The 72089-nt window shown below is 35.7% G+C and overlaps 1 long non-coding RNA gene across 1 annotated transcript; it reads left to right on the forward strand.

Moving 5' to 3' along the window:
* Positions 1–26703: 26703 nt before the first annotated feature.
* On the forward strand, positions 26704–53827 carry LOC148005270 (uncharacterized). The gene is made up of 3 exons (XR_015623482.1): positions 26704–26839; positions 42011–42185; positions 52573–53827. It is a non-coding gene; the product is annotated as an uncharacterized LOC148005270 (long non-coding RNA).
* The last annotated feature ends 18262 nt before the right edge of the window (positions 53828–72089 follow it).

Consider the following 72089-nt stretch of genomic DNA (forward strand, 5'->3'; position numbering starts at 1 on the left):
TGGATTGGCAGGATTAATATAGTAAAAATGGCCATTTTACCAAAAGCAATCTACAGATTCAATGCAATCCCCATCAAAATACCAATCAAATTCTTCAAAGAGTTAGACAGAACAATTTGCAAATTCATCTGGAATAACAAAAATAGCTAAAGCTATCCTCAACAATAAAATGACTTCAGGGGGAATCACTATCCCTGAACTCAAGCAGTATTACAGAGCAATAGTGATAAAAACTGCGTGGTATTGGTACAGAGACAGAGAGATAGACCAATGGAATAGAATTGAAGACCCAGAAATGAACCCACACACCTATGGTCACTTGATTTTTGACAAAGGAGCCAAAACCATCCAATGGAAAAAAGATAGCATTTTCAGCAAATGGTGCTGGTTCAACTGGAGGTCAACATGTAGAAGAATACAGATCGATCCATGCTTATCACCCTGTACAAAGCTTAAGTCCAAGTGGATCAAGGACCTCCACATCAAACCAGACACACTCAAACTAATAGAAGAAAAACTAGGGAAGCATCTGGAACACATGGGCACTGGAAAAAATTTCCTGAACAAAACACCAATGGCTTACGCTCTAAGATCAAGAATCGACAAATGGGACCTCATAAAACTGCAAAGCTTCTGTAAGGCAAAGGACACTGTGGTTAGGACAAAACGGCAACCAACAGATTGGGAAAAGATCTTTACCAATCCTACAACAGATAGAGGCCTTATATCCAAAATATACAAAGAACTCAAGAAGTTAGACCGCAGGGAAACAAATAACCCTATTAAAAATGGGGTTCAGAGCTAAACAAAGAATTCACAGCTGAGGAATGCCGAATGGCTGAGAAACACCTAAAGAAATGTTCAACATCTTTAGTCATAAGGGAAATGCAAATCAAAACAACCCTGAGATTTCACCTCACACCAGTGAGAATGGCTAAGATCAAAAACTCAGGTGACAGCAGATGCTGGCGTGGATGTGGAGAAAGAGGAACACTCCTCCATTGTTGGTGGGATTGCAGACTGGTAAAACCATTCTGGAAATCAGTCTGGAGGTTCCTCAGAAAATTGGACATTGAACTGCCTAAGGATCCAGCTATACCTCTCTTGGGCATATACCCAAAAGATGCCTCAACATATAAAAGAGACACGTGCTCCACTATGTTCATCGCAGCCTTATTTATAATAGCCAGAAAATGGAAAGAACCCAGATGCCCTTCAACAGAGGAATGGATACAGAAAATGTGGTACATCTACACAATGGAATATTACTCAGCTATCAAAAACAACGAGTTTATGAAATTCGTAGGCAAATGGTTGGAACTGGAAAATATCATCCTGAGTGAGCTAACCCAATCACAGAAAGACATACATGGTATGCACTCATTGATAAGTGGCTATTAGCCCAAATGCTTGAATTACCCTAGATCCCTAGAACAAACGAAACTCAAGACGGATGATCAAAATGTGAATGCTTCACTCCTTCTTTAAATGAGGAAAAAGAATACCCTTGGCAGGGAAGGGAGAGGCAAAGATTAAAACAGAGACTGAAGGAACACCCATTCAGAGCCTGCCCCACATGTGGCCCATACATATACAGCCACCCAATTAGACAAGATGGATGAAGCAAAGAAGTACAGACCGACAGGAGCCGGATGTAGATCTCTCCTGAGAGACACAGCCAGAATACAGCTAATACAGAGGCGAATGCCAGCAGCAAACCACTGAACTGAGAATAGGTCCCCCGTTGAAGGAATCAGAGAAAGAACTGGAAGAGCTTGAAGGGGTTTGAGACCCCAAAAGTACAACAATGTCAAGCAACCAGAGCTTCCAGGGACTAAGCCACTACCTAAAGACTATGCATGGACTGACCCTGGACTCTGACCTCATAGGCAGCAATGAATATCCTAGTAAGAGCACCAGTGGAAGGGGAAGCCCTGCGTCCTGCTAAGACTGAAACCCCAGTGAACTAGACTATGGGGGTGGGCGGCAATGGGGGGAGGGTTGTGAGGGGAACACCCATAAGGAAGGGGAGAGGGGAGGGGGATGTTTGCCCAGAAACCGGGAAAGGGAATAACACTTGAAATGTATATAAGAAATACTTAAGTTAATAAAAAAAAATGTAATAATGCTTTAGGAAGCTTTGTATATTTTGAAATTGCACTTAAGTAAAATGCTTTAAATATCAAGCAATGAATGTTGGCCTCAGGCTTCATTTCAAATAACCAAGTTAGAATCCTTTGTGACTTCATAAAACTCATTGGAAAATCTAGCTTTTGAACAGCAAAAATTAATGAGTTTACAGTACTTAAGCCAAGTGTTTTTCTCAAATAGAAAATGTAGCATGGGGTGCATGGAAGGGAAAGTTTTACCCTTACTTAGCCATGAGATAAGCAGTGCATTCCAGGTTCTGTTTATTTAGATAGGTCCTTCCAGTTCTCGATGCTCTCCCAAAAAAAAAACAAATCAATGCAAATTATCAGTAATTTGTCAGTGTTTAATAAAGGACTTAAAGTCAGGGAGCTGCTTCTAACCTTTTTATTATGCTACCCAAGACAGCATATACTTTGTCATTCCTAAAATTTAGAAACTCAGCACTATGAAAATCATGTATGTAACTTGCTCTAAGTATAAAAAATAAAATGTACTTATGGTGGAAATAGACCATATGCTATAGTGTAATTATTGTTTTTATAAGTTTTATTTAGTTGTTTTGTTGAGCATATGTGTTTGTGTGTAGGGATGCATGTGTATGATTGTGTATGTATGTGTGGATGTTGCATGGGATTTTTGTGTATATGTGACAAAGATATCAGCGTGGGAGACTAATGACATATATGTATGTATTGATCAGAAGTCACTTATATGGAACAATTTTCTCCTATTTTCCATGGGCTCCAGGGCTCCAGCTAAGCTTGTCAGTTTTTTACAGAAACTGCCATTTATCTGCTAACTCTCAATACACAGATTTATGTTTGACAGTACAATTAACGTGTGATTAATACTTATCTAGATTACTAAGAAATATATTATATATTGTGCAATTAACAGGCAAATAGTTGTAGTGATAAAATTTTGAAGTATGCTTATTAGGCACCAATACTGTTTTTTCTTTCAAGTTATACCATATTTAATATTTGACATATTACTGGATGTATAATTTTGATACTCATCTAATATCTATGATTATCAGTAAAGATTCACAATTTTATTACTGTATAGTTGGATTGGCTCTTAAAAACATTCCACATTTTGACTTAAAACCTCTGTTCATAAACCTCAGTGTTGTCACTGATTCGTGGAGCATCTGTGAAAATGGTGAGACTAGCTGACATCACAACAGCAAACAAAACAACAATAATAAATAAAACAAGTGTTGCCTAAACCCAACACATAAATAGTAATGCTAGATTGGAAGATTGCAGTCTCATTGGTAATGGATTTACTAATTGGAAGAACAGTCTAATAATATAGGGTAGGTTATGGGTTCCTAAGTATCATATTTGTTTTTTTTCTTTTTTTCAGTCAGATGTCATATCTAAAAAGAAACATTCTAAAATTATGGGCCTTTTGGGTCTCCAGGTGCTCTTTCCTTTCTTCTGAAACACACAGGTGTCTCTATAGTCCTTCCAGAGACTCACTAATAAAGTTTCCAGAATATGAGGTCTATTAGAAGACCTTCTGCAGTTGGCATTGTTTGAGAGCTTCCAGCAGTGAAGTGCCAACAGAACATAAACCAGCAGAAGCAGATCAGCTACCTCACTAGCAGGAAACATTAAGAGTTTGTGGCTAGGAAGTGCCACAGTTGGCCAACTCTGTAAAGAGTAGGGCAGGGGACATCTTGAACAAAGTAAAGACTAAATCGGTCAGAGTGATTTGTTGTCATCTTCCAACTTTAAGGAAATAACTCAACCCTTATGGCCTGGAAATTGATAGACATTATTCATTAAAACATTTTTTAAGGAAAAGTACATATGAGAGGGGATTTAGTATTAAGCAGAATTTCTTCCTATCCAAACAAGTGGAACTTTACATGGTCTTATTGACAAAATCAAAAATATTTTGAGTGATTTTAAGTTACCAAAATTTTGTAAAGATTAATTCTTTTATCTCATCTAATCCATGGGTTTTGATGCATCGCAATCTGAGCTACATCCATAGGCATAGTTTTATGTCTTATTTATTCAAGATGTAGACTACGTTTACTCTAGGTGTAGACTACTTTCTCTTTTATTATTTATTTTTTTGTCTTTGTCTAAAAGAATATAGCAAAAATGGCAATTTCATATTCTGCTTTATTACATATCTCTAAAATTAATATTTCTACTCATAACTGTTTTACATAAATGAGTTTTTTGCAACTTATTATTGAATATAATATACATAGCAACACAGAACATATAAGTATATGTTATATTTAAAACAAAGAACACACTCAAGGTAAATAAGGCCTATGTGAAAGAATGTATCCCCAATCATCTAAGGGATTAAAACAACTTAAAATCTATAGATAAACAAGTGTGATGTAAGAAAGTCATAATGAAATACTAATAAAGTGATGAAAATAGTGACAACCATGTTAAATTCACACATAAGGAATATATTTGTTCAATAGTCTTGGTTTGTATAATATTATCTATTTTAATTTCTGTTGTATTGCTGTGAAAAGACAACATTACCAAGGCTAGTCATAAATAAAAATATTTAATTGAGGATTTGCTTACAGTTTCAGAATGTTAGTCCATTATTATCATGGTGGCAGTGGAGTGAGGGATCATGGAAGCAGGAATGGGGCTGAAGATATAAATGAGAGCTTTATATAATGAACCACAGTCAGCAGGAGGTGGAGAGGGGAGTCAAATAAAATCTGAATTCTACCCTCAGTGAAACACCTACTATATGTCCATAACTTTTAATCCTTTCAAACAGTTCCTCTAAAAACAAAACACTCAAATATATGAGCTGGTCATAGCCATATTTATTGAAACCAGCACTCTATCATCTATCAATTATCTACCTATAATCTATCTTTTTTCTTTCCTTCTTTCTCTTTCTTTCTATCATTTGATGTCTATTTTTCAATCTACTATCTACCTTTGTATATCTAGATGGATTGCTCTTTCTGTATTTTTAGTATAAAATTATGTTTTTTAAATTTATATGTAAAACTTAGAAGTATGTTTTTATTAATACAAAAATTAAGAATAGAATATATAGTATACTGTTATATAAAAATATGACTTATGTGTATTTTTGTTGTCACTTGAAATGTATGCTTAATAGTCAATATAGAAAATTTCCACATTGTATTCCATTGGTTTGATGGTCTATTCACAAACTGATTATTTTATGAAGTATTCTGACCTAAAAATGTTTAGTCATGACTTTCCTCTATTTTTCAGTTCTATTCGATTCTTTCCTTTATTAAATTATGGATTTCTTTAAATGTGACTAAAAATTCTATGCTGAAATCTGTAAGAACATTTCATCATTTTCTGGACTAATTTTTTCACCTCTGTAATAAGTATTTTATTCAAAACATGGATAGTGTCTTCCCTGTAAGAGAATAGCACAGGTTTCCTCTATGAAAGCCAAAATGAAGAACTCAGAATAAGATGTAATTTTAAAGGAACGGAGTTCAAGCTTGTGAATGGAGAAAGTGAAAATCATGGGAAAACAACAGGCTATGGCACATGGCATCAGGCTGTACAGAACTAAGTTACACATTTCCCAATCTAAAACAGGGAGTTCAGCTTTCAGGGCTAACAACAGAAAAGTAGGACAATTCCACAGCTTTCACAGTGCTTAAATTAAGTTGTGAATTTTCACAGGACAGTGATTCCCTGGTCAGTGGAAGAGAGAAATCCCCTTTTTGTCCTACTACATGACTTAGACTGCAATGATGCAGTGCCTTGTTGAGACAAGTGTGAGAAATCTTTTCCTTTTTTTCATGTGATTATTTTGTTTTTTTTCTTAATTTTCTGGTTTCATATTTTTCCTTTGTTTTCTTGAATAAGTCTCCACAATTTTGTGCCATAATCCACAAAGCTTTTCATATCTCTATCCCAAATATCTGTGCAACATACCTGTATCTATTTGACTTGAATATCTTGGTACATCACATTTTCCCCATAATTATTCTTTGCCAAGGGAATGGATGATTGCTTCAACTCATTGGAAGTATAGCTACAGGAAAAATATCTCACAATAAATCAGCTTGTCTGTGAGGTTCCCAGGGAATAATCACTGTGCTGTTTAATTGAAAAGCCATATTTAACAGTCTATATTGACAGCGACAAAAACTTATTTAAAACACACCCAACAAGCAGAAAAGAAGAGGAGGAGTGAAATTCTCTCTACTGGTAGGAATTCATTGTTTCAATTGAGAGAAAGACTGTCTTTATGTTGAAGGATAATAGTTACAAGTAGACCTGGGTTATCTCCATCTGTTGCAAACAGAAGTTATTTTATAAATGATGAGGGATATGCTTATCTGTGGCATACATTTTGAATGTATTCAGAGAATATTTCAGTTTAGTAAAGTGACTTTATATTTGGTTAAGTTTCAATACCAGGCATAGTTTCTATCTTGTTGAAGAGGCTTAAGTTCATTAAGAGATCTGTTGAATACTTCCAAGGTATGCACACTACTACTACTACAATCTTTGGATTATCCTCCAATACTGGCCTTCGTTGTAGTTCATAGGCATCATAATTCGATACGGGTGTTTGTTGTTTCACTTCTTTGGAAGATTGCATCAAAATTAATCCTTAGGAGAAAGCATTCAAGTTAATTACAAAACAGCTCGTCATAACACTGTTTTTGAAATGCATGTTGTCTAATGACATGGTGACTTAACTTTTACTTTTGGGTAAAGTAAGGGCAGGAATAGCCTGCATATTTGAGAACTTTCTTGTCCAATCCTGAGTTACAATTCAAAAGATGCCTTCTCTAGCTGTGTGTTATAGTTTTTGTTAGATGATCTTTGGTCATTTGAAGAAGCATTGTCAACATACATGAGAAAATGTAATCTAAACACACTATATATATATATATATATGTATATATATATATGTATATATATATATATGTATTACATCCCTCATCTCCTTTTCACTCATTTCCTCAGACCAATTGTATCTTTCTATTACTCTCTTTAGTTCTCGCATCTTCTTTCCTGGCAAGATTTCATTTTACTTTCCTAATTTCCACAATTATTCTCAGATATATACTTTTATTTGCAGTCTTGACTTAGGAGCCTGTAATGAGAGAGAATACAGAACATTTGTATTTCTAGGTCTGGGATACCTCACTCTCTATGATTTTTTTTCTAGTTCTATTTATTTACCTGAAATGTTTGATTTTTCATTATTGATGATAAGTGTTCAATAGTGTATGTGTACGACATATTCATATGTGCCAGGTGAAAGACATTAGGTTGTTTCCATTTCCTGACTCTTGTGTATAGAGTAGCAAGAGTTATGGCTGTGCAAGAACCTGTGGCGTATAACATCCAGTGTTTTGGCTGCGCACAAAGCAGCAGTAGAGTTTGATCACATGTAAAGTTTACTTTTAGATTTTTCATAATTACTCATGTTGACATTCATAGTAAACATCAATTTGCAATGCCGCCAAAGGTGAATGAGGGTTCCCTCTTTGTTCATATCCTCATCAGCATTTGTTGTGTGTTCTTTCATTGATCTTTGTCATTCTGACTGATTAAAACACAAAGTCTAATTGTTGCTTTGCCATAATTACTAGGGACCATGATTATTGAAACATTTCTTAGCTATTTCTTCTTTTGAGAATTTGCTTTGGTTCATTTTATGAATTGATTATTTTTCTTTTGTAAAAATATAGTTCTTTATATATTTTGGTTATTAATCCTTGTCATATGGATAGGTGATAAAGATTATCTCATATCCTGAGATCTTACTCTCTACCTAGATTATGATGCTTTAGCTATGCAAAAGTTTCTATTTTTAATTTAGTTTTATGAAATCCCACTGGCCAATCATTGCAATTGCTGCGCGAATTGTTTCTTACTGTGTTTTTTCCCTAGCAGTTGCATTGCTTCAGATTTCACATTTAGGTCTTCTGATGACTTTCAAGATAGTTTCTTTGTGCAAGGTAACAGATACAGTATAAATTCATTCTTTTATTTGTTGACATCCTGCTTTTCTAGAAACATGTCAAAGATACTTTTCTCCAGCTTATGTTTTTTGCTTCTTTGCTGAATATTAAATGGTTTAAGCTATGTGTACTCATGATTGGATCTTCAGTTTGTTCTATTATTCAACATATCTGCTTTGTGTCAATGCTATATTTGCTTTAATAACTATGCCTCTTTAATATATCTTAACATCTGGTAATCCATGTAGCATTTCTTATTTTGCTTGGTACCATACAAATTTTATAACAGTCTTTATATGTCTATGAGAAATGAGATAGAGGTTTTAACTGGGATTACAAAGATTATGGAATAAATTTTGACAAAAATGGTCATTTTTACAGTTAATTCTATCCATCCATGGTGTCCATCTGAAAGTTGAAAAATTGTGAAGAATGGTTCTCCCTTGTGAACTGTCTTGTCTTCATTTGTGCAATATTGAAAACAGTTTTTCAGGGGTTTCTTGAAAGTAGAGTGGACACATAACATGTAGTATTAGAACAATCAACATTGTCCAAATTCGCAGAAAAAGTTTAATATTTTTAAACCTTTTCTCTGTGTCTTCTTACAGTGTATCAGTTTTGTTTGAGGGATATTATTACCACAAGTATAGTGATTTAAAACCCATGTGTTTTCCTAACTTGTTCTATGAACTAAAACAAGAGGGCTTCAGGTTATTAGATTGGAAATTGTCTTTCGTCCAATTTTTATGAAAGGCAATCAAGCAAGGGTGGATTATAAATTTATGGCTGCATATTCATTGTGCATAGTGTTAGGTAAGAAAGATAATTCCATTCAAACTTTTATTTGACTATATTAGGAAAATTAATAGAAAATGAAGGCAAAAACAATACCCATGCTGTTAATGTCAAAATGCAGGTTGTCAAATTGGAGATCTTTGTCTCCAGGTTACATAATGATATTTGAATTATCCTTTGGCCAAAACACTTTTCGTCTTGCCCTAACATTCTTCAAAGATCCTTATTTGCATTTTACCTAAAGTACTATAGCTTATTTGGTAGCATAATGAGAACAGAACTTGGACAGAATTGTCAACCTAAGACAAATGGGAAATGAAATAAGGAAAAAGTCTAACAATTAAAGAATTAGACACACCAATTTAATGCTTCACATATATTGGCATATGTATGTATAGGAATTCTGTATTGACCTGGTGGTGTGGGCTAAGAAATTCTACAAATCTACCTGTTTTGTTGTATAATTCAATTCCTTTTACTTTGTGACACTGACCTCAACATTCATCTTGTAGATTTTTGGTAAAGTATAATGATTCTTCATTGTATAAAACTATTGAGTTTAGGTTAGGAGTACTCACAATTGCACATTAACTATAAATTGCAGGAAAATCATGATAGTGTGAAGACCCAAAGAAACTGGATAATAAGGAGGTGCCAAGGGAGAATATGAGATTCTCACTCAGAAGGGGAAACAAGAGTCATTAGAGGTAGATAGAGAGGGAACTTGGTTGAAGAGGAGTAAGGAGGGGTATGGGTGTGGGGTGTAGGAGAGGGCTGGGAGTGAGAATGGAAATCAGTGGAGGGCATCTCTGGAACTAGCTGGAGACCTGGATGGAGGAAGCTATATGGAGTTCATGGGGTGATCCTGGTTGAGATCCATACCAGAGAGGAGTATAGAGACTGAAGTAACTACCTTTAATAGGCAGGCAACACTTTCAGTGGAAGGAAGGAGATATCAGCCTACACACACAAAAAAAATCTTCAACCAAAAATTTGTCCTGCCTACAAGTGCAGAGGGAGCAGAGTCTGAGGAAAAGGCCAACCAGTAACTGGACCAACTTGAGACCTATCCGATGTGAGAAAGCCAACCTCTGATACTATTAATGATACCCTGCCATGATTGCAGACCGGAAGCTAGCATACTGTTTCCTGAGATGCTTCACCCAAGGAGAGGCTTCACTATGGAACAGATTCAGAGATCCATAACCAATCATTGGGCCGAACTCGGGGAGATATGTGAAAGAGTTGGGGATAGGACAGAGGGAGCTAAAGGGGCCAAGGTTACTGTAAGACCTTCCTAGTCAAGTAACCCGTGCCATCAACCAAAGAACAAGCTAGGACTTAGCCTGGTCCTTTACAAATTTGTAACAGATATGCAGCTTGGTCTTCATGTGGCTGCCCTAATAATTGGAGCTGGGGCTGTCTCTTACTCTGATTCCTGCCATTGGACCTCCTTCCCCTACATGGACTTCCTGATAGGGCCTTAGTGGAAGAAAAGGTGCTAAGTTCAGCTAAGACTTGATGACCAGGATAGGGTGTTACCCAAATGGGTCTTCCCCTTTTTAGAGGAGAAGGTAATTGGTAGGGCGGAATAGGGAATGGATTTGTAAGTGCAGGACTGAGAGGAGAGAAAGGAAGGGGGCTGCAATTGGGATGTAATGTGAATAAATTTTAAATTATGATAAAAGGAACTATTTCTACCAAATACTGTAGAAACTTTCTGTTAGAAGCTGAGTCACCCCACCCCCTGCCCGCTTAACAGTTTAATTCCCCAAGACAGGTGCTTTTAAAAGGTTTAATTAAAATAAGAGTAGTTTTTATAGCTGTTTGGCGAAACAGTGCTAAAAAAGAAAATGTACACACAGAAACTATATTTTTGTAAGCTTTAAATATGGATGAGCATAAAAAAACTGTGAAAAAAACCACCAATACTATAAATGGGGTCACATTTTAAAAGAATTTTCTGTGTTCTCTTTTGTATTTTTCCTATTAAGTGTGGTGACTTGTGACATAAAATTGCTGTAGGTTAATTTATAATACATATAATTTCATATGGATAGAACTGTGTAATATGTAGTCTTCTGGGAGTGTAAGAATGAAGTTATGTCACTCACCAAATATATCAATGTGTACACGGTTGTTCTTTTTATTTTTTTCAATGTATGCTGTCATGTTGTGTTTAGTTCAATGTTATGAGATTCTCAATCTTGGCTGTGAGCAACAATTTGATTTTTGTGTATGTGTGTAGACACACATTGTTATTTTTCTTGGCTAAGAAAGGACAGGATGAAATATATGAATCATATGGCAGATAGAAGACAACACAACTGATATACAATAGGATCTGGCTAATACATGGGTCAATCTACAGTGAAGATTGATTCATTGGCCTTTCACTTCTCCACCAGTATCAAAAGGAGAAAAATCCTACCACATTGAAATTTTTGAGTACCTGTCAGGAGATAGTCCTGCTCATAGCCCTTAGAGAATTTCTCAATTTCTTTTTCCCCCTTGTCTGTTGCATTGCCAATACAGAGCACTCCTGGTTACTGTAACCCTATTAAAACATTCTTACGTATTTCAGAAAATATTCTTATTTTGTTTTTTCTTTGATTTTTCTGTGAACATGTTACTGTAAAAATAATAAGTTAAATGATCTATCATAACCCATTTATTTACATTTTATCACAGGATGTACTAAATTCTCATTAATTTCTGTCAGTAATTTTGAGATTTTTCAGTTTATAAATTCACTATATTTCAAATTTTCTAGAAGTAATCATTTTATTATATAATTTTATCTTTATTTTTAATTTCTCTAATTTATTATAGAAATAAAATTTACTTGCAAATACTTTATAATTTCCAACAATGCTAAGTTAATATATAACTTTAGTTATGTTTAGATTATTTAGATTTATACTTATAAATATATGTTCTTTTATTTAACAAATGTGACACATTAAGATGGCTTTTCTTTACAGTAAGATTATATTAACTCTATAGAATTTCCAATAAGATGATAAAAATAAGAAAGAAACTTCTTCTTTTGATACAAACTTTAGATGGAATAAACTTAAGATTTATTTTGCTGTCTGAGTCTTGCAAATACATCATTACCAGCACATATCTGGATTGATTATATTGCTGGAACTGGTGACTTCTTATTTAAACTAGGGAAACTGGGTGAGCTTAGATATTGCTTTTTTCTATGAATTGATTATTTTAAGTATTTTTAGAATTACTTAAGGACATTCAGCAGGTTAAATAGAACCATTGTAAGATACTTAGCAAATATGAATTTCAATCTAAGTTGATGATTTGTTAGTTGCAGTCATGGTAAAAGCTATACTTTCCACGTGTGTTACGTTAAGCATATTGATACATAGAGAATAATTTTGTATGCATATCAAATTGAGCACTCACAATTACCAGGCTTTGAACTGTAAAGTTTGTTTGACTAGTTTTAATACTAAAACGTAGTCACATTCTCTATGAGTATTTGCATTGATACAGTCATAAAACAGGCTGTGATTGAGTTTGTAGCTCGTAAAATTTGTTTTAGTGAACAAGTAGCTTTAAACTTCCATGTCTATGAGGTTGTTGGAAGATTTTTCTCCGTATTTTTTCCTTCTACCTCCTCAGCTTTCACTCTTACACTTTTTTTACAAAGTGACCCCCATTTTTTTCATTCTCTTTGTAGTTGTAGTCTATTATTTGCTGGTTTTGGTGAGGAATTAATATGTATCTAAGTATAAAGTAAGAAAATAAACTCAATTTAAACAGTCTGACAAATTCTGTCCTGTTTTATTATGTAAGTGTCTGCCTTACAGTGATGAAGCTCAGCTGTGATCACCAAGGGCCACTTGACATTGTGAGGCTCTATTATTTAAAACTCAGGTCTATATTGACAAAATCATAATGTTTCAGAAGATTTTAATTCTAAGAAAAGGCTTTGTCACTATTACATATTAGTACTAAATTTCTCTCTTAACAGCATGATAGATTTACTTTGTTCTAGAGATGAAGACTTAAAAAAAAATAACCGATGAGAGAAAACGGTCTTTGACCAAAAAAATGCCTTAATTTATCACCCTTTATAAAGAGAAATATATAAATAATTCTAAGTAAGGAGACAAAAGAATACATGGAAATTCCCTTCTGTCCTACTTAATAATGACTAATTTTGCATTTTTCGATGAGCCATGATAATTGTATTTACTATGTGAAAGTGTTAGCTGTGCAACAGAACATTTACCAGTTGTAGAGAGAATTTTGTTCTACATGCTGACTCCAAACAGATGTGAAAAATACACGTGTAGAACTTTAGTTTAGAGTTATGATTCAGAGAGGAGTATGTCAGTAAAACAGGCATAGATGTGAGAATAATAGACATAAACCTAAGCTACCCTTTGTTTGTGACTCTTCTTGTCTTTGCATTTCTGATGACTGTAAACTGGTTGGAAGCATGAAAAATATAAATACAATTTTCGATCTGTCATGTGTTTTAATGAAGTTCAAAATACCAGAGACTTAGTTGTTTATCCATTGCTGTTGTAAGTCATTCTACAAAATGAAAGTTAGTGATTCAAGGCATTCCAACATTAGGTAAGTGTATATGGAATAAATACCTTGAGGAAACTTTATCACTGAATATATACAATTTTTCTGAGCTTTCTACAAATATCACAGACTGTCTTAACTATCTCTCTGTGTGCATGTGTGTGTGTGTATGTGTGTGTACATACACATATGTCTGCAGTTCTCCATGAAGTTCTCTATTCACATAATTGTACATGGATGTGGAGGCCACAGGTTGACCCTATTCCTCTGTTGATGCATGCTTTCCTCTTTTACTCTTCATCTTATCTTTTAAGAAAGGACCTTTTCTGAATCTGGTACTCACAAATTTCCCTAGACAGATAAACAATCACAGTGCCTCTCTTAATCTGGGGTTAGATGTTCTTCATCAAGGGCTGTTTTATATGAATACCGGGGACGTAAAACATGGTCCTCATGACATAATTTTACTGAAGGAGCTATATTCACAGACACTGGATTATTTCTTTTCTAAACGCCAAAGTAGAGCGTTTATAAAGTTTTGGCTACCATACTATTTAAATGTAATATCAATTATGGATCAAATAGTATGATAAAATATTTATCATTTTCAATAGAAAAAAATAATTTGGATTATACTTGAGGAAAACAATGCATTGTTTATAAATATTTTTGATTTGGGATGTTTTATTATCTGAAAACAGATCAGATCTTAGCAATTTGAACTTTTCACTCAGAGTATGTATTTTTATTTCAATTCCATATCATTACAGTGCCTAACTTAATACAGGCAAACATTTTGTTTTACAACTACAAACATCTCAATTAAGAACAATGCATATAATGAAAACACATTATTTCCTCTCAAAGTTAAGATAAAAATGTCATTTCCTCATATTTTAGTGTCATGCTTATCTTTAGGCAAATATTTAAAACAGAAAGTGGAGACTAGAGAGATGGTAAAGTGGTTAAGAGCACTGACTGTTCTTACAGATGTCCTGAATTCAATTCCTAGCAACCACATGGTGGCTCACAATCATCTGCAATGAGATCTGATGCCCTCAACTGTATGTCTGAAGACAGCTACAGGGTACTAATATACGTAAAATAAATAAATGAATCTTGAAAAGAAAGTGATTCACTTATTTAAATACTTATTTAATACTTAGCCAAATGAGCCCTAATAATTTTAAATTATTAGTAAATATGTATGATAAATATATATACTGGGGTAACTGCATCATTATATTTTTAATTTTTTGCTAGATATATTTATTTACTTATATTTCAAATGTTATTCCCTTTCCCATAATTGCATTATTATCATTATTTTAATTTTGTTTTGCAATGAATGTGCTTTTCTGTGTAGTACTTGTTCTTCTGAAACTCATCAGACTGGCCTTAACTTAAGAGATCCCCAGCCTTTTCTTTTGAGAGCCAAGTTTAAGGACATTTACCACAACTGCAAGGCTTTTAGTAACTCTTAAGATGAAATTATCAAATAATCAGAAGATAATGGATAATAGAGAACACAAGACAAAGATGATTGTCAGTATCTGTATAGTTTATAATGAAGTTGATAATATTATTTTCAGATATATCAAATAAAGAAAAAAGTTATTAATGTATTTAGACTTCAAGTAACTATGTTAATATACATCCAATATATAGAAAGTAACTGAGAAGTCATTAGCACCTACAGTTTTTCTAACTGTCACTAGGAAAAATTTAGTTTCATATTCATTTTATTTTAGATATTATGAAGTAGATTTCCTTTTAACAAAATATATCAAACAAATACTTACATTGTTGTCTCACGTTAGTTTTGAAAATTAAGAATAGAAAAAAATTTATAAATGTCTGGGGATCTAGTTCAGTGGCCGGATGCACATTCAATAAAGAAGCAAAGGTCATAGATTTGATTCCTGAAAATAAGAATATAATGATCAAGAAGATCGTATGCATCACAATACTGGGGATGATCATAAATAAGAAACACAGGATACATGTAGCGGAAATTGTTGCAAAAGTGCTCTCTTTTCTTGTACCTTGTTATTGTGTTCACACAAAGTTCCAAAGTACATAACTTTCATTCACTTCTGTTTTGTTCTTTGTATAAGCTTGAAACCACATTACATATCTTCACTGTATTATGGTAGATGTATAATAAAGTGGGTCACTTGGAGTTTGGATGAAAGAATTAAAAAAAAAAAGAAACTGGCTAAATTCGAAATATTTCCCTAGAGAATATTTTCCTTAAGCTTAACAAAAATTATTAAAACACTAAATCACATTTATGTTATATGTGTACAGAATTTCATAATATACAGAAGTCATCAGTCACTGTGTACATAGAGAAGATGATCTCGCAATGCGATTCCATCCTCAAGTCTCTGAGTCTATCAGCCATCAGCACCATAGATTGAGTTATGATGCAGTTCAACTGACTAATCCTTCTAGCTTTCCAACTTTATAACACATGTTTTACATAAACTATGTAAGTACTATTTTCTCATGCTGTACCGTTTAACATTTCTATAAAATAGCTGATTCTCCAAGAATAAAATAGATGATAATCTCATATTTTATAAATTAATACTTTTTAAGATAAAATATCTCTTTGCACTTCTTTCTTTTATTTAGAGTGAAGATTGATGCTTGATTTTAAGTTTTAAAACATACAGTGATTAGAACATATGACCACTTACCACACGTATCTGAAAGTAGAACATTTAAAAAGATTCTGACTGGGGAGACAAAATTGATATATTTTAGTTTATTTTGTCAGCTAAGATTTGCTTATAGTTAAGACAGACTACTTTATGAAATACTTTAACCCTTCTTATTATTTAATTTTTCCAGTTTAAATAATAAGTGATTATTCCAAGAAAATATGGATAAAAATCATCAAAGTGGCACCATAAGACATAAATAAATAAGAGGAAAAATGTCTTGTACACATTCCTGCCTAAATCTGGCTTCAGTGCTCATATTTTCCTAAAAATGTCACTATCCATAATTGTTTTTTTATGCATATTTTTTTATTAACTTGAGTATTTCTTATATACATTTCGAGTGTTATTCCCTTTCCCGGTTTCCGGGCAAACATCCCCTTCCCCCCTCCCCTTCCTTATGGGTGTTCCCCTCCCAACCCTCCCCCATTGCCGCCCTCCCCCCATAGACTAGTTCACTGGGGGTTCAGTCTTAGCAGGACCCAGGGCTTCCCCTTCCACTGGTGCTCTTACTAGGATATTCATTGCTATCTATGGGGTCAGAGTCCAGGGTCAGTCCATGTATAGTCTTTAGGTAGTGGCTTAGTCCCTGGAAGCTCTGGTTGCTTGGCATTGTTGTACTTTTGGGGTCTCGAGCCCCTTCAAGCTCTTCCAGTTCTTTCTCTGATTCCTTCAACAGGGGACCTATTCTCAGTTCAGTGGTTTGCTGCTGACATTCGCCTCTGTATTTGCTGTATTCTGGCTGTGTCTCTCAGGAGCGATCTACATCCAGCTCCTGTCGGTCTGCACTTCTTTGCTTCATCCATCTTGTCTAATTGGGTGGTTGTATATGTATGGGCCACATGTGGGGCAGGCTCTGAATGGGTGTTCCTTCAGTCTCTGTTTTAATCTTTGCCTCTCCCTTCCCTGCCAAGGGTATTCTTTTTCCTCATTTAAAGAAGGAGTGAAGCATTCACATTTTGATCATCCGTCTTGAGTTTCGTTTGTTCTAGGGATCTAGGGTAATTCAAGCATTTGGGCTAATAGCCACTTATCAATGAGTGCATACCATGTATGTCTTTCTGTGATTGGGTTAGCTCACTCAGGATGATATTTTCCAGTTCCAACCATTTGCCTACGAATTTCATAAACTCGTTGTTTTTGATAGCTGAGTAATATTCCATTGTGTAGATGTACCACATTTTCTGTATCCATTCCTCTGTTGAAGGGCATCTGGGTTCTTTCCATTTTCTGGCTATTATAAATAAGGCTGCGATGAACATAGTGGAGCACGTGTCTCTTTTATATGTTGAGGCATCTTTTGGGTATATGCCCAAGAGAGGTATAGCTGGATCCTCAGGCAGTTCAATGTCCAATTTTCTGAGGAACCTCCAGACTGATTTCCATAATTGTTAGAAATGCCAGAAAGTGATTATACTTTTTAGCTCTTCTGAATCTAATAATTCATATATTCCCAAATTCAGTTTAGTTGCCAAGAAGTTAAATATATTGTACGAGGAGGGTGCTGAGGTCTGGAAGCTTCCATTAAAGCTTAGGAGCTGAGGTTTAACAGCATGCATCCACATTAAGGGCAATGGTATTTGCTATTCATTTTAAAATGCATCATCGCTTTTATTATGTAGCTATTTTTGATTCCTCAATGAGGGGAGCCACATCATAAATATGTATACACGCTCACTCTCAAGGAGAATCAGAAGAAAGAAAACGATCCATGCGCACAGCCCCTCTCAGTGGGTAACACATGCGACACTTCAGGGAAGTAAGAATTTTGGGTGTCAACTAAGAAATCCCTTTTCTTTTAACAGTAGGTGAAATCTAAAAATAGCAGGAAGGGATAATTTTTTGTTTTCCATGAATATTGCTGCTCTCTTGGGACATTTTGCATAAAACTGGGTCACTCATTGTCTTGAATTGTTTTGTGCAGCAAAATTGTTTGTGCCCTGATCAGTGACAAGTTTTGTTAGCAATAGAAACCTTCCAGAAAATTCATCCTAGAAAGTACATGATGAGGAGAACTGCTTCTGGTACATGAGATAACCGTGTCTAAGTGGCTAAGTCTAAGATTGTAATGGGGGTTGAAGACTTCTAAGAACCCAGTAGCTACAAACTCTCTACATTTTCATTCTGTTATGAAATGCACAGGTATGAAACTGTCACAGGAAACCCATAAAGTACATTAAATGAGAAAGGTTAAAGTGTTACACAATGGAAAATGAAATTCATAAACAAATAAATCCAACCAACCAACCAAACAGAAACAACAACAAAAAAGATGTTCTAAAGGCCATTGCTGAATTTTAGAGCAGTTTGAGGGATGGACCTGGCTGAGGCAACACAGAATGAGAAAAAAACAAAAAAAACAAAAAAACAAAAAAACAAAAAAAACAAAACAAAACATAAGACAGACTCACAGGAGCAAGGACTAAGAAAGAATCTGAGGTCCAATATACTGAGATCTCATTACAAGAAACCATAGGATCCTAGAGACTCAAAATTTTTATTATGAATTTATAAATCAATATATGGGGTATTGAATACGTACAGTTTAATAAATTGGCAGATTATTACACATAGATAAACAAGGCAACATGTTTTCTGACATGCAGCTGGATCACGAAGACAAGTAGGTGATGCCACTTTAGGAGAACAATCTTTAAACTACAAACATTCAGTCTGAGAAATCTATAATGGAGGTTTTCTGCATACATTATCAAAAATTCAGACTTATGTTCCCTCCAACCCCCACTAAAGACTTCACCACCCCTCTAAGTCTGTCCCAATGTATTGAGGGAGAAACATTTTCCATTATCCAGGGTATCTGAGGCTAGGTTCCTTGACATGGTTGTGCCAATGTCATAAAGCTTTTAATCACTCACTGTGTGTTCTACAAGTCATAGATTCAAAATGACAATATTGAGAATGGGAAGTATACACTTTAAAGTTGCTTCCATGGCATCACTTGCTTTTAAGTAATATTTTAAATGCCAAAAGGTCTGAGAATTAGCCATGATTATGTGTAATGCCTGATTAAAATTAGTTATAATAAGATCAACACATACTACCTAGAGAGATAACTATATTTTCAACAATGGTCACTACAAGCATAGGCTGTGAAAATAGAAATATGCCAATTTTCATTTTCAAGTCAGTGGCATAAAAACTGACATTTGCAGTGAAAAAGTGCTCATAACAGTAAAAACATGGCTTACTTGTGTATTAGAATACAATTCAGAGAATAGACTACAGTTCATACATTTCTGTTAATTTTTCTCTCTTCATATATTGAAAACTAACTGGTAATAGCTTACTTCTACTTCGTGGAATTCCATTAAATATTTACAAACTTTACCCATTCATTAATAGCTATGTATAAGAATGCAATTTAATAATAATCATTGAAAACATAATCTTAAACATACCTGCATTTGAAGAAAAATTCAAATAAGGACCAAGAAATTAAAAAGATTAGCATGGTACTTTGCTCTCTCTGTGTATTATCAGCTACCACTGACATTCATTCAACATTTCACTACCTTTTCTCTTAGTCTGCTTCTTTCTTGTATCTTAAAGTTATTTTTCTGTACAATTGCAGATAAACATATATTATCTGTTTGTAACTGATGTTCCTCAGGAATATTCCAGACATTTCTACTTTCCTCTCTTACTTGCTGTGGCTTGTGTGAACTGGTAGAGTGCTGCACTGTTTAGAAGGTCACTTGTTAGTAAACTTGCTACTTTCCACTCTAGTATGAACACTCAAGAATATGTGTGACAATGAAGAATGTGTGTTACAAATACTGACAAATGGTGAATCAAAATTATTTGTATCATTTAAAACACAGGGAAAAACTTTTTTGTTTTTACTTAATTAGGCACTGCCCTAACGTTTAGATATTTTATTGGAGAGTCTAGAAAATTCTCTTACTTTCACTATAAAGACAAATATCCCTCTATGTGACCTTAACTTTGCACAGCCAAAAACCACTTAAATATTAAGTAAACTGCTTGGAAATTTTAGGCTAAATTCCCAGCACTTTGATTTTGATTATCTAGGCAATTGAAGCAAACACATTAAGATAGTGATTGTCTGTGCTTTTCACTTCATTTTAGCTTTGGAGACAAACACCTTCTGAGGCTTTTCCTTTAGCCACTTCCTTCTGTCACAATACACTAAGAAGTTTTATTCATTTATACAATTCAGAAACTCTAATTGTTTGGTGGTAAGTTTGGATATACAGGCAATAAAGAAAGAAAGCTTAATGGCCCCTTTACAGAAAATTATTCTAGAAGCTTTTGTTAGTTTGTCTCTTGCAATAGAAAACAAGTGAGAACACAAAGATTCTTAAATATTTTTCAAATCACAATAAATTCTAAGTACATAATCAACTTGAATTATCTTTACTCTCTAATTTAATATTCAGGCAGGCAGCATTAGTCATGAGAAATGGTTATAGGGTTTATCTGTACCTCATATAATACAATTTTATCTCAAGGTAATTTTTAGAAATTCCTTAAAATATAAACATCGTAAATGAAGAACACTGAAATTGCTTTCTTAATTTACATAGTAAACTGTAATTACTTCAATTTTGAACCTACTTATTTTAAAATTTATTGACAGACATCTTCATTTAAGAGTGCTAATATTTCCATCCTACTCTAATCATTGGTTTTATATTGCACTATTTTATATAAGCAACTAATTTTGTATTTGACAGGACTATATCGCTCTCTATTTAACATCCTGATATAGGTAGCATGCATTAGAGCTTAGAATAGTCCCATATCCACAAAGTCAGAGGCTGACTGCAATGAGCTGGACAGAACACTTTTGGTCTTTGCCTTCTTGCCCCCTCCTTTGATTCACTGATATTAGAGACCACTTCTACATGTTCTGATGTATAATGAAGACAAGCTGATACATCTGGTCTTGTGGAGTCAACAGCTACTAGACTTTTCGCTGGGTAACACCCATGGTTGGACTATCAAAAACACAGCTTGTGTGCTACTCCTCAGTATCCCCCTTTGAATAGGGAAAGATTCATTCTATTATTTCCTTTTCCATAGAGAAATGCACAAGGGCAAAGCTATGCTTACCTGAGTATAATGAGAAATATTTAGATGCAGTTAGAATTATTCTGGTTTAGTAAAATTGTATTGTAGTTTCTCCTGCAAAATCCATGACTTCACTAGCTCTGATAAAACACAAATTCTATAACTAGAATTCAGTGAATGGAAGTAGATGAAAAGATCTTAAAAATCAAGAGGAATGTGATATCTGTTGTTAAAAATGTCAGAGAAGCCTCACCAATGACGTTCAAGAATATGGCTGAAAAAGGGGATCTGAAAAAGGAAAAACCAATATATACATGGTAACATGGAAATGAAGATTCTTGTGGGACTTCAACCTTAGCCACAGTATTACAAAAAATAAAATAAAGATTTCTGAGTATCAGAGGAATAGTCTTTTCATAAAGTAGCTCATCAACTAGTTACTAAACACCAAGTAGTCAACCCTGAAATTTTATGCATCCAAATAACATGAAGTGAGCAGGATACACACACACACCACAAACACACACACACACACACACACACACACACACACACACACACAAATTTTAGGAAGCTTGCACTATAATAAATTTCAATATTATATTTAACACAGAGATCCAAAGGAGACATCTATAACATGGCACTTCCCTCGAGGCTTATAGATTATGTTTGATCTCTCTCTCTCTCTCTCTCTCTCTCTCTCTCTCTCTCTCTCTCTCTCTCTCTCTCTCTCTCTCTCCCCTCTCCCTCTCTCCCTCTTCCTGTCCCTCTCCCCCTTCCATCTCCCCATCCTCCTCCCCTCTCACCCTCCCCCTCTCCTGTCCCCTCTCTCTCCACCTTGGTGTGTGTGTGTGTGTGTGTGTGTGTGTGTGTGTGTGTGTGTGTGTGTGTCTGTATGTACGAGTAAGTATGGAAAAAAGGATCTTTTTTTAAGAGTTGGCCACAGGCTTCACACTCATGGTTTGTTCTCAAGCTTAAATTAGACACAATGATTTGAGAGACAGACACAGATGATATTTAAATGTTAGAATTTAAAAATGTTTTGAAGTTACTCTTCTCTCTTGCCATGATATGAACTTTTAAGTTGATCTTTTTTTTCTATCTTGGAGCATTCTCAGAGTTGGCAGCAGGACTTAATTTAATTGTTGCAAAGATGTATACAGTGGAGCAAATTACTAACCAAATGTGCAGAGAGAAAAAGAGATAAAGGTGAGAACTTTGATCTTCAATTCCCATGTAAAATGACTCCCCTAATAGAGATGGTACCATTTTCTGCTATAAAATATATCCTAAATATTTCCTCTTTAAATGTAGGTTACTCAGTACCTTAATATGGTTCTGTAGAACAACAATTTCATGCTTATTCCCAAGTATTTTACAAATAAATGAGATTCAGACTATGGCTATTTTATTTGGCTTTAATAATTACTGTAGTGTAATCTCTAATCTTTTTTTCTAACTGCTGCCCTGGCTACCAGAGGTATATCCCAGATGTTTGCTGTTTCTCTTGCCCATATACTTACGGTCCATGTTCCTCTTGGTTGCATCCTCTTCTACTCTCATTCTTCCTCCTTCCTATTTTCTTTCTTCTTAGTCTCCTTGTGGTTCCATCCAACCCCACTGACCAGGAACACCAAATGCTGCCATTTTTCTTCCCAGTTATAGGCTGCAAGCATCTTTATTTACCAATCAAACATAAGGTGGGGACAAGGTCACACAGCTTCACCTGGGTCTATGGCAGGCTCTATCATCTATGTTACAACCATGTCTTGAGAGACCACAATTAGCAATGCAATACATAGGAAAAGATCAAACCTTAAAGTGGTTCATAGAACCCCTCATCCCACTGACTAGGCTATATTTCATTGTTTATCCAAAGGTTAATAAAAGCTTCCCTGAGATTCCTTTAGTAATAAAAATCTTTAAGACCAAAGGTTTATTTCTTTTTTTATATTTCTTATTTTACTTTTCCCTGGATTCTTTTTGGTATTCTAATTTAATGATGTTTCTTTCCTTTCTGTCCTTCTTTCAAAGCCTCCCAAACACTCCTCTTTACTCTCCTTCAACTCCATGACCTCTTTATTTTATTAGTTGATATTGCATAGCTAGTTTGGAACCAACAGATAATTATTTGAACTTAGCCCCACTCAATATGGAAATGTGCTTTATTTTCTTAAGAGGTTCCCAAGCTTCCTTCTTAATAATATTGCAAAATGCATAGCTACATAGTTATTGGTAACAGTTTTCTCAGTAACATTTTCATTCTCAATTGGTATGCTCTTACATTTGCTTTCTTTCTGTCCAATTTGCAAATTCTCTGTTGTTTTCCTCTGGTCCTTGCTTTTCTGTGCTACACTGCGTATTTTATTGAAAGCATCTAGAAATACAGGCTGAATGCTGTTCTGGCTTTCAGTTTTTCTAATAGATAAACTAGTTATCTTCAAATGCAGGCTTTGATTAACTAAGAATAAGAGAAAATATGTCTGAGACTGAAGAGCAATTATTTGCAATAGTTACTCCAATTTAATAAAACATCCCTTCCAATGTCAGTAGTCTTGAATGCTCACTTTTTTCCCAGTAGTTTTGGTCTTCAAGTTCCCTACCAACTCATACATTCTAATATATTCCTACTTTACTCCTCCAAACTTTACTAAACACATATAAAATATTTTAAAAGACTATTTCCTTTTTTAGGTTTTTAGATTACATTCTTGCATTTTCTTGGGTGTAGTTTCCCTTCTTAAGTTGGAGATTTCCTTCTCTGTAGGGTTGGATTGGTAGAAAGACATTGTTTAAATATTGTTTTGTTATGGAATATCATGTTTTCTCCCTCTATGGTAATTGAAACTTGTGCTGAGTATAGTAGCCTGAGCTAGCATTTTTGTTCTCTTAGGGTCTGTATGACATATACCCAAGATCTTCTGCCTTTTAGAGTTTATGTTGAGAAGTTTGGTGTAATTATGATAGGTCTGCCTTTATATTTTACTTGCCTTTTTTCCCTTGTAGTGTTTATTATTCTTTCTTTGTTCTGTGCATTTGGTGTTTTGACTAGTATTTGACAGAAGGAATTTCTTTTCAGGTCCAAAGTTTTTGGTGTTCTGTAAGCTTCATGTATGTTTATGAGCATCTCTTTCATTAGGTTAGGGAAGTTATCTTCTATAATTTCTTTGAAGATATTTACTAGCCCATTGAGTTGGGAGTCTTCACTGTCTTCTATATTTATCATTCTTAGGTTTGTTCTTTTCAATGTATCCTGTATTTCTTGAATTTTTTAGTTAGGAGCTCTTTGTTTTTGTACTTTTTTAATTTTTGTGTCAATATCCTCTCTGGTATCTTCTATGCCCGAGATTCTCCTTCTATATCTTACACTCTGTGGGCGATCCTTGCATTTGTGACTCCTAATCTCTTTCCTAAATTTTGCCTCTCCAGGGTGTCTCCCTTGTGTTTTCCTTAATGTTTCTATTTCTATTTTTAGATGCTGGATTTTTTTTAAAAATGGGGTACAGAACTAAGCAAATAATTTTCAACTGAAGAATCTCAACTGACTGAGAAAGACCCAAATTTTTTCAACATCCTTAGTCATTAAGTAAACACAAATCAAAATGACCTTGAGATTCCATCTCATACAATTCAGAATGGCTAAGATCAAAATCTCAGCTGACAGCACATGCTGGCAAGGATATGGAGAAAGAGGAATACTCTTCCATTGCTGGTGGGATTGCAAGCTGGTACAACCACAATGGAAATCATTCTGGCATTTCCTCAGAAAACTAGACATAGAACTTCCTGAGAACCCAGCTATACCACTCCTGGGCATATACCTAAAACGTGCTTCAACATATCACAAGCTCCATTATGTACATAGCAGCCTTATTTATAGTAGCCAGAAACTGTTAAAACTCAGATGTCCTTCAACAGAAGAATGAATACTGAAAATGTGGTATACTTATACAATGGAGGACTACCCAGCTATTAATAACAATGACTTCATGAAAATCACAGACCAATGGATGGAACTTGAAAGTATCATCCTGAGTGAGTTAACACAGTTATAAAAGAACACATATGGTGTGTACTCAGAGATAAGTGGATATTAGGCATAAGAGCTTTGAAATACCCATGATATAACTCACAAAGCATATGAAACCCAAGAAAGGAAGACCATCCCTAAGTTTGAATGCAACAGTCCGACTCAGGAGGAAGGAAGTGATCTCCGGAAGTAGAGAGAGCAAGGGATCTGGGAGGGAAAATGGAGGGGGAGGGCAAAAGGGCGGCTGGTTCAGAGAAGGGAGGAGATGGGGGAGAATACAGAAGGTCAGAAATTTGAAAGGATGTGTATATGTTTAGGGACGGGGAACTGGGTGTAGCCACTAGAAAATCCCTGATAACAGGGACTCGAGAGGTTACCAGGACCCAACACAAAGAACATTATCAAAAATACCCAACAAAGCAGAGATAGAACCTCTAGCGAAAATATACAGCGAATAGGCATAGTCCCTGATTAAGTGATGGGGCAACCTAGCTCAAAAATATTAATCCAGAATTCCTCCTGTCAAAAGGAACTGCAAGGACAAAGTAGGGCAGAAACTGAAGGAAAGGCTATCTGGAGACTGCCCCATCTAAGGATTCATCCCATCTGTAGACACTGAACCCAGACACTATTGCTGATGCCAAGAAGCACTTGCTTAAAGGAGCCTGTTAGAACTGTCCCCTGAGAGGCTCTGCCAGAACCTAACCAATACAGATGTAGATGAATGTGAAAGATCCCTGCTTGACATCAGTACAACCATTTCTTGGGAGTGAAAATTTTCTAGGTCAGCCTCTGCTTAGCTGGTCGTTGGACAATAGACCAAGAAGCACAGAGGGCACATTCCTGCCCACTCTCCAGGAAGCTATGGCCTTGTCCTGGGAACTCGGACTCTTAAGATGGAAAACATTTGCCAAGTTAGATATCCTTGGTCGGGGACGAGAAAACATTTGTCAAGTCAGACGTCCTTTGGTATTGAAATAGCTTTGCCAATATGGTTGTGACCTTGTCCCGGGAACTTCAGGATGAAAAACATCTGCCTAGTCAGATATCCATGGCTGGGCTAATGAAACTGTGTGGCTGTATAACACTGTATGTTTCTGCTATACGAGGCTCCTGACCTTCTGCGTGAGGACCCTGTTGATCTCCAATGCACTGATATCCAGAGAAAGCCTCTTGTTTTTACATCAAGACTGAGTCCCCTGTGTTCATGGGGTGGTAGGTGTCCTCAGGATTGGAGCAAAAGTCTCCTCTATCTGAGGGTCTTTCAAATGCAGCCAAACATGGGAATGAGAGCAGCAACCCCAGTGAACAGGTTAGGGGAAGGACTGAGGGAACTGAAGGAGTTTGTAACCAATAAGAAGAGCAACAATATCAACCAACCAGACACCACAGAGCTCTCAGGGACTAAACCACCAACCAAAGAATACACATCGGGGGACCCATGGCTTCAGCTGGATGTGCAACAGAGGATTGCCTTATATGACATCAGTGGAGGGGAGCCCTGTGGTCCTGTGGAGGCTCGATGGATGCCTAAAGGTAAAGGAATGCTGGGGCGCTGATGCAGGAGGGGGAGGGTGGCTGGCGGGAGCAGGCTTATAGAGTAGGGGTGGGGAGGAAGGGATAGGGGGTTTGTGGAGGAAAAACTCAGAAGGGGGATAGAATAAATAAAATAACCAATAAAACTAAAAAAAAAGAATTTCTGTATCTTTAACTATGTAGTTGATAACTAGATCACAAATTTCAGTAATGACTTTCTATGTTAGCTTTCTATCCTGATAATAAACATATGAGATTAATCAACTTTTGCTAAAATTAATTTATTTTTGGCACAAGTTTTTGAGGTTTTTTTTTCTTTTTTAATTTTATTAATACTTTGTGAATTTTTCTCCATGTGCCTAGAACCCGTAAGTCTTCTATTCCCTTGATATCCACCCCAGCCACTGCAACCTCTCTCCCACAGAAAACAGAATAATTAAATAATAAATAAATATCAAAACAACAAAACAAAACAAAACCATCTGACCATACAATTTATTGTATCATGGTGTGTCTTACAGTCTACCCTTTTGATCAAAAAAGTAAAAATGACCTATAATTCCTTCTGAATGAGTTTTGTTGTGAGATAGGTGAAGTAACTTCTGCCATGTGACCCAAAAGCAAAAGAGACAAAGCATACTACTCAACGCTCCCACATCTTTTATGATTCCACCCACGTAACACAGGAGAGCCCTTTCCCAGCCTTCATTCTTAAAGATTCTGTCATCTCTCAGTACTGGTAGGCTGCAGTTCAAACTTCTAATATTTGATGAAAAAAGTACTTTAATCATTACTGGAGACAAAATTTTTTGTCGCTAAATATTGAATAATAGGTATTAATTAATTAGTTGCAATGATCTGAGTAATCTTTTTACTAGCAGTGATAAAATTAATGAGATTCTACAATGAGTGCTCTATTCAACAATTTCATGTAACAAAGGAGGGATGTGTAATATTTTTCAATATTTTATATAGAAATAATGGGTAGCTAAATAGATAACATACACATATCTTCATTTAACTGTTGAAGAAGAAGACATTAAAGGCAATAATAGAACGAGGTTGGAAGAAAGAAAATGTGTGATATGAGATTTGAGATGATTAGTAGTCAAAAAATACAAGTAAATGAAATGTCATTTATTTAGGTGCGGATTGGGGCAGAACTTGGGGCCACATTTGAGGCAGCAGCTGCCATGGAGAATAGACTTCAGAGAATCAGAATATCATAAAAAGGTGCTGAACTCAAACAGGCAGTACTCTGGTTCTTTTTCTTTCTTTTTTTTTTTTTCTTTTTCTTTTTCTTGGAGCTAGGGACCGAACCCAGGGCCTTGTGGTTGCTAGGCAAGCGCTCTGCCACTGAGCTAAATCCCCAACCCCTCTGGTTCTTTTTCTATCTGTTTTATAACCATCACAGGCAATAAATGAATATGGAATTCAATGTAGTTTCAAGTTTTTAAAATAAAGTTTAGATAACTTTGTATTGATATTCATAGCCTGACCAAAAGCTACAATATTTTTCTTCTCAAATGTAAGTGCAATAATTAAATCTAAGATTAATATAGTTAACATGAGTTCCTTATTTGCCAGTCTAAATAAAATCAAGTCATACAACCTTTTTAAATAAAACAAAACACCTATAGTTTAAAAAACATTTAATTCCAAACAAAACATTAAAAATCCACAGAAGATTTATTTACCAGCTGCATTTAAAATAAGTTTTGTTTAGAGCAATTTTCACAAAACCTCCCTTTGTAAAGTTGTATTCCATTGAGTGCTCTAAAAACATTTTGTTGGTTATTTTAGAAAGTCAAAAACATGATTTCCATAATTTTGAATTATTTTCCGTTTGCATAAAGAAGAAAAGATAATGCTTATATATTGTTAAACAAAGCAAGTCTCTCCTTTATATTTTGCATTGACACTTACAAAAATAGTCTGGAAGAAAATAGCCAAAAATAACCACTCAGTGGAAAGCTTGGAGAACTGCAAACATTATCCAATATGTCCCACTTAAGAGGACAATCCTTTTGGAAATGACCTTGCAGTAGATGATCTGGACACACTTGAAATCTTGCTTCCACTGCAGATCCAATAGTTGTGGTTTTATTTATATTTTGCCAAACCTTAGCAACTAGACTCAAGAGTATTTTCTGCAGTAGTGAAAAATCAATATGATTACCTCTTTGCCACAGGGCTACATCTAACTACAATATCCTGGGTAGCACGTATAAGCATCGCTCAGAGATAATGCTGCATCGTAGGTGGGAGCTGATTGAGAACAAATCACTACACCATTTCAAACCCCTCAGAGTTGCAGGTTATATTTAGTTAACACAGAGTGCGTGGAAATGAAATACATGGTTGTCCTTGAGGTATTGGAATACACTCTGGCTTGTTGATGCTGCAATTTCAGAATACTTTGAGTATATTGAAGAGAAAAAGCACTTAGTTTTCAGACCTTGAGTGTATATCACCAAAAGAGGAATGTTTCACCATAGTTCAAACAAAAAAGCAATATGATGCTATTATTTTTATCCTATTTTCAAAAGTAATCATCCCCTTTCGTACCTACTGTAAAATGCTGGACATTTTAGACTATACTGAAATGCAGATAATATTGAAATGCAAGCACTAGTCTTCAGCAGATGGAAATGGTGATGTCTTCTCAATTACTAAATTTTGGATTTTAAAGTTGGACAAATACTAAAAACAGAACATTTCAAGTAAATAACTTTCTGTTATTATAATGGATAAATTAAGAGAATTATAAAAGTAAAATTATTCTAATAAATATTTTTTGCTCATTAACTGCTTTCATATTTAAATATAAACTATGTCTCAATGTGTGCTTTGCAGTAGACTTTATTTTGGAAGATCACTTCAGCATGTATTAATGTTTTTAAACAATGCCATGAAAATGGAGTTCATTTATCTTCATCCTTGTTTTACACCTAATTACTCCTTTTCCCAAGGGAAACAAAATTATTATTTAAAATAAAACTATACATATGAAGAGGATATGAGTGACAGATGAAGTCACCTATTCTCTTCACGTCTTGGGCTCTCATACACTGACACTGCTGCTAGATAGCTGTGCTATAAATGGACTGACTTAGACACATTAGCTCCAGCTTCATCAGTGACTTTTCCTCAGTAATTTGGACTGTGATTCAGGCTGTTCTGTGTATAAAACTACTTAGAAATTATGTGACAGATTTAGGCCAGAATTCCATCCAAATGGAAAAACTTTAAATCTGTAGGCTTCTGTTCTAACTAAATCTATGACTCAGAGCAGGTGGCTATGCATAATTACAAAAACCCATCCTAAGCTTCGAAAACTGTTTATCAAACTAAGAATTTAACCTGCATGAGATAATAAAACACTTCAGTGATGAAATCCTATAGGTCTTCTGCCGTGAAATATGTGCTGCCATTTAATGTTATCTATTAAAACAGACATATAACAAAATCCACAGATAAATTTAAGTATTGTATGAGAGTTAGATGTAGGCATTTTAGGAAGACTTAAAAATAGTAAATATTTGTAATATATGGATTTCAACATTATGTTGCACAAGTCACATAGTTCCATTCAAACTTTAATAATGAATTGTGCTTTATGGACAGGGTTGGGACCATTTACACTAAGAACTATAATATTGACAATCCATAGAATGATATCAACACATCATAAGACTTTTCACAGACCACATGAAGCTCAAGAAGGAAGACCAAAGTGTGGATGCTTTAGTCCTTCTTAGAAAGGGGAACAAAATACTTATGGGAGAAAATATGGAGACAAAATATGGAGAAAAGACTGAAGGAAATGTCATTCATAGACTGCTCCATGTGATAATTCATACCATATTCAGATACCAAACTAAGACATTATTGCTGATGTCAAGACGTGCTTGCATACAGCTTTCTCCTGAGAGGCTCTGCCACAGCCTGACAAATACAGAGGTAGAAGCTCACAGCCAAACATTGGACTGAGCATAAGGTCCCCAATAGGCGAATTAGAGGAAGGACAGAAGGAGATGAAGGGGTTTGCAGCACCATACAAAGAAGCACAGTATCAACCAACCAGACCCCCCCAGAGCTCCCAGGGACTAAACCACCAACCAATGAGTACACAAGTACCAACTACATATGTAGCAGAAAATGGCCTTGTAGGACATCAGTGGAAAAAGAGGCCCTTGGTTCTGTGATGGCTCAATGCTCCAATGTAGGGGAATGCCAGGACAGAGTGGAAGGAGTGGGTGGGTAGGTCAGGGGCACCCTCATAGGTGCAGGAAGAGGGGTAATGAGATTAGGGGTTTCCAGAGGGCCAACCAGGAAAGAGGATAATAATTTTAAAATGTAAATAAATAAAATATTCTATAAAAAGTTATTTTTACAGGAAAAATTAGTCCATACCTTATGAAATGTTCAAAGTTGGTGATATGCCACACTGCAGATATGTATAATACATATGTGTGTATTCTGTATATATATATAAATATATATATGCACACATATGTATATATATACACATATTTAATACATATGTATATGTATCAGTGTACAATATATAATAGCATGTAGAATATGTGTATATATTAATATACAAAATATAAATATATGCATATATGCATACATCTCTAATCTTCAAAATCATTTTCCCTATTCATTCTGTTTTCTCACTAAAAAGCATGTCACCTATTAAGTATTTTGCTGTCTACATTGTTTTATTCATTCTAAAATATTATATATTTAGAATTATTAAATATGTGAATTATCTAATAGATTTATTTTATTTAGTCATATATGTACATTTCCTTTACAAATGTCTTGTGGTTAAAGGGTAATTAATTTTAACATCAAATAACACTCATTGTGTGTGTGCATGTGTGTGTGTGTGAGTGTGTGTGTGTGTGTGTACTAATGATTTTCATTTTATTTACTAAAAGGTGTAACAGTTATTTCAAATTTTAGATAATTATTAAAAATGTCCTATGAATATTCAAATACCATGTTCTGTGCTGAATATAGCTATCAATCTTTCAGATAAATATCAAAGACTTGCATATCTGGATAGATGGCAAGAATGCATGTAATTTTGTAAGAAATTGCAAAAGTAGTAATATGACTGTAATATTTTTCATTCCTAACAACAATGTGTATTTTTTTCTCAAGTTTCACAAAATTCAGTGTTCTGTGAATTTTGAGTAATCTATTTGTGCTATTATCTCATTAGTAATCATGTGGTACTCTAATAATATATGATGAGTATATTTTATGCATTTATTTTTATCTATGTATTTTCTTAGATGAAATACATATTCAGAACTTTGATCCATTTTCATGAGGTATATTTTTACTCAACTTTTAGAGTTCTTTATTTATTTTATCTAATCATTTTTTAACACTCCAGATATTATTCCTCTCCCTGTCTACCTTTGACTGTTCCACATCCCATACCTCCAATCCTTCCTATCTCCGTGAGGATGTCCCCACTCCTCACCCCCTAACTCATCAGACTTCTACACTACCTGGGGACTCAAGTCTCTTGAGGATTAGATGCATCTTCTCTGACTGAACTAAGAACTGGCAGTCCTTGTCTGTATATGTGTGTTGGGGACCTCATATCAGCTGGTGCATGATGCCTGGTTGGTGGTCTAGTGTCTGAGAGATCTTGCGTGTCCAGGTAAGTTAAGACTTCTGGTCTTCCTATAGATTTGCCCTCCTCCTCAACTTCTTCCAGCTTTTCCCTAATTCAACCATAGGAATTCAATCACCATCATCTCTCCACTGGTTGGGTGTAAATATCTGCATCTGACTCTTTCAGCTGCTTTTGGGTTTTTTTGAGGGCAGTCATAATATATTGTTCTGTTTTGTGAGTACTCCATAGCCTCAGTAATGGTGTCAGGCCTTGGTGCCTCCCTTTGAGCTGTATCCCACTTTGGGCCTATTACTGGATCTCCTTATCCTCAAGCTCTTCTCCATATCTCCCTGCTGTTCTTTTAGACAGCAACAATTATGGGTCAGAGTGTTTGACCTTGAGATGGCAACACCATCCCTCACTTGATGTCCTATATTTCTGCTGGAGATGAGCTTTATAAATTCCCTCTCTCCACTGTAGGGCATTTCATCTCTGGTCCTTCCCTTTGAGTCTTGAGAGTCTCTCTATTCCCAGGTCTTTGGTACAATCTTGAGGATCCCTCAACTCTTACTTCCATAGGTTCCATGTTTCCACTCTTTCTACTGGCCTTCAGGGCTTCAGTCCTTTCCCCCACCCAATACATGACCATGTTCCCCTCTTCCCATCCCTTTCCACTTTTCCACCCAGTACACTCACTCACTCCCCTATCCTGTGATTACTTACTTCTTTCTTCCAAGTAGGATTGAGGCATCCTCACTTGTGTCTTTTGGCTTGTTAACCCTTTTGAGTTCTGTGGAATGTATTCTGGGAATTCTATACTTTTTGGCTAATATCCACTTTTTAGTTTAGGGTCTGAGTTACCTCTCTCAGGATGTTACTTTGCCTGCAACTCAGGATAATCTCATTCTTAGTAGCTGAGTAGTACTCCATTGTGTTAATGAACCACAATTTCTGTATCCATTCTTCTCTTGTGGGAGATCTGGGTTGTTTACAGCTTCTGGCTATCACATACAAGGATTCTATGAGCATACCAGGACACGTGCTCCTGTGGCATGGTGGGGCATCTTTTGGGTATATACCGAAGAATCTTCAGGTAGAACTTTTTTGAATTTTCTGACGAATTTCAAGATTGATTTCCAGAGTGGTTACCAGTTTGTAATCCTACCAGCAATGGAGGAATGTTCCCCTTTCTCCACATCTTTGTCAACATGTGCTGTCACCTGAGGTTTTGATCTTAGCCATTCTGACTGTATAACGTTGATCACTAATGACTTTGAACATTTCTTTAGGTGCTTCCCAGTCAATCAAGATTCTGCTGATTTGGATTGTCTGTTTAGTCTTACACCTCATTTTTGAATGGGTTGTTTGATTTTTTGGTGATTAGCTTCTTGAGTTCTTTATATATTTTGGATATTAGCCATCTATCGGATTTGGGGTTAGTGAAGATTTTTTCCCAGTCTGTGGATTGCCAGTTTGTCCTATTGACAATGTCCTTTGCCTTATAGAAGCTTTCTAGTTTCAGGATGCCCCATTTGTCTCCCTTTTCACTTCTGATTTATTTTTAATTTGAATACTTTCTCTGGGCCCTGTAGTTAGTTTGGCTAGCAGTTTATTTATCTTGCTGATTGGTTTTGTTGATTCTTTGTATTGTTCTCTTTATTTCTATTTGGTTGATTTCTGCCAGGAGTCTGACTATTTCCTGCCTTCTACTCCTCTTTGATGTGCATACCTCTTTTTGTTCTAGAGCTTTCAGGTGTGCTCTTAAGTTCCTAGGGTAGATTGTAATGATTTATTTCCATCATTAATGTGTTTAGATTAAAACAGTCCAAGATTATTAATGAATCTAATCTTGTGTATTTGTGGAATATTTCAATGAAGTGGGATGATCTGTCTTTAATGTGGTGACATCATCCAAAAGCCAAGAATCCTGGATGGAATAATTAAATGGCAAAAAGAAAAAGAAAATAATCAGTTGTCATTGGATTTTCTTTCCTCTACTTCTGAATTTCCTCAGCTCTGAACAAGATACCACCTCACACATTGCTAAGGCGAAGTTGTTTTAATATTGTGTTAAATCAAGCTTTCTGATTCTTATGCAGTATTTTTAATTTTTCATCATTGTCGGGCTGAGTGCCGGGAAAATTCCCACAGAGATCTCTGGCCCAGCTCGGTGCTCTGATTTGGGTGAGGGGGAGAGAACCCAGGCAGGGAGAGAGAATAGCTTTCGCCACCCCCACCCCCCCCAGCCCCATTTCAGTTGCTTGGGTAAGGCTGAACCAGCAGGAGTCTGACTAGCTGGCTAGGGGTGCAGGGGAGTTTCTGGAGGTGATTTCAGGAGAACAAATACCTTCCCAATCACTGGTGTTACAACTCTTATGGCAGAAGCTCTCAGTCGATGGAATAATTATTGCACACCTTTTATCCTTCTGAATAGGATTCTTAAAAACAGTTTTTGGATGAGTCAGTATCTGACAGCAGGAACTTCCTATTGGTTAGGCCTGAGAGCTGGAGCATGGTCCTGCTTCTACAACTGATCTGTCTTGACCTGTGGTTATGTCCTCAACTGTGAAGGAGGGACTTGGGGAGTTGTCCTATGTAACTAATCTGTCTCAAACCTCTTTATAGGTGGTTGTGGGGGGCTGTAGCTATGTGAGAAGGCCCTGACTGGAAATGCACCTGCTGTTCCTTTTAGGGTCCCCAGGGATTCGACCTATCTCAACCTGGAATCAGGTTACCTTTCACAGCCCACCGGCCTACACACCGTGGATCAAATGAATGTAATTGCATAGGTTTGTTATAGGTTGCTCTATTGATTCATTTCTTTAAGATATACCATGTGATCCAACCATGTCCTTGGCACATGTTCAAAGGATTCAATCTTTTAACCCACAGATATTTGCTCAGCCATGTTCATGGCCAATCTGTTCATAATAACTAGGAAATAGAGACAAAGTGCCTATCACTGATGGAATGAATAATGAAAAATATGGTACCCATACGAAATGGAAAATTATAAAGTTATATAAAATACTGAATAAAATTTGTTAGTAAATATATGTAAACATAAATACTGAGTGATGCAATTCAGACCCAGAAAGACTAATTACAAGTTCTTTCTCAACTTTGGTTCCTAGTGCAAATCTGCATATATGAATATATAACCCACAGAAACCACAGAAACCAGGAAAGTAAGCATTCATTGTGGGGATCAAAGTATAGAGTGGCAAATACAACAGGATGTTAGTGATATTAAGGAGAAAAATGAAAAGAATGTCAATGTTTAACTGGAAAGGAAGGTCAATTCAGGAGAGAAGGTGAGGCGGTTTTGAAAAACGTCATAAGGAAGCATATTATTTTGTATTTTCCTAAATTATCCCTAAAATGATATTAATATTACCACAAACCATAAACTAACTTACTAGAAAACAATTAAGAAGTATGAAAACTTCCTTTAGAATTGTTTGTCGGGACAGCATGAAAGACTCCCAAAACAACACAGGTTATTGCTACTGCCCTTGGTTGCTTCCCACAAGTTGATAGTCAAGTCTGTTGGTAAAGACAACAAATATTTTAGGCACAGGATTCAAAGGATTTGACCTTGATCTGATTTAAAAGTCTATTCCCTGAGAGGTGGCTTTCCTGGTGTCAGAAGATGCTTTGCAAGCTACCAAGAGAAGTTATGAATAATATTACCTGACTGTGATGTCTCCATATGGTACCGCTCATGGTGTAACAGTGGCATTCATGATTTCATGGAAATCAGCAGCAATCTAGGAGGACTTAAGGATTACTCAATTGGAAGAAAAATTATACCTGGTGATGGCAACATAGGCCAAAATCTGTTGGGCAGTGAAATCATACCTCTTAGGAGAAAACCTACGACTGTCTCTTTATCAAGTCAATGTAACTCCTAATTTCATTCTAAATACTTACTTTATATCCTCAGATAAGTGTACTTTTTATATATCCCATTAAGAAAACATCTCTTTGCAGCTGTGAGAAACCAGAACAGAAAAACAAAACTCGTCACAATGCAGTGAGCAACTGGAGCCTGCAGTGCCCTGTCTGAATTGAGGCATCTCGACTCCAAGCTCCACACCCATGTTTCAGGTTCAGTTTATAGTTCTACACAACAAAACAAGTAATATTGCTTATTTCCTTCCATTCTCCTTGCTTACTCATATTGAAAAATAGATAAAAGTAATATTTATTGACATATGTTGCCCTCTTAATATAGTGTATTCTCAGTTCTCAAATAAAATTAGTGAGATGAATTATTTCTAGTACTTCTATTTAGTATATACAGTAATGAGTACAGGCTTATATTTAAATTCTAATAGTTATCTACATTGCTAATCCTTTCATTGCTGTCAGGATTCAAAATAGAGTCAATTCTTGTTTATGATGTATGTGGAATTCTTATATATTATTCAATAGAAGTATAGAAATATTCAAATTCCCATCAGTTTTCTGGTTGGAGAACAAATCACTGCAGTTCTACTTAAGGGACACAAATAAAAATTACATTTGATTTCTTTCTACTTCTGCTGTGTAAAGCCCAGCTTCTAAGAAAACATCGATAATAATAACAGCAAAAAGAATATATTTTGGTGGTAGAAAGAATTAAAGGATCCTAGGTTTGGTATGTATTACTCTTTCTAGTCTGTGCGTGTGTGTGTGTGTGTGTGTGTGTGTGTGTGTGTGTGTGTGTGTGCTTGTTCTGTACTATATGATTCTAAAGCCTATCTACATATCATATATTTATATTCTTGCAACTATATCAAAGTTTTAATTTATTCTATCATTAATTCTATAAGAATAAAAGGATATATTATGATATTAGGTTATATATATATATATTATTGAATTATACATTTATATAAAAATACTATTTAGTAAGCATCAACTTGAAATGTTATTGTAATAAAGACTTTTCTCACCAAAATTCAAATTTAATTCTCACTACTATCATTTAGCTTCATGAGTCACTTTCTAATGCCTTAAAGTCTTGCTTCCATATATGACACACATACTTAAAATTATTTATAATGTTTGCACATATATAATGTATCTAAATAATATCAAATAATCATTCTGTAAGTCTAGTCCTTCTAAGTTTAGGCATATAGTGTAATGAGCATGATTGTCTCATGATGAGCACACTTTACTCTTCACTTTTCAATACACTATCAAACATTTCTAAACCTCCCTGAGAAAGGAAGCCATAACTTAGACCCCTAAGAGAACCTGCCTATACCTATGCAAGCAAAAAAATAATAATTATGCTATCCTGTTCTCTCTGAGCACACATTCTATTCAAACAAAAGTACAAAGAAAGTTTTATCTCATTGTCATCCCAACTCAATACACTGAGCTAATCAACGATAGACAAATGAGCTTAAATAGCCTAGTTTGCCTTTGAAAGTATGATAATGTATGACAGATGATTCTAAAAGCCAAAATAACTCATATTTATGCTTCTCACATAGTACTATGACTCTGAGTGTATGTTTTAAGGATTCATTTGAGCTCTCCTGGTTCACAGAGGGTACTTTTGTATTGTAATGTGTGAATAAACCTTACCTGATCTTATCATTGATAGGTTCGATCAAGCTTTGTGACATTTAGATATGAAGAAAATATGAATATACCGATCACAAATAACAATAAATTAATAAAATAAAATATTGTTATAATTTCAAAACAAATAACAAAACTGTTCCATTATAAAAATCTTTAACAAGGACCAGTTACTAGACATCTGTGCAAATGCACTTATGGGAATAGAGGGAAGAAAAACCAACTCCTGTTCAGATGGAGGGTGTTTGTGAGCCTGCATTTGTGAATGATGTCTTCAATATCTTTGGGGTACAATGGAACCCGAAGGAACAGCATATGTAAAAACACAGCAAAGACATAGATATTTCAGCTTGCCTGCCGTGCTTGGGGAATTCAAGGAGCTAAATGTATCAAAAGTATTGTTTGCAGGAAATGAATTTAGAAATAAGGTAAAATATGAGTCAAATAATATGTAAAACAGTGAAAGCATTAAACATTGGAGTAAATTTTCTTTACTCATATACTTTACATATTTGATTTTGATAATTGTCTTCATTTTCAGAACATCTTGTAGCCATGTATCCAGGAACATAAAACTAATGATTTGTTATTTTCCACATCTCTAGAAAATGAAGAGCTTCAGATATATTGTACACTCCCACAAATAAATACAATCAAAGTACAAAGAAGCATAGAAAACCAAAATGATAGTTCTATTAAGCCTTCAATATTCTAGTACATCACCCAATTACTTTTTAGTTCAATTTTAAAGGTAGTATTTGTATCATTAAAATAGGAGGCAAAGTTTAGAACAGAGGCAGAAGGAACACCCATTCAGAGCCTGCCCCACATGTGGCCCATACATATACAGCCACCAAACTAGATAAGATGGATGAAGCAAAGAAGTGCAGGCTGACAGGAACCGGATGTACATCTCTCCTGAAAGACACATCCAGAATACAGCAAATACAGGGGCGAATGCCAGCAGCAAACCACTGAACTGAGAATAGGACCCCCGTTGAAGGAATCAGAGAAAGAACTGGAAGAGCTTGAAGGGGCTCGAGACCCCATATGTACAACAATGTCAAGCAACCAGAGCTTCCAGGGACTAAGCCACTACCTAAAGACTATACATGGACTGACCCTGGACTCTGACCTCATAGGTAGCAGTGAATAGCCTAGTAAGAGCACCAGTGGAAGGGGAAGCCCTTGGTCCTGCCAAGACTGAACCCCCAGTGAACGTGATTGTTGGTGGGAGGGCGGTAATGGGGGGAGTATGGGGGAGAACACCCATAGAGAAGGGAAGGGGGAGCAGTTGGGGATGATGTTGGCCTGGAAACCTGGAAAGGGAATAACAATCGAAATGTAAATAAGAAATACTCAAGTTAATAAAGATGGAAAAAATGCTGTGCTTCATTACAAAAAAAATTAAAATGGTTAATAAGTTGGTTGAAAGGCTTTTAACATGTAAAAATGCTTATAATTTGTTTTTTCTTCAAAAATAGGCCTTTTTAACGTGATAGTAAAGTGAATTAGATATGCAGAGCTAACTTGATACAAGCCTAAATAAAGAAAATGGTTGGAATGCATAATAGATGTAAGGATATGAGGTTTAAACTCAGTTAGCATATTAACCTTAAGTATCAACTGGATAAATACCAACACTAACTTAATTACTTCATTAGAAGTAATTAAGGACCCTGTAAAAAAATTCAAGAAAATAAGAAACTATTGATTCTTTAAAATATTTTATGGAGGGAAACATACCCTAAACTTAATTCTTTAGTTCTTGTTTGATATTATAGTGCTTTATTTTAATTGTACTGGGATTAAACAGTTGCTTGATATTTCAATGAAGTTTCTTTTTTTATTTTTACAGTGAATGTAAAAATAACTATTATGATTTATTATAATAATCTATTAACTATTATGATCTATATTAATTTCTTGAAAAGTTTAAAACTCTTTGGTATTTTAGTAACATACTACTATGATATCAAATTTATTCTGTGCAATGATGGCCATTTGTATTTACTGTGGAGAAAGCACATTTCTAATCTGCTTCCTTCTTGACATACTGGAAGTTCCAAGTGACAAGTCTCATGGAGTTCCTATGTATTCCTAATTAGTAAGTGTATGCTGCAATACTACAAACTAATATATCCGAAGGAAAAAAGAGAGCATAACATTGTTTTGTAACTCAATTATCTTTTCCCATATAAATACCTCTGTACATGAGAAATTTGAGCCAAGAAACACTTATTATTTCACATTGTTTCCAAGGGACAAGATTTAAAATCCAGATTAACTGAATACGTTTTCGTCTGTCTATTTTTGGATCAGACAATAAATCAGAAGGGTTTATGATCAGCCTCATTCTTTTTTTTTTTTTTTGGTTCTTTTTTTCGGAGCTGGGGACCGAACCCAGGGCCTTGCGCTTCCTAGGTAAGCGCTCTACCACTGAGCTAAATCCCCAGCCCCGATCAGCCTCATTCTTGCTGTATAAGAAAATACAATTTCCAGCTGCCTCAAATGGCTTCTAAAGGCCACCATCTATTCTTGTACATTTATATCTCCATTGTGTGGGTTCCAAGTAGGATCTGGCTCTATGATATCAATGGTAGAAGGAGAGGTGGGAGCAGAGGAAAAGAACATATAATGACTTCCATTTCCCATGGGTTAATCAAGGTGTGAATATGAAGTGGCAGGACTCATTCTTGACAGTTTAAAAGCTGAATCTTTGATGTGCAGTTCTGATGTGAGTTATGCTGAGATAGGTAAAATGGCATTGTTCAGAAAGTCTTCATGGGATTTTCTTGATTTGAGACAGTGTCTGTAACCTCAAGGATTCTGAGATCCCCAGTCCTATTTCTGACTAGCTATATTTTTTTTTGTAAATTAACTGTAATGATCTCTGGAAAGTGTTATTCTTGTGATTAAAGTTTTTTTTAAGAAGCATGTTATTGAAACAAAAGACAATTTCTGAAAAGATAAATACAGGGAAGTCTGAAAATATTAAACAGGAAGCCTTGAGGTTTACAGAACATGTAACCATAACTGAGCATTGCAGTATGAAGAGCAGTTGAGAGCCTTTATCGTGCTCAGGTAGGCAAGTTTTCTAGAGTTTCATCATATGGAAGAGCTAGTACTCAATCTCCAGAACTTCCTCTCCAACAGACTAAGCAAACATTATTCAAAACTGGATATTTCTCCACATGCTTGGTCTATCTGCAGTCCTCAGCTTCCAACCCAATATTTTGTGCTGGGGCTTCAACAACATGAGTCAAGTTACTTGTATATGTCATATATGACTTATTTTCACACCATGAACAGAGGTACGTAGAAATCAAGGCAAAGATCAGCCTAATTGGTTGTGCAGCATCAAAAATCAACCTTCATCCCTGTCTCATCTGCCACTGAGTGGATATGTTTTCTTGCCCTTTTATACTCTAAGCTTCATAGAAGCAAAGATGATATTATCACCATTACATTCATGGAACTTACTTTCAGGTGTGTAAGTCTAAAATGACATCTAGTACACAATGTACTATACTGTGGTAACGTAGTCAAAGTAATGATGTAAGATTATAGCTTTTGCTCCATGCCTTATTACAGCTTAATAAATATGAATTATTTTATGCTTTCGATAATGAGGTAATGTGCAACTCAAAAGTACCTTGTCAGGAGTTGGGGATTTGGCTCAGTGGTAGAGCGCTTGCCTAGCAACCGCAAGGCCCTGGGTTCGGTCCCCAGCTCCGAAAAAAAAAAAAAAAGTACCCTGTCTTACGTCTTAAACCTTTCATTTTATTCTGATGTAAGTGAAGTATTGAAAAATTGATATTACTTTTTAATTAATTGAGAATTTTATAGAATCATTGGCTTCTTGCTCCCACCATATGCCCTCAACTACTTAAAAGATGCACACTCTCCTGAGAAACTAATTTTTCTCCGACTATAATTCACACCTGCAGATTCTGCTTCTATACTGTGTGTTGATCAGAGAGAGGTTTTAGCCCTGGCTCAACATTTCCTCTGGTGCCTGCTGTTATACTGGGAAACTTGCTCCTAACTCTTTGATCGTACATGCTGTTGAGAGCAGATGTCTAAAGAAGAAAGATTCATCACTTTCGTTTGTTGTTCAACCTTGTAAGTATGCTTTGATAACTTCTAAAGTTGAGAGAATAGAAACGTAATGTTTACCTACAAACTTTCCCCCTTGAGATGTTAAAATTTACACAGATATGCAGGCTAAATCTCTATTTAATTAAAAGCCTTTATGTAATACTCAGAAATAATCTCTCCTTTTTTTTTTATTAACTTGAGTATTTCTTATTTACATTTCGAATGTTATTTCCTTTCCAGGCTTCCAGGCAAACATCCCCCTAATCCCTTCCCCTTGTTTATGGGTATTCCCCTCCCAACCCTCCCCCCATTGCCGCCCTCCCCCCATAGTCTAGTTCACTGGGGGTTCAGTCTTAGCAGGACCCAGGGCTTCCCCTTCCACTGGTGCTCTTACTAGGATATTCATTGCTACCTATGAGGTCAGAGTCCAGGGTCAGTCCATGTATAGTCTTTAGGTAGTGGCTTAGTCCCTGGAAGCTCTGGTTGCTTGACATTGTTGTACATATGGGGTCTCGAGCCCCTTCAAGCTCTTCCAGTTCTTTCTCTGATTCCTTCAACGGGGGACCTATTCTCAGTTCAGTGGTTTGCTGCTGGCATTCGCCTCTGTATTTGCTGTATTCTGGCTGTGTCTCTCAGGAGCGATCTACATCCAGCTCCTGTCGGTCTGCACTTCTTTGCTTCATCCATCTTGTCTAATTGGGTGGCTGTATATGTATGGGCCACATGTGGGGCAGGCTCTGAATGGGTGTTCCTTCAGTCTAACTAAGTAATTCTATCAAATTTAGTTTTTTTCTTATATCAGAATTAGTTCTTTATCAGGAAAGTCTGTGTTTAAAGAGAAAATATGACTTCATTTTTGTTTAATCAGACAGAATCACGCTGGAATCCTCACTGCCCACCATTCTAATCATAGCTATTAGTGCCCAGATACATTTGACAAGAACAGGGTTTTTATGATTGTGATCATCTAAAAAAATCTATAGAGAATTATATTCATATTTTACATTTGGATCATTTCATAGTTGCACAGCACCTACTCTATTCAAACTCAAGATTCACAGGTTTATATGAATTCTAGTAGTTATTCTATTTGATCTATGTCTTTCAAGTATACTGAATTATTGATTTTTATGATAGCACATGGTTTTTAATATAATTATTACTATCTATAAAAGTGTTTAGGGTAACTAGTTTTTTTAACCACAAAGTGAACCAACCTATTCTTTTCAACCACAAATTAATTCATACTTTCTGTACAATTTAACAAATGTTTATTTTAAAATGGCTAAGAGTCAGTAATCAACCTGGACCTGTGGGATCTCTCAGACACTGAGCCGCTAACCGGTCAGTATACACCAGCTGATATGAGAACCCCAATATATATACAACAGTGGACTGCCATGTCTGGACTCAGTCAGAGAAGATGCTTTGAACTCTTGAGAGACTTATGGCACCAGGGTGTGGGGACAGGTGGGGAGAGGTGGGAAATGGGGGTTAGGAATTGGAGGTGGGACCCTCCTTTTTGAGACAGTTAGGGGGGAGTGTGTGATGTGGAACAGTTGGAGGGTGGACTGGGAGGAGGATAAAGTCTGGAATGTAAAACAAGAGTAAAGAATAATTTAAAAATTGCAAAACAAAAGAATAAGAGTCAGTAAAAAAACAACAATAAAAAACATTTTACCTCAACAACTTTTCATAATGTACTTTCTTAGTGATCAAGTCGTGTAATAGAACATGAATTATTAACACGTACTGTTTCTTATAAAGACAAGTAAGTGGGTAATTATAATTAATATGAACAGTGAAGAACAACAGGCAGATCTGAAACCTAGTAAAGGAAAGGAAAATTAAAATGATCTCGAATTTAAAGCAGACAACTCCATGTTAGAAGAAAGGGGGAAAAAAGACAGTTCCTTTCCACTGCATGAATTATGGCAACTTTCTACTAAGTTGCTACATTTTGAACTGTGCTCGTGAAGAATAAACTCACAATAATGATATCACGAGTGTGAGAAACCATTTATCATGGGTTGAGTGCTCAGGTAACAGGATAGAATAAATGAATATATGATAAGGAGTCTTTGAAATTTTGTTGTGGTTCTAGAAAGGTGAAAATTATGCAATCACAAAAGAAGAATAAACAAAATTAGTCCCATTTAATCTACAAAAGAAATATTATCTATCTTACTCTAGATAGCAATAAAGTAAGTAATATATAAATAGTAAAATAATATAAAGTAAGTAATATATAAATAGTTTACCTTTCAATAGTTTCAATAGTTTAGCTTTCAAGGTAAGAACCAATTGCTACTGAAACCATTTTCTACTGCCTACCCCACTTCTCCCCATCTTTTTACTGTGATCTTCATTAATAAATGTGTTATTGTCATTCACACAAACATGGTCAAGTACCATGTCACTAGGTGAACACATAAATAATAGTAAAGTATATGCCTTTTTTAAGGAAAACACTTTTTAGCTTATGATAATAGTTACTCTCTCAATCCCTTCACATATTTTGAGACATAGAATTTAATAATTAGAAAAGCCCTTAGATATTTAATGTTAAACTATATCATTTTCAAAAGAGGAAACTGACCCAGTAGAGAGAATCCTATATCATTTCCTCTTAATTTATACTTTTTCTTTTCTATTTCATACCTGTTTGCTTTTTTATTTTGTATGCCTGAACTACTTCTTTTCTGTACTCCAAAGACTTAGTCAGCAGAAAATAAGCTGCATTTTTAGGAAGTGCAAAACCTATTGACAGTAATAATGCTGTGCTCGGCATGGAGGTGTAAGCAGCAGAGTGGATTTATTACTTTTAACGGTTATAAACTAAATGTTTATGTTCTGTATTTGAATAAATTATATAATAATTCTATAGCTAACATCTGGATTTATGTGGAAATCTATGAGGAGGTTTAGAAGGTGTCTTAATGGGAGTTCATAGCAGTTTTTCAAAGAAAATATGAGAAAGAACATAACACTTGACAGGTGGAGCTGTCACCTACATATAGACATTGGGAAGAAAAGAGTCCTTTTTGTATGCTATAAATTTAGGACACATTCAGGAGTGGATGAGTTTGACCCATTCTCTTTTAATATCTGAAAGTTTTGTTTAGGGGATTCTCCAAATACATTATCACTAATCTTCAATACTATGGGTAGATTTTACTATCTCTCAAACTTTTTGTAGTGATGCATTTTATATAGAAACTACTACATTTCTTTTTGAAAATGTATTCCTCTCTCATACATTACACCATGACCACAGTTATACCTTCTCCTCTCCTGCCAACCCTTCACCCCTCTTTTCCAAATACAATCCTCCCCTTTTCCCTTCAGAAAAAGGAAGAACAACCAATGGTATCAACCAAACATGACATGTCAAGTTGCAATAAGTTTTGCATAGCCCTTCATATTTAGGATAAAAAAGAGGCAACACAGTAGGAGAAAAAGGGTTCCAAAGCATGTCAAAGAAGATAGTCACCACTCCCACTGTTAGAGTCCCACAAAAAGACCAAACTATTTAAACTCTAACATATGCACAGGATCTAGACTGTGAAGGCTTCTTGATGGTTAGTTAAGTCATTGTGAGCCTCTCTGAGCCTAGGTTATTTGACTTTTGTGATATCCTTAAACCACATGGATGCTAAAATACTTTTACCCCCTCTTTCACAGGATTCCCTGAGTTCTCCAAATTCTTGGACTGTGAACATCTGTTTTCATAAGTTGCTAGATGCAGCCTTTCTAATGACAATTTTGGTTAGGCATCAGTCTATGAGCATAGAATAACATTGGAAGTCATTTCATGGATTTCTTTTTTTCATTCGTGTTTGGTCCTAACATAGGTCACTAGGCTATCCAGACTCTGACTCCTGGCCCTCCAGCAGTATCAAGGATAGGTTCCTACTTGTAGCTTAGACCTTACTTTGGACCAGTCACTGGTTGTCCACTTCTACAATTTCTGTACCACCTTTATCCCTGCATACTTTGCAGATAGAACAAATTGTAGGTGAAGGAGTTTGTGGTTGAATATCTCAGTCCCTACACTGGAGCCATGGCTGTTTAAAGAAAATTGTCATTTCAGGCTCTGTTTGCCCCATTACTAGGAGTATTATTATGTTCACCCTCAAAGATTCCTCAGAGTTTCCATTGCACTAGTTTTCTCCCTTATTCACAAAATTCCTCTCATCATTCCATTTGTCTCTTCCAGAACTCTCTTTAGGCATCACCCCCCCAAAAAAAATCTCTTTCCCTGTTCCCAATAACCTGACCTCTCCAAGATAACTATTTTAATCTTCCTTCTCAAGGAGATTCATATGGGCCCATCCTCCCTAGGCCCACGAGCTCTCCTTGTAATATAGCCTTTCTGCATCTTGTGTTGTAGCATGATTTGCCTTTATATCATAACTAATGTTCACTTACAACTGAGTACATATCATATTTGTCTTTCTGGGCCTGAGTTACCTATTTCAAGATGATTTTAATTTTCTAGTTACATCTTTTTGCCTGAAAATCCCACAATGTCATTTTTTAAATTTTAAATATTACTCCATTGTGTAAATGTACCACATATTCTTTATTTATTCTTTTTTCAAAGGATTTCTTAGGTTGTTTCCAGGTTCTGACTATCATGAATAAAGTTGCTATGAACATAGTTGAGCAAACACCCTTGTGGTAGAATTACCATCCTTTGTATATATGCCCACAGTAGAAAATTGTGCTTGAGATAAGTTAATACCCAATTTTCTGAGTGACTGACTTATTGATTTCCAAAGTTACTGTACAAGTTTACACTTCCACCAACAATGGAACAGTGTTCTACTTGTTCCACATCCTCATCTGCTTGAGTTGTCACTTTAAGTTTTGATCTTAACCATTCTTACAGGTGCAAGATGAAATCACGAAGTTGTTTTTATTTGCATTTCCCTAACTTCTAAAAAAGATGCTTCTCAGGTATTTGAGATTCCTCTGTTGAGAATTTTCTGTTTTGATCTGTACCCATTTTTAATTGAATATTTTGCTTTGGTATCATCTACTTTCTTGAGTTCATTATGTGTTTTAGATATTAGCCTTCTGTTAGACGATGAATTGGTAATATTTCCCTTTGTGTAGGCTGATGTTTTGTCCTATTGACAGAGGCCTTTACCTTATTGAAGATTTTCAGCTTTATGAGGTTCCATTTATTGATTGTTGTTCTTCGTGTTTGTGTTATTTCTGTTCTGTTCAGGAGGTGGTCTCCTGTGCCAATGCATTCAAGGATATTTCTCATTTTCTCTTTTTTTTTCTCAGATTTAGATTACCTGGTTATGTTCAGGTCTTTGATTCACTTGGGCATGATTTTTATGCAGGATGATAGAAATGAAACTATTTGAATTCTTCTGCATGCTGACTTTCTGTTAGTCTACCACCATTTCTTGATGATGCATTCTTTTTTTCTTATTCTATGATTGTGGCTTCACTATCAAATTTCAGTGTCCGTAGGTACATGAATTTAAGAGTACAATGCTAAAAAGTGAAATCATTTTATTTTTGGAAATAAAGCATTTGGTAAATTTTCTCCTTAATGTATGTTGCTTTTCTATAGAATATATTCTGAATTTTTGTTTTCGTCTAAGTAAGTTATATATAAGTAAAGTAGGGCACATAGTTTCTCATGTAAATACAGTTAAATACATCTAGGACTACATGATTTCACTAAAATTCCATATACATTTAATGAATGTTGAAGCAAAGAAAAATTCTCTTCTCCAGATTCATTGATTATATGAAAGCATTATTAAACCATTCTCGTTTCATTTTTTACAATTGTTTCACTAGAGTTCTTAGTTGTTTAATATGCAAAACTAAATTTTTATTTGGGGGAGTAAACAATGTCAACTTCATTATATCAACCTCATTAATAATGGATGCTATTGTACAAATACTGATAATGTTGAACTAGAAAACATTCCCTGCATGAAAGCACAATCAATGCTCAAATGAAATACATTTTTAAGATTTTAATAATACAGAAGTAATTCCACATTAACTAATAAAACCAGTAAGAATACAGAATATCACAAACTCTTTTGAAAATATCACTTAATAAAAACACAAATATCATTCACAGATTATGCTACCAAATGAAAATAAATTATCAATGACAAATTATAATTAGAGAGAATTTAGTCCAATGAGATTTATAAATGAAAAAAAAAGTGTTTTGAATACAAGTTTGATATATGGATCGAGAGGATATACTTTAAATGTGTTGGCAGGTTTTTTACAAAATAGCCTTAATATATTCTATTCAAGTTGGAACAAAATATTATCATTATTTATTGAAAAGGCCAATAAATAAATTTTTGTGATTGTTATTTTACATTTTAAGAAATACCTTGAATTTAAACATCCATTTAATGATTTACCGAAAAATTAATAATATCTATATGCAGAAAGTATATTGCAAGACATACAACTATTACTATATTGCACATGTTATAGATCTGTTAGTCATGATCACTCTCTTGGAAAACCATATGACCACTGTAAAACATCCACAATCTAAATGTTTATATCTACTATCACCAACGTTTCAACAGGTTTTTAGAATATGTGTTTCAAGATAAAATTAAAAAAACATTTTGTGTGTGCGTTGTGTGATTCAGATGCTCTGATTGTGTGATTTTATAAGATCCATACATTTTCTGAGAGAAAATTCAAAGTCTAAGGTACTATTCAAAAACATTCATATCTATGAAATGACAGTCTAAGCTTTTAAGAAAAGAAATGCATAGACCAATATATTCTATGAATACTAATGGAAAGCTGTAAAACATAGTGTAACCCAAAAGCAAACTGAAAACTAAAAAACAGTTTTTAGTATAACCAAGTGATATTTTGCATGAGGAAACAAGTATGACTCAATATAAACAAATCAATTACTGTATTAGAATAACACACCTACAAAATGAATGGCAAAAGCCAATGTTGGGAAGCTGCTTAGGGCTGCTTTGCTTGTTCCAGAGGGCCGAAAGAGCATGGAATATGGGTGGGGGAAGGGAAGCTTGCCTATATAATTCAGAAGTCTGATAGAGGTGGAATAGAGGCATAGGATAATTATCTAAACACTCTCTTTGACATAAAGAAAGGAAGGAAGGAAGGAAGGGAGGGAGGGAGGGAGGGAGGAAGGAAGGAAGTAAGGGAAAGAACAAAAGAAACAAAGAAAAGAAAAAAGGAAGAAAAGAAAAAGAAAAGAATCTAATTAGATAATTCAAATAAATCAGAGAGACAATTATTACACGGAAAATGGGGGAAATGATTAAAAGTGGATGAGCAAGCATCTCTGTGGAAAGACTTAGAGATCATCAGTTATGTTTTCAGAAGTGTTGTCGCTGGATCATATGCTATTTTAATTTGTAATGTTTTGATTTGATGACCTCCATTATGACTTCCATAGTGACTGTATCATGCATTGCAACCAGTTAATTATATATTTCCCTAAATCTTCACTAACATATGCTGCTGTATGACGCCTTAATGATGATCATTCTGTGTAAGATAAGAGCCCATTGTGAGTGGGTAGAATTGATTCAAGCTTCTCCCCATTTAACTATTGGCTTCATAGATATTGCCTTTATTATGATTAGCTATGGACATTATGTCCCTGATCTCCCCAAGACAAGAAGAGGTTGGAATTTTGTCACAGACTTTTTCAGTATCTAATGGGAGTTGAACATTTTTGTATTTTTTATTCAGTTTTTTTGTTTAGTGAATTACATTGATTGATTTTTCACTCAATAGTGAACAACCCATCCCTGAGATAAAGACTACTTGATATTTGCATTGCTTAGTAGATGTGGAAGGACAAAGATGGACTATCATGGTATTCTTGATCAACTTAAAAGTGGGATACAGAGATAAACCAAGAATTGTGGATAATATCTATCAAGTTCTAGCTAGAGCAATAAGACAACTAAAGGAGATCAATGGGATATGATTTGGAAAGAAGGAAGGTAGTCAAAATATTGCTATTTGTAAATGATATGATATACATATCATTTATACAAGCTACCACAAACATTCTTCCACAGAATTCCTATGCCTAATAAACCCCTTCAACAAAGTAGTTTGATAAAAAATTATCTAAAATAATCAGTTACTCTTCTTTATACAAATGATAAATGAGTTGAGAAAGGAATTAGTTAAACAACACCATTCACAGTAGCCACAAATAATATCAAATATCTTGGTGTAACTCTAACCAAGCAAATGAAAGACCTGTATGACAAGAACTTAAGACTTTCTGAAGAAAAAAATTGAAAGAGATATCAGAAGATGGAAAGATTGCCCTTGTTCATGGATCTATAGAATTAACACAGTGACAATTGTCATCTTACCAAAAGCAATGTACAGATTCAAGACAATCACCATCAAAATTTCAACACAATTATTTACAGACCTTGAAAGAACACTTCTCAACCTTATATGGAAGAAAAAAAGACCAGTATACATGTACGGCAAAAGAACTTCTGGAGGTAGTATCATCCCTACCCTCAAGATACCCAGTAGAGCAATATTAATAAAAACTACATTGTGTTGAATAGAAACACACATGTTGATATATGTAATCAATAAAGGACCAAGAAATAAACCAATGGACCTACAGAAACTTGAATTTTTTACCAAAAAGCCAAAACCACACAATGGACAAAAGAAACCATCTTCAACAAATGGTGCTGGTCTAACTGGATGTCTGCATGTAGTAGAAGGCAAGTAGATGCATATGTATTACCATGTACAATACTCAAGCAAAGTGGATCAAAAATCTCAACACAAAACCAGATACAGTAAATGTAATACAAGATAAAAGGGGAATAGCCTTATATGCATTGTTATAAGAGATAACTTTCTTAATAGAACACCAATAACTCAAGCACTAATATCAACAATTAATAAATAGGACCTAATGAAACTGAATATCATCTTAAGACAAAGGGAACCATCAACAGGACAAGACAGTAGCCTACAGAAAAGGAAACGTTCTCCAACAACTTTATATTTTTCAGAGGGCTAATATCCTAAATATAAGAAGAACTAAAAAAGTTATACACTAGGGTTGGGGATTTAGCTCAGTGGAAGAGCGCTTGCCTAGCAAGCGCATGGCCCTGGGTTCGGTCCCCAGCTTCGAAAAAAAAAAAAAAGAAAAAAAAAGTTATACACTAAAACCCCAAGTAACCCAATGTAAAAGGGGGCTATAAATATAATCAAAGAGTTGTCAATAGAGGAATATCTAGTGTCCAAGAAAATCTTTAAAAAGATGTTCAGTGTCCTTAGCCATCAGGGAAATGTAAATCAGAATGACTCGGATTCCATCATATACCCATTTAAATGACTAAGATAAAAACTCAAGGGATAGCAAGTGATGGTGAGGAATATGGAGTAAAAACAACACCCTTCCATTGCTCCTAGAAATGAAAACTTGTACATCCACTCTGGAAATCAAATTTTCAGTCTCTCAGAATATAGGTATTACTTCTACCCAAAGACTCAGCTCTTCCACTCCTAGATATATACACAAAAGATTCTTCATCATAACATAAGGGTATCTGCTCAGCTACGTTTATAGCAGCTTTATTCATAATACCTAGAAACTGGGAAATAACCCAGATATCCCTCAACTGAAGTATAGATAAAAGTAACATTTACACAATTGTATACTACTTACAAACAAGGACATCATAAAATTTGTAGACAAATAAAAATGAAACAAAAAAATCCCTAGTGAGACAACGCAGACCTAAAATGACATGTATGTTATGCACTCACATACATGTATGTTATGCACTCACATATGAGCAAATATTGGCCATAAAATGCACAGTAATTATACTAAAATCTGCAAACCCGAAGAACGTAAATAAAAAGGAAGCTACAAGGGAGGATGCTTGAATCTACTTCGAAGGGAAAATAAAATCATCATCTGGGTTGTATAGAGGGAGGGATCCGGATGGGAGAAGGGATGGTGAAGGTAAGAGAAGAGAAGGAGAGGATTACATGTAGGAAAGGAGGGTAGGGTGGAAATTCATAGACGGCAGAGGGCTAGGCTTCTCAAGGACATGCCAGGGACTAGGGAAAGTGAAGGCTCCTAGGGGTCTATAGGGTGACTCTAGTTAAGACTCCCAGCAATGGGTGATTTGAAGTCTTAAGTGGCTACCTAATGTAGGCAGGCCAAACCCCAGCCAGAATAAGGATACCACCCACAAAAAAATCTTTGACTAAACATTTGCATTGTTTAGTAGACATGGAAGGACAAAGATGGCGCAGAGAGTTGGCAAATGGCCAATGACTGGTCCAACTTGAGATCCATCCTACAGGTAAGAACCAATTCTTGATTCGATTAATGATACTATTGTGCTTGCAGACAGGAGCATATCATAACCGTCATCTAAGAGGCCCTACATAGCATCTCACTGAAATATATACGGAGAACCACAGCCAAAAATTAAATGGAGTTCAGGGACTCTTGTGGAAGATTTGGGGTATGGACTGCGGGATCCAAAGAAGATAAGAGTCTCATAAGAAGACCAACAGAGTCAAGTAACCTGGTCCTTTGGTGGCTTCCAGAGACTGAACCATCAACCAAATAGCATGGGTTATACCTAGGTCCCCCACACATATGTAACAAATGTGCAGCTTGATTTTCATGTAGGTTAATCAACAGCTAGAGTGGGGTGCTGTCCCTTATTCTGTGCCATGCCTGTGGTTTCCTGTTACTCTACTTAACCACTTCAGTGGGAGAGGGTGCACCACATCCTGAAGTGACTTGGTGTGCCAGGGTGGGTTGATGCCCGAGGGGGAGGCTCACTCTTCCTAGAGAGAGAAGTGTGAGGTGTGGGACCGAGAGGAGGCAGGGGCTGCCATCTAGTTGTAAAGCAAATACATAAATTAAAAAAATGGAAAGAAAGGGAAAGGGGGGAGAGAGAGGGAGAGCAGGAGGGAGAGCAGGAGGGAGAGCAGGAGGGAGAGCAGGGGAGGGAGGGAGGGAGAGAGAGAAAGAAGGAGGGAGGGAGATAGCGAGAGAGAGAGTGAGGGAGGGGAGGAGTGAGAGAGGAAAGACAGAAAGGCAAAAAGGAAGAAAGGAAGAAAGAGAGGAAAGAAGGGAGAGAAAAAGAAAGAAAGAAAGAAAGAGAGAAAGGAAGAAAGAGAAGAGAAGAAAAGAAAAGAAAAGAAAAGAAGAGAAAAGAAAAGAAAAGAAAAGAAAAGAAGAAAGAAAGAAAGGGCCTGAGTAAGCCATGGGAACAAGCCAGAAAGCATGTTTCATGGCCTCTCCATCTGCTCCTTTCTCCAGATCTGCCCTTCTTTATTTTCTGTCCTGACTTCTTTTAATGATGACAAGTGGTGCAGAAATGTAAGCCAAATCACTCTTTCCTCCCCAGGCTGCTTTGGTTGTAATGTTCATTGTCTAACAAGGATGAAATTCTATCTTCTAGGCATGACTCAGCTTGCAGCCACAAACTCACAAAAGCTACAGGGTTTTGTACTAGTTAAACTTGTTAAACCCAGTGGGTCATAAAATAAAATAAAATCTGAACAATAAAGAATGATCTATAGGAACTTTCAAGTCGATAAGGCTTGGGAGAACATTAAAGAAGGTCGATGTGAAAGTAAATACACCCAAATAACAAATTAAATAACAAAGATAAATATAATTCAAGTACTGCAAGGATGAGTATAGATGAGAGGTTAGAATGAGAAAGGTCTCAGGCACTGTGTGAATGGTAAATGACATGGCTATTTAGAAATAGAATTTATCTAATTCTATAAAAATAAACATATTTCACTGGGTGGTGTAGTCATTATTTTTCTTGTATCCCTCTAGAGGAGCCTAAATGTTATGTAGAAAACAATTCTATGTGAAGACTATTACAATAAATGTATTCATAAGTTACGAAGCTGGAAAGTGCCAGGAGCAACTTCAATGGGTGAATGGATAAATAAATTGTGGCACATCCAGGGCATGGAATATTATTCTGAACTAAAAAGAAATGAACTTTCTAGTGATGGGAAAGCACCAAATAGCCTTAGGTATGTCTGACTGAGTAAAAGGAGCAAATCTGAAAATTCCACATATAGGATAGTTATGATAATAGGACAATGCAAAAAGTAAATCTATGAAGACAATAAAATGCCAGTAATTTTCAGGTTTGAGGTTAGAGAAATCTAGTGTTTGTAGGGCAGAGAAAATTATTCAGTATAATGCTATAATAGCAGCTATAAGTCTATGTATAAAAATCCACAATATACACAAGAGTGATAATGAACTCTAACAGAACAGGAGTGATAATGCAATGCCAGTGTTAATTCATGGATTGTAAAGTGGGACAGTCTGCTGCCAGTAGCGAGGAAATTAAGCAGGTGTTCTGGAGGCATTGGGTGGGGAAACTTGTATTTTCTGTTGAAATTTTCAATAAAACTAAAAGTATTCTTAAAATAACTTAAAGATTAAATAAAATGTGTAAGCAGGGCTTTGGAAATTGATGTAATACAATTTATAAACTGTAATACGTGAGATTTACACACTTCTATGGTAATTACTAACATTTATAGATGAGAATTATAGTAGAAATCTAGACTAATTTACTGTGACACATTCACAACTACACAGCAGTAATTTCATAGCAAATTAAAATGATCTGAAAGGAGCTATATTTGGCTCCAAATCTCCACATTTAGGGCTACTCAATAACTGTTGGATTGTGATAATTTGGTCTATTACAAATTGCGATCTATTACTATCAGTGATAATTGATGAGAAGACTAATAAAATTTTCAAGTGTCGATGCATATTTTCTTTATATCACCAATCTCGTTTCTTTTGTTCACTTCATGAGGATATTTTATTTATCTCCCATTTTCAGGGATTATATTTTATTTTAATATTGACTTGGCTTTTTGTTTTCTAAGTATATAGATGAAGAGAATATAAACTCCCAGATTTGTAGCCAACATGTAGTCCAATTAGGAAAGTGACATATTTTATTTAAAAGATCCAAGACATTGATATTACATAAGAAAAGAATATTGACCTTCCATACAAGTCTAGTCTCTACAAACTAATATTTCTAAAAATCTTAGACCTTAGATTCCACATTTTAATATCTATCATTTCTTAATCTATAAGATTAGAAGTTAAAAATTAAAGAATTTAGGGTTTTCCATGTACTCGATATCAAGAAGAACAGAACAACATACTCTTGGTAAGTTATTATGTTTGCATTTAGGAAAATGGAAAAATAATTTTATTTAAAATATCAACTTATTATATTCCCCTCTAAACACTCCCTGTAATATGCATACCATTTATCTCAGACCTCTGATCCTCACCAAAACCATTGGTAAAAATACAGAGAATGATTGTAAACAGCTTCTCACTAAATAGAACATCTGGACAACAGTTTCTACTTTCAAAACTTAAGAATCATTATTGAATGTGGACTGTAAAGATCCATAGGTCAGAAGATAGAGTAATGTTCTGAAATAGTCTTCCAAATATGATAAGGCCCATGCAACTATGAACTCACAACAGCTCCTATTGCTTGTAAAGTATCTGTAACAGACCAAGTCCAAGCCAACTACACTTCTAGCTTAGATGAGAGACACACTGGAAAGATTTCACACTGAATTTACAAGGTATTGACATTTGATGTCTACTGAGGAAATGTGAGTTGGATTTTATAGGGATTTAAGCACTGTAGCTTGGCCATGCACCCCTAAGAGTAGTAATTCCATGTTATGTGGGTAGTACTAATTTGATTCAGTAGGTTAACAAAAAAAAATTGAGGGAAGCAGAGAAAGGATGAGAAAGATATGATTTTGGGAAAGGAGAGAGAAGGGTATGGAGAGAGTTGAAGGTGTCACTTGATGTACATTGAAATTTTTATAAAAAATTAACTGTCAACATTTTTCTATTTAAATTGTGTTTCATAGATGTTTTATTCAGATTGTTTTCTTACATTTTCCACCTCCTATCAACCCAATTTTATTTCCATTTTCATTCCCTTTCTATCCTTTCTCTCTTTCCCAAAAAAATAAAAAGAAAATTAAAATTCTCAAAGTATAAATAGAATTTTAAAGTATCTGTTCCAGTTTCTGGATACTACAGTATATTAAGCTGGAATCAGAAATACAATACAATAAATATTAATAACACTAGTAACAATATAAACCCTTTGAGTTTGGACTGTTACCATTACTGAGTAGTTTCCTTACTATGCAACTAAAACTGGTAAAACGAGCAGTAGGCAGTGTTTGGAGGAATCTTAAAGGAAAATATGACAATATACGTCTCTGATTCTAAATGGCTGATTATATAAACACAAAGTCCAGAGCTGTATGGCAACTGAACAACTCTGATACCCTACATACATCTGTATCAACCAAATTTGTCATGAAACCATGCATCTGCAAATGAAGCAGAAACTCTAAGTTTACTTCATTAGAGTTATTAGTCTTCAGTCCATGGTGGCCTGAAATTATCGCATTAACCATGAACACAACTACAAATGACTCAGGAAAATATGCCTTCTGGTCAACACAGGTAATTTTCTCCTACTTTGCCCAGATTTCTTCTATAGGTTATTTCTTTTTTTTTTATTATTAACTAGAGTATTTCTTATATACATTTCGAGTGTTATTCCCTTTCCCGGTATCCGGGCAAACATCCCCCTCGCCCCTCCCCTTCCTTATGGGTGTTCCCCTCCCAACCCTCCCCCCATTGCCGCCCTCCCCCCACCAGTCTAGTTCACTGGGGGTTCAGTCTTAGCAGGACCCAGGGCTTCCCCTTCCACTGGTGCTCTTACTAGGTTATTTCTAATGAGTGGAGAGCTGAGACATTCTTTTTCCTTCTCCTCACTAATAAGCTCCCAAGTTTCTTACCTGTTCTGATACTCCCTGAGGATCCTAATGATGATGGTAACAGATATTTTCTTTTCATATCATCTGGTCTTATATTTCTATGGGTTGTTGATAATGATAAGAAATACAGTTTTCAATATCAAAAAATCTAGATTAACAAAAATTTCATTATTCCCAATGAAACAAAAATAGACATTGTATATCAATAGACCAATAGACGTACAGAAAAATATAAAAAGAACTAGTTTTACTAGTAATACAAATTTATTTTTTGTCTCCATATTGATCAAAAATTAATACTCTTGTCTTCTTTCATATGAAATTATTTTGTAGCTAAGCAAATTTCTTCTGAGCCTAACTTTAAACCAAAGTAATAACATACAATATTCCCATGACATTTTTCTATAGAAAATACCTTGCTTATAAAACTCATTCCTGTACAATTGTGAACAAAAATAACCAAAAAAGCCTCAAAACCGAAGGTTTCTCATTAAACCAAGCTCTGAAGTTCCTCACTGTAGCCCCCAGTTACAAAGCTATTTTGTCAAAAAAACTATAAGTAGCCCTATCTTATCCCTCTTTTGTAAGTTTCATTTTACAATTTGTAGGAAAGAGTCTATAACCCTAAATATAGTACTCTAATTTATTTCTTCTGCCACATAAGACTTGAACTTTGGTGACAATGTTGCAGTAAATCTAATCAAATTAGCATTGATAGATCAGAATGTTTTCTTGATCAGTTATAGATAGGTTTCTTTGCATATACTGTGAATTTCCTTTGAAAATTCAATGAATAAATCCTCACTGAAAAGAACATTTGCAATGGATCTCTTTATTTCCACAGTGCTCTTGACACTCCTGTTTATGCTTATGAGTTTGCTTGACATAATATAATATACGTGCAAAGAAATATTCAACTTGAAGTTTCTTACAATGAGTTCCTTGCTGGGGTCCAGCCTCTTCACAGGATCAGAGTTCCCAACTGGAAGCAGGAATATCTGGAAGGCGAATAATAAATACTCACAGCAATGGGGGGAGTGTTGGGAGGGGAACACCCATAAGGAAGGGAGGGGTGAGGGGGATGTTTGCCCAGATACCAGGAAAGGGAATAACACTCAAGAAGAAGTCAAAATATCACTATTTGCAGATGATATGATAGTATATTTAAGTGATCCCAAAAGTTCCACCAGAGAACTACTAAAGCTGATAGACAACTACAGCAAAGTGGCTGGGTATAAAATTAACTCAAATAAATCAGTTGCCTTCCTCTGTACAAAAGAGAAACAAGCCGAGAAAGAAATTAGGGAAATGACACCCTTCATAATAGACCCAAATAATATAAAGTACCTCGGTGTGACTTTAACAAAGCAAGTAAAAGAGCTGTACAATAAGAACTTCAAGACACTAAAGAAGGAAATTGAAGAAGACCTCAGAAGATGGAAAGATCTCCCATGCTCATGGATTGGCAGGATTAATATAGTAAAAATGGCCATTTTACCAAAAGCAATCTACAGATTCAATGCAATCCCCATCAAAATACCAATCAAATTCTTCAAAGAGTTAGACAGAACAATTTGCAAATTCATCTGGAATAACAAAAAACACAGGATAGTTAAAGCTATCCTCAACAATGAAAGGACTTCAGGGGGAATCACTATCCCTGAACTCAAGCAGTATTACAGAGCAATAGTGATAAAAACTGCATGGTATTGGTACAGAGACAGACAGATAGACCAATGGAATAGAATTGAAGACCCAGAAATGAACCCACACACCTATGGTCACTTGATTTTTGACAAAGGAGCCAAAACCATCCAATGGAAAAAAGATAGCATTTTCAGCAAATGGTGCTGGTTCAACTGGAGGTCAACATGTAGAAGAATGCAGATCGATCCATGCTTATCACCCTGTACAAAGCTTAAGTCCAAGTGGATCAAGGACCTCCATATCAAACCAGACACACTCAAACTAATAGAAGAAAAACTAGGGAAGCATCTGGAACACATGGGCACTGGAAAAAATTTCCTAAACAAAACACCAATGGCTTACGCTCTAAGATCAAGAATCGACATATGGGATCTCATAAAACTGCAAAGCTTCTGTAAGGCAAAGGACACTGTGGTTAGGACAAAACGGCAACCAACAGATTGGGAAAAGATCTTTACCAATCCTACAACAGATAGAGGCCTTATATCCAAAATATACAAAGAACTCAAAAAGTTAGACCGCAGGGAAACATATAACCCTATTAAAAAATGGGTTTCAGAGCTAAACAAAGAATTCACAGCTGAGGAATGCCAAATGGCTGAGAAACACCTAAAGAAATGTTCAACATATTTAGTCATAAGGGAAATGCAAATCAAAACAACCCTGAGATTTCACCTCACACCAGTGAGAATGGCTATGATCAAAAACTCAGGGGACAACAGATGCTGGCGAGAATGTGGAGAAAGAGGAACACTCTTCCATTGTTGGTGGGATTGCAAACTGGTACAACCATTCTGGAAATCAGTCTGGAGGATCCTCAGAAAATTGGACATTGAACTGCCTGTGGATCCAGCTATACCTCTCTTGGGCATATACCCAAAAGATGCCCCAACATATAAAAAAGACATGTGCTCCACTATGTTCATTGCAGACTTATTTATAATAGCCAGAAGCTGAAAAGAACCCAGATGCCCTTCAACAGAGGAATGGATACAGAAAATGTGGTACATCTACACAATGGAATATTACTCAGCTATCAAAAACGAGTTTATGAAATTCGTAGGCAAATGGTTGGAACTGGAAAACATCATCCTGAGTGAGCTAACCCAATCACAGAAAGACATACATGGTATGCACTCATTGATAAGTGGCTATTAGCCCAAATGCTTGAATTACCCTAGATGCCTAGAACAAATGAAACTCAAGATGGATGATCAAAATGTGAATGCTTCACTCCCTCTTTAAAAGGGGAACAAGAATACCCTTGGCAGGGAAGAGAGAGGCAAAGATTAAAACAGAGACTGAAGGAACACCCATTCAGAGCCTGCCCCACATGTGGCCCATACATATACAGCAACCCAATTAGACAAGATGGATGAAGCAAAGAAGTGCAGACCGACAGGTGCCGGATGTAGATCGCTCCTGAGAGACACAGCCAGAATACAGCAAATACAGAGGCGAATGCCAGCAGCAAACCACTAAACTGAGAATAGGACCCCCGTTGAAGGAATCCGAGAAGGAAATGGAAGATCTTGAAGGGGCTCGAGACCCCATATGTACAACAATGCTAAGCAACCAGATCTTCCAGGGACTAAGCCACTACATAAAGACTATACATGGACTGACCCTGGACTCTGACCTCATAGGTAGCAATGAATATCCTAGTAAGAGCACCAGTGGAAGTAGAAGCCCTGGGTCCTGCTAAGTCTGAACCCCCAGTGAACTAGTTTGGTGGGGGGAGGGCGGCAATGGGGGGAGGGTCGGGAGGGGAACACCCATAAGGAAGGGGAGGGGGGAGGGTGATGTTTGCCCAGATACCGGGAAAGGGAATAACACTCGAAATGTATATAAGAAATACTCAAGTTAATAAAAAAAAAGAAATACTCAAGTTAATAATAATAATAAAAAAAAAGAACACCCACTCTCAGACCTCTGGGTGAAAAACATATTCATTTCTCCCTTCTGCAGAAAGCTGTGTGTGATTAACATGTCTAGTTTCCCTAGTGATCTGTGGACACAAGACACCACCCCTTCTCTTCCTTCTTCCACTGGTTCTCACTCTGTGCTATCACTGATCACTCTTTTTCTCTCTTTTTCTTGCTCTCTTGTATCATAACCATAGAACTTCTAGATCTGTATGATCCTCCTGGAATGATATTTCTTTTGTACCTCTGGCTGGAATATATACACTCCCTTAGTATCCACCATTAATCACAAACAATGAAGATAAAGTTAACTTGTAGAAGGAAGTAGCCATGTTTGAAAGTAACTCCTAAATAAGAGAAAGACAACATAATGAATCAGAGAAAGATTTAATATTATATGTCAGAGAACAGTCAGAAAAGAGAGGCTACTTAAGACAAACCCAGAGTGAGTCAATACAGTTTGATGCACTTAAGTTGAGTTGAGTTTGTGCTATCTCAGTAGAGTTCATTTAATTTCAGTTCAGTTAAGTTAACTGCAGTTGGGTTGAGTTCTTCAGTCCAATGCCAACCAACCAGAGCTTCTAGGGACTAGAGCATTACCGAAAGACTATATATGGACTGACCCAGGGCCCCAACTACATATGTAGCAGATAATAGTCTTGTTGGGACACCAGTGGAAGGGGAAGCCCTTGATCCTGCCAAGGTTGGACCCCCAGTGCAGGGGAATTTGGGGGGGCAAAATAAGGGGGATGCATGGGGGAACACCCATATGGGGGAGGGGGAGGGGTTGGGGTTTATTGATAGGAAACTGTAACGGGAATAACACTTGAAATGTAAGTAAAGAAACATATCTAATGCAAAATGAAAAAAAAAGAAATGATAAATGGAAAAAAATAAATATACACAGACTACTCTTTGGGTACCAACTGACAGGCAATTTCAAGGCTTAAAGTTACTCTCTTCTCTCTCTCTCTCTCTCTCTCTCTCTCTCTCTCTCTCTCTCTCTGTTGCTCTCTCTCTCTAGCTCGCTTGAAGCTTGAGGCTGCACACACTCTGCATTCTCTTATGCACTCTGACCTTCCCCATTGTGCTTTTCTTTTCTCGAAATCCCACACTCACGACTCATGCACACCTCTGTTCATTATCCTTTCATTCTCACACAAACTCTTCATACATACCTCCCACACAACTCAAACACACCACATGTACTCTCCTTTCACTCTCACACACAATCTTCATACACACATTCTCTCCTCATTCACTCTTCACATGTTCTCATGTCTTGCACTCTTTCTCTCTCTCTCTCTCTCTCCCTTTCTCTCTGTCTCTCTCTCCCTTTCTCTCTCTGTCTCTCTCTGTCTCTCTGTCTCTGTCTCTCTGTCTCTCTGTCTCTGTCTCTCTCTCTCTCTCACACACACACACATTCACCCTCACATTCACTCTCTCATTCACTCTCACATTTTCACTCTCACATTAGCTCACACATTTACTCTCTCGCTCGCTCTTGCATGCTCTTACACTCACTCTCAGATTTGCTCTAACATTCACTCCTTCATGTGCTCTCACATTCACTCTCTAGCCGCTGTCTTGCCGGAGTCTTTTATCGATACTCCAAGAGCAGGTAGAAAATAGACATTGTATAATCATTGCCAAATCAAATTCAAAAATATAACCGCACCCACAAAGAACTAAGAATTACAATTATTCCTCAAAGATTCAACTTCCCCTATTCCCAGGTCTGTAGCCAACATAATAATAATTGTAAACTTATAATTATTTAAACTTTAGCTTTTAACATATTATACTTCAAAGTTCAGAGCTCAGAGGTCAGTTACTTGCATTTTCCTGTGAAATTATAATGATAAATGACATGGGCAAAGTTGCCAGGCAATGGACAGAAAGAATCAACTTAACCCTTAACGCAGTACTTCTGCTAGCTTTCCGCTCCTTGCACACAATGACTCTCATAAGATTCCCAGTATTTGACGTAGTTTTACTAGTATATAATTATATGTATTCTGTACTTCCTTATCCAGGAACCACTCTCAAATATTATGCAAAACTTCATTCAAAAATTCCTAACTTCAATAATTTTTGACCTTTCTTGAGGTCCCAATGTTGGCTCTAATTCATTTTGTAATAATTTCTTCAAAATTTCTTTGCAAGTCAAGCATTAATATGAAACTATTATTGTACAGTTATTACATTGTTTCCAAGATGAGAACACACAGTATGCACCTGGGCCATTAGGGCTGTGCTATGCTGTGCCCCATGCCTCAATTTCTCATTGTTTAAGAAACATTACATCAAGGAACATGTAGTTTCACAGAATTCACCATTGCACAAGAAGAAAGAAGTAGGAAAGTCAGATATAATAGAATAATTATACACACCAAAGCCAACTGAAATGCACAAATGAAATCTATACAGCCGTTGTCCAGGGCTAAGGTTAGGAGAAATGGGAACAACATCCAGGCCTATTGCTGGCAGTCCCTGTCATTGTATTCTGTGCCCCAGCAGTTCCTAATTTTATTTTGTTAAAAGGAACACATACATTAGCTATTAAAAGAGTAAATATATTTGTTAATTGTATTCAATTTTATTGGTTATTTTATTTATTTACATTTCAAATGCCCCCTTCCCCGTTTCTCCTCTATAAACTGCCATTCCATCCCTCACCCCCTTTGCCTCTGTGAGTGTGCCCCCACCCACCTACCCACCCATTCCCACCTCACTCCCTCCAAAGGACCAAGGCCTTCCCTTCCCATTGATGCCAGGTTAGGTACTCCTCTGCTACCTATGTAGCTGGAGCCATGGGTGCCTCCATGTTTATGGTTTGGTTGATGGTTTAGTCCCTAGGAGTTCTGAGGGGTCAGGTTAGTTGATATTATTGTTCTTCCTATGGAATTACAATCTGCTTTAGCTCCTTCACTTGCCCCACTAATTCTTCCATTGGGATCCCTTTGCTCAATCAGGTGGTTGGGTATGACTCTCTGCATCTCTGGCAAAGCCTCTCAGGAAACAGTTATACCAAGCTCCTGTCAGCAAGCTCTTCTTGACATCAGCAATAGTGTCTGACTTTGGTGTCAGCAGATGGGATGGATCTCTAGATAGAGTGGTCTCTAGATGGCCTTTCCTTCTGTTTCTTTTCTATTTTTCTCTCCCTGCATTTCCTTTACATAGGAACAATTCTGGATTAATAATTTTGAGATGTGTAGGTGGCCCCATCTCTCAACTGGGGGCTCTGCTTATCTACTAGAAGTGGTCTCTACAGGATCTATCTCCCATTTGTTGGGTATTTTGACTGATGTCATTCCCATTTTCTCCTGGAATCCTCTTGCTTTCTGTGAATCTGGGACTTTCTAGTGGCTCTCCCCAGTTCCCATTCCCGACTGCTACATATTTCAGTTCAATTGCCTTAACCTCTGCACTTCTCTCCTGTCTCTTCCTAACTTGATCCTGCCCCCCCCCTCTACCTCCCAGATTATTTTGTTCTTCCTTCTAAATACGCCCACACTTTGGTTTTCCTTTCTCTTAAGTTTCATACTGTCTGTGAATTGTAGTGTGGATGTTCTGAGATTTTGCACTAATATCCACTATCAATGAGTACAAATCACATGTCTTGTTCGTGTCTGGGTTAACTCACTCAGGATTATATGAATCTTGTTACTTGTCAATATAAAATATTCCTTTTCCTTCTAATATCTTCATTTTCACAGTCACACAGTCTAAGAATTATAAGAGGAACTAAATATCATAATTCAAAGTCTAACTTCTTATAATCTCTGTACTAATTATTCTCTCAAAATGTACTTCTTAAAAAATAAAGATTACAAAAAATTTAGGCATGCTGCAACATATAAAATAATAGAAAAACACTCTTCAAAAGTACTAAGACTAAATTATTTCAATATGGAAATCAAAATAATTAGATTGAACTATATCTTTCAGCTATTAATTAAACTTTAAGTCTTCGGATTTGTAGCGCATGAACATAATGGCAATCTTGTTAATAAATATTTTCATATGTAATCAAATTGTACATGAAGTAAGATCAGAATACCTTTCATTAACATACGTAGTTGTATACCCTGATGTCTTCACTGATTTGCTAATAAAATCTTGAATCACAGCAATGTATTCTTGTTTATGGAAATGTTTTATATTTTGACTTTAAAATATTTAAGTGAAACATAAGCTGTTATAAATGTGAGCCTTTGTAAATAATTAACACACTTCAAAGTTAATTACTTTGCTTTACTTGATTAAAAGAGATAGCAAGTTAAATGAATGTTAAAATGTTAATTAATTTAACCTCTCAGAAATAATGTAATAATGTAAATAAGATTTATTTAAGAAAATTGACAACTCTATTCATTCTCTTTTTAAGGAAATTATTGTAATCTTCCAAAATGCTTAAGTATCATTGTGACTTTTAACTTTGCTTCTGAGTTTACTGAATTGTGAGATGAATAGCAAGATTGAAAATCCAGGCTTCAGGAGATGTTTATATTTCTCAAAACAACTGGCACGGAATGTGAGGGACACTGTGCAGCAGGCAGGTGCACCAATGCAACAAAAAGTGCCTCACTCAGTTCTTGAGCACAGTGATTGCTTCTGCTGCTGCTGCTGCTGCTGCTCCACGGGCATCAGATCAGTGTCTTTTACCCATGGATATGGCCAATTCTCATCAAACTCAACTCAGCATCCAATCCTTCTGCTCACTTAGGGACTATATCATCAATATCTCTCCTTAGGACTGACATGAAAAGAGAGTGATATCTCCATTTCCTCGGTATGAAAATCATAAGCCAACTCTTCAGCATCTAAGCATATAGTCTATGTATTTGTTTTAATAATTGCTTATAAATTCTCTTGATTGCATACCATCAAAGTATGAATATATATACATATATATTCAATAGGTGTACTTCCTATTGTCAAATATAATATCTAACATTTCTATTAAATGGCTGTTGTAAATTTTACCCATAAAACTTGTATATGTGCATGTGTTAATTTGGAGGATTACAAATACTAAAAAATTAAATGCCTTATAACCATAAAATATACAACAAATCTGAAACATTGAGAGCTATATGTCATAACTTAGCAATTCAATAATACTACTTCCATTTGTTAAAAAGAAAATGGTTTATATATAATAAATTTGTCAATTTGTATGTGGAGAACTTATGTAAATCTAATATAATTATAAAATTTGCCTATGTCATCATTTTGATATTATGATATATATTTATACCTTCAAACTTGTGCCATATTCTTATTCAATGCATAAGTAAACTCATTTTCTTTCATCTATCTATCTATCTATCTATCTATCTATCTATCTACTAGATAGCTTGCTACTTTCTTACTATTTATGCTTATCTGTCTTTCTATTTTCTATTTACCCATTATCTATGTCTCTGTCCTCTTTCTCTATCTTTCCATCTATCTATCTATAATTTATACATTCTGTACTCATTGATTTTAAAGACTATGACCAGTCCAGTTAATAATTTGTCTCTTATAGAAACATTACCTTTATAATTATTTTATTAAACTACAAGTGCAATATAAAATCTTACTCAAATCAAGCCATTTCTTTTCATAGATTTGCCATATACTCATTTTCAATTACATTTCAGAGATAAAATATGCTTATGAAGCATAAGGCCCAAAGTATAAATACTACTTCCACCATCACCAGCACCAAACAATATACATTTCATTAATTTTTTTCCAAAAAATGGATGAATGCAAAAAAGTTCTTTTAATTTATAAAATTAAAATTAAATACTTACATGAAATATTATTTTAGAATTGAATTTATGACAAATGATTATTAAATCTTACAAAATAATCAATAATATTAGTATTCAATTAATAACTCCACACAGAATACCTCAGAATACCTCAGAATTTTATTGTTTAGAGCATATTGCCATATACACATTATTGAAACCAGAATAAGGCATGATATGCTCTGGACCTGCAGTTACATACTGTTGTAATCTGATTGATGTAGATGTAGGGAACTGAAATCATGTCCACTTAAAACAGTACATATTCTCAAAGACTGAGCTAGTTCAACTTTTACATTTTGCAATATTGCAAAATTTTAAATTTCAATAAATTACTCAAATGATTATATAAAATATTCAGCACTTTATTATAATATTAGCCTACGAATTTGTGTTTGCTTCACTCTAGAAAAAAGAATTTTGATCATCTAATATACATGAGGTAACTTATTATATTTAAAATAGAATGAATGAATTTTCTAATGGTATTTTCAATTTGGTATATTTGATAGATATATCATCCTATGTTTGAAAATATCTAAATTATGTATTAACTGTCATATATATATAAAAAAGTAAAAAATAAAACCCTACCAGATAGTGAAAAAGATTGCTTGTTTCAATGTAATTCACAATGAACAAAATTATAGTCCACATTTTAATATAAACAAAAACATGAAAGTTTTCTAATTACCGAATTTGTATTTATTTTCAGATGATGGTTATTAACTACAAACCCTTTTAAATAAACAATTTTCCCAATAATGTAATTTCCATCAGTTTATTCCCAAGTAAGATACTAAGGTGAATCAAAGCTGAGAAAGTTTTCTTAGTTCATGAGTGAATCAGTTTTACACAACTCTAGAGAATAGTGATCTAAGAAGATGCAAAAGCTTTTGAAAAATATACATATATTTTATTTATATTTTTATGAAATGTATAGGTAAATGGATAGAGGTTGTATAATTTATACATCTAATAAGTTTGGTTTAAAGGTCAATACCAACAAGTACTTTAGGGAAAATATGTTTTCCCTGAAGACATGTAAATTCCTTAAGGAAAAATATTAAGAAAATTGGAAATGCTTTCCAAATATATGCTTCATTGTGATGAGATATTCTTTTTCAAAATGAAGAGAAACATCTAAGCTGTTCATCATGGGATTCAATGATACAGAAATTATTCTCTCTAGTAAACAACTGGAGTCTAAAACAAGCAAAGTACTTATTGTCATCATTACTCTACAGGGAGAGCAAATCACAAAATGAGAGAAGAGAATCAATCAAAGAATTTTCTAATTATGCCTCAAACTGCCTAGCAAAAGTTTCTCAGATATAGACAAAAGAAATGGTAAGGAAAGAGAGCAAGCAGTTTGTAATATACTTTCTCAAGGGATTGTAGTGGACCTGGAGTGAGGAGTCCTTGATAAGATAGTTCTTGTGCATTAGAGGGCTATAGAAAAGGCATAATGAGGACTAATAATTGAAGATGTAAACATAGGACTACATAGGAACTCCTAAAGCTAAATAAGCTCCTCTTTCACACTATTAAGCTGTGAGTGAAAAGAATGAGCTGATAGCAAAAGAGGAATGTCTACCATGTTGAAAGTACAATAATTCAGAGTCACATTCATGTAATAGCAATGTTTTTCTATCTTGATGAATTAGGTAAAGTAAAGATCACATAATAGTCAGAAAGTCAATGTTTCAGAATTGTAGGCGAGAGATAGGAAGGTTGTCTAGAAGGTGGCACATCCAGGAAGATAATTTTTGAAATACAAGATAATGTGAAATGAATAAGAATAATAAATGAATAAATACTTAGAAATTTTCAACCTATATATGAATGATAGTAAACCCAAATAAGCTAATAGTGAGTAAGAGGTTAAAATAATAATTAAAAATTCCAAACAATGACAAGCAAGGATTAGATTATTACATTAGGAAGAACACTTGTTTCTCCATGGTGTTTGCTAGATATTAAAGGAAGTATATACCCATGAAATAACTCCAGTTGGCATGTCAATGTGGATATGTGAAAATCCACATGATCTTGTACCTAGAAGAAGTGTCCTTGGAGAAAGCAAGGATTGGCTTAAATAAATGATGATTTTCTCCATATATTGTTCAGTCTCAAGTGGTCAGCTTAAGGCACATGTATAGAAGAGAAGACTACTTAGACACACACACACACATTATTTATATTATATATTGTATATATACACACACATGCATATATGTATATACATGTGTATATATTTTGATCTACACACATTTATTTGCATACGTCGGTGTGTGTGTGTGTGTGTGTGTGTGTGTGTGTGTGTGTGTGTGTGCGCGCGCGCGCGCGCGTGCGGGTGTCTGTGTGGGTGTGTATACATATGAACCTGTGTGTATAGAACAATACTTAAAGAAAGGATTTTGAGCCAGGCAGATACCTGTGTGCTTCTGTTTTCTATCTCTGCTGGGAGCTGAACCTCTACTCTGGATTCATACCAACACAGCCAACACCCTACTTGCAGTTTAACCCCTCAAATATTCTGTCACATCCAGGAACACAAGTGAGAGCTCAAAACCTGCCTAACCTGGTTTACCAGGACCCATGCAACCACTGGACTCTGTTTCCCCACCCAGTCAGAGACCCACACATCTTCCTATTTCCATCTGTACCTCGAATAGAGAGTTAGCCCTGGATCTGCACTTACACAGCCAACACCCCAGTTTCAGCTTGACCCCCCAGATATTCTGACACATCCGGGGTCACAGCATCACATGATCACAGGATCAGAGGAACAACAGACTCCAGTCAGAAATAGGAAGGCCAGATAACACCAGAAATAACCAAATGGCAAGAAGCAAGCCTAAGAACATAAGAAAAGAAAAACAAAACAAAAACAAAAACAAAAACACAAAACAAACAACAACAAACAACAATTTGACTTGGCAACATCAGAACCCAGTTTTCCCATCCCAGCAAGCCCTGGACACCCCAACACACATATAAAGCAATATTCAGATCCAAATTCCCATTTCATGAAAATGATAGAGGATTTTTATTTCTTTATTAACTTGAGTATTTATTTACATTTCGATTGTTATTTCCCTGCCCAATTTCCCGGCCAACATCCCCCTAACCCCTCCCCCTCCCTTTTTTTTTTTTTTATTAACTTGAGTATTTCTTATATACATTTCGAGTGTTATTCCCTTTCCCGGTTTCCAGGCAAACATCCCCCTCCACCCTCCCCTTCCTTATGGGTGTTCCCCTCCCAACCCTCCCCCCATTGCCGCCCTCCCCCCATAGACTAGTTCACTGGGGGTTCAGTCTTAGCAGGACCCAGGGCTTCTCCTTCCACTGGTGCTCTTACTAGGATATTCATTGCTACCTATGAGGTCAGAGTCCAGGGTCAGTCCATGTATAGTCTTTAGGTAGTGGCTTAGTCCCTGGAAGCTCTGGTTGCTTGGCATTGTTGTACTTTTGGGGTCTCGATCCCCTTCAAGCTCTTCCAGTTCTTTCTCTGATTCTTTCAATAGGGGACCTATTCTCAGTTCAGTGGTTTGCTGCTGGCATTCGCCTCTGTATTTGCTGTATTCTGGCTGTGTCTCTCAGGAGCGATCTACATCCAGCTCCTGTCGGTCTGCACTTCTTTGCTTCATCCATCTTGTCTAATAGGGTGGCTGTATATGTATGGGCCACATGTGGGGCAGGCTCTGAATGGGTGTTCCTTCAGTCTCTGTTTTAATCTTTGCCTCTCCCTTCCCTGCCAAGGGTATTCTTTTTCCTCATTTAAAGAAGGAGTGAAGCATTCACATTTTGATCATCCGTCTTGAGTTTCGTTTGTTCTAGGGATCTAGGGTAATTCAAGCATTTGGGCTAATAGCCACTTATCAATGAGTGCATACCATGTATGTCTTTCTGTAATTGGGTTAGCTCACTCAGGATGATATTTTCCAGTTCCAAACATTTGCCTACGAATTTCATAAACTCGTTGTTTTTGATAGCTGAGTAATATTCCATTGTGTAGATGTACCACATTTTCTGTATCCATTCCTCTGTTGAAGGGCATCTGGGTTCTTTCCATTTTCTGGCTATTATAAATAAGGCTGCAATGAACATAGTGGAGCACGTGTCTCTTTTATATGTTGAGGCATCTTTTGGGTATATGCCCAAGAGAGGTATAGCTGTATCCTCAGGCAGTTCAATGTCCAATTTTCTGAGGAACCTCCAGACTGATTTCCAGAATGGTTTTACCAGTCTGCAATCCCACCAACAATGGAGGAGTGTTCCTCTTTCTCCACATCCTCGCCAGCATTTGCTGTCACCTGAGTTTTTGATCTTAGCCATTCTCACTGGTGTGAGGTGAAATCTCAGGGTTGTTTTGATTTGCATTTCCCTTATGACTAAAGATGTTGAACATTTAGGTGTTTCTCAGCCATTTGGGATTTCTCACCTGTGAATTATTTGTTTAGCTCTGAACCCCATTTTTAATAGGGTTATTTGTTTCCCTGCGGTCTAACTTCTTGAGTTCTTTGTATATTTTGGATATAAGGCCTCTATCTGTTGTAGGATTGGTAAAGATCTTTTCCCAATCTGTTGGTTGCCGTTTTGTCCTAACCACAGTGTCCTTTGCCTTACAGAAGCTTTGCAGTTTTATGAGATCCCATTTGTCGATTCTTGATCTTAGAGCATAAGCCATTGGTGTTTTGTTCAGGAAATTTTTTCCAGTGCCCATGTGTTCCAGATGCTTCCCTAGTTTTTCTTCTATTAGTTTGAGTGTGTCTGGTTTGATGTGGAGGTCCTTGATCCACTTGGACTTAAGCTTTGTACAGGGTGATAAGCATGGATCGATCTGCATTCTGCTACATGTTGCCCTCCAGTTGAACCAGCACCATTTGCTGAAAATGCTATCTTTTTTCCATTGGATGGTTTTGGCTCCTTTGTCAAAAATCAAGTGCCCATAGGTGTGTGGGTTCATTTCTGGGTCTTCAATTCTATTCCATTGGTCTATCTGTCTGTCTCTGTACCAATACCATGCAGTTTATCACTATTGCTCTGTAATACTGCTTGAGTTCAGGGATAGTGATTCCCCCTGAAGTCCTTTTATTGTTGAGGATAGCTTTAGCTATCCTGGGTTTTTTGTTATTCCAGATGAATTTGCAAATTGTTCTGTCTAACTCTTTGAAGAATTGGATTGGTATTTTGATGGGGATTGCATTGAATCTGTAGATTGCTTTTGGTAAAATGGCCATTTTTACTAAATTAATCCTGCCAATCCATGAGCATGGGAGATCTTTCCATCTTCTGAGGTCTTCTTCAATTTCTTTCCTCAGTGTCTTGAAGTTCTTATTGTACAGATCTTTTACTTGCTTGGTTAAAGTCACACTGAGGTACTTTATATTATTTGGGTCTATTATGAAGGGTGTCGTTTCCCTAATTTCTTTCTCGGCTTGTTTCTCTTTTGTATAGAGGAAGGCAACTGATTTATTTGAGTTAATTTTATACCCAGCCACTTTGCTGAAGTTGTTTATCAGCTTTAGTAGTTCTCTGGTGGAACTTTTGGGATCACTTAAACATACTATCATGTCATC

The sequence above is a fragment of the Rattus norvegicus genome, chromosome 6, assembly GCF_021556685.1.
Source record: "Rattus norvegicus strain SHRSP/BbbUtx chromosome 6, alternate assembly SHRSP_T2T, whole genome shotgun sequence".
In the NCBI taxonomy this organism is placed as follows: Eukaryota; Metazoa; Chordata; class Mammalia; order Rodentia; family Muridae; genus Rattus; species Rattus norvegicus.